This window comes from Spea bombifrons, chromosome 1 (assembly GCF_027358695.1).
Source record: "Spea bombifrons isolate aSpeBom1 chromosome 1, aSpeBom1.2.pri, whole genome shotgun sequence".
NCBI classification, from domain to species: Eukaryota; Metazoa; Chordata; class Amphibia; order Anura; family Pelobatidae; genus Spea; species Spea bombifrons.
The window spans coordinates 82,086,562-82,148,858 of record NC_071087.1 but is presented as its reverse complement, the minus strand read 5'-3'; the positions used below and the strand labels follow the sequence as shown (position 1 = coordinate 82,148,858).

General features: G+C 39.5%; 4 protein-coding genes across 5 annotated transcripts; 3 read left to right on the top strand and 1 right to left on the bottom strand.

The window, feature by feature from the left end:
* Positions 1–2,877: 2,877 nt before the first annotated feature.
* Positions 2,878–25,505, bottom strand: FKBP8 (FKBP prolyl isomerase 8). The gene is made up of 9 exons (XM_053465716.1): positions 25,425–25,505; positions 20,166–20,507; positions 15,180–15,349; positions 14,004–14,092; positions 10,400–10,617; positions 8,667–8,839; positions 7,964–8,041; positions 7,488–7,616; positions 2,878–3,391 (listed from the first exon to the last, which is right to left on the bottom strand). Exons 2-9 carry the CDS (start codon positions 20,473–20,475, stop codon positions 3,305–3,307), a joined length of 1,254 nt encoding a protein of 417 aa, XP_053321691.1. The 5' UTR covers positions 20,476–20,507; positions 25,425–25,505; the 3' UTR covers positions 2,878–3,304.
* Positions 25,506–33,059: 7,554 nt separating this feature from the next.
* On the top strand, positions 33,060–37,400 carry KXD1 (KxDL motif containing 1). The gene is made up of 5 exons (XM_053456162.1): positions 33,060–33,150; positions 34,537–34,646; positions 35,099–35,251; positions 35,497–35,543; positions 36,247–37,400. Exons 1-5 carry the CDS (start codon positions 33,112–33,114, stop codon positions 36,477–36,479), a joined length of 582 nt encoding a protein of 193 aa, XP_053312137.1. The 5' UTR covers positions 33,060–33,111; the 3' UTR covers positions 36,480–37,400.
* A 3,278-nt stretch (positions 37,401–40,678) lies between these two features.
* Positions 40,679–43,543, top strand: UBA52 (ubiquitin A-52 residue ribosomal protein fusion product 1). Of its 2 annotated transcripts, none has more exons than XM_053456151.1 (5): positions 40,679–40,750; positions 41,542–41,665; positions 42,439–42,525; positions 42,825–42,927; positions 43,300–43,543. In XM_053456151.1, the coding sequence occupies exons 2-5, from the start codon at positions 41,563–41,565 to the stop codon at positions 43,391–43,393; spliced, it is 387 nt and encodes a 128-aa protein (XP_053312126.1). In that variant the 5' UTR covers positions 40,679–40,750; positions 41,542–41,562; the 3' UTR covers positions 43,394–43,543. The 2 variants fall into 2 exon arrangements, with proteins under 2 accessions (XP_053312126.1, XP_053312119.1); XM_053456144.1 differs by having other exon boundaries at positions 40,692–40,754.
* Positions 43,544–45,926: 2,383 nt separating this feature from the next.
* Positions 45,927–56,635, top strand: REX1BD (required for excision 1-B domain containing). The gene is made up of 5 exons (XM_053465715.1): positions 45,927–46,018; positions 49,632–49,714; positions 51,886–52,090; positions 53,448–53,536; positions 56,441–56,635. Exons 1-5 carry the CDS (start codon positions 46,016–46,018, stop codon positions 56,511–56,513), a joined length of 453 nt encoding a protein of 150 aa, XP_053321690.1. The 5' UTR covers positions 45,927–46,015; the 3' UTR covers positions 56,514–56,635.
* Positions 56,636–62,297: the final 5,662 nt, after the last annotated feature.

Here is a 62,297-nt window from a genome sequence, read left to right as displayed (position 1 = left end):
CACTCCCTCCATTTTGGGCTGGTTGGAAGGAGACCGATGATCAGAAGGCGCTACGCAGACAACAAGTGGTGGCGTACACGTTGCCAACCCCTGTTTGGAATAGTCTGGTTTGGAGAAATTGGAGGCATTTGGAAACAAAACTCGGTTTGACAAAAAGTTTGATAACAATCCAAAGTGACGTATCCTAGCATGTATCACCATCTTCTTTCACTACGCATCTAGGAGCTCTTTCAATTTGTGAAGAATACAGACGAAAAATGGACATAGCCATATTTACCCAAGAGAATACAGAGTCTTTAGATGAATTTGATATTTTTATTGGACCAACATAGAAATAGGTGTGAAGGTACAGATGGAATATTGAAGTGACCTCTGAGGTCCCAATAGTTTGAAAGGGACAGTTTAATGTTTAAAGGTTTTAAGGAAAAATCCATATTCAGGTACTCTGAGAGTACATATCCTTCAAAAACAAAAAAAATAAAACCATAAATAAGTTAAAAGTAAAGAAATAATATAAATAAGTAGAACGCAGCGTTTGCTGAGCCAGCCCTGAAGTGACTGATCGTAAGTACATAACGTTCAAGGACATGTTTTCGGAAAATAGCTGGGATGGGGCAGGCAAAGGGGGGCAAACATGTAGAATCCCCCCCCAATAAATTTGCAAAAGGGTCACTATGTAACTAGTTTCAACACTAGCTGGTCTAGATTAGGTATATAAACGCATTATTTATAGGAATAAGGAACTTGTAGTGGTCAGGCACATTATATTAATGTAACCCTGAGGTCTTTGGAGGGACAATTACCAATGAGAAGATGTGAGCGCTGTTATGAATAGTCCTAAGGCACCTAGAAAAGGACATCGGGAGTTTGAGGACAGCGGGACTTGGACCCAAAAGACGGACTGTCCTTCCTCTAAGGATATCGAAGGACCTCTCTATTAGTCACTAAGGAGTTTCCAGGACTTACAAAGCCCTTCTATACATACAATATCAGTAATTAAGATCTTTACGGGTCCAATCAACACTATATTATACTCACAAGACACAATGCAAATCCCACCATCCATAAACACGATATTGTCAACAATAAAAATATACTCAACACACATAAATTAAACTATATTTATTATTCCGTACAATGAAACAATTTTAATTTTCATATATTTAAATAGTTATACCTAAAATTAGTATTGTGACTTAAATCAGAGGTTAGGCAGCTCCAGTGGTCAAAACACTATAAAGAAGATAATGTCAAATGGCAAACATATTTGTGAGTGACGGATCATCAACATTGTGCTCCACAAGGAATGTAGAAACTGAAAATGTGGAAAATTATTTATTCTAGGAGTTACTATCCAACTGGTCAAAGCTTTCTATGAAAAAAAAAAAAAAGAATTATATATATATAATAAATCCAAACATTTTAGGTTCAGTAAAGCTATTCTGTGGGGCATAGCTCCCCGCTAACCAGGGGCAAATACCCCCCCCCCCGATGGTTTCAATTGATTTGTGTTGATCATCTTTCCAGGAACTTAACACAAATAATAACATTTTTAGGATCTTGGTGAAAAGAAGCATAGTCCAGATTTTAGAAAACTTAAAAACAACATGGAATATTTTAGGCCCCAATCAGGGTGGCAGATTTAAGGTTAAGGGTTTGGCGTTATAACAAAGGAATAAAAAGGGAATGATATAGAAAACCTTAAAATGATTTCAGTTACACAGGGAAAACGGCATGACAAATGTTCTGTGAGCAACCTACAGAACCTGGTCATTAGCTATACTATGTGTGTCCTACGTTGCAATACCATATTCAGTAGGTTATGGTATCTTGTCCTAATACAAATGACAGGAAGAAATTGCACACATTGTATTTGGATAATGACCCCCCTTCCAAAAAAAATAAAAGTGTGTATATATATATATATATATTTATACACACACACACACACTACCGTTAAAAAGTTTGGGGTCACTGTCATGGAAAACAAGAACATTTCTAGCTGTCTTAACATAATTGCAAAAGGTATTTATAATGATTAATTAGCCTTTTAAACTTAAAACTTGAATTAGTGAACACAATGCGTCATTGGATCAAAGGAGTGATGGTTGCTGATAAAGGGTCTCTGTATGACTATGAAGATATTCCATTAAAAATGGAAACAGTCATTTATAATATTACCAATGTCTACACTGTATTTCTGTTCCATTTGATGCAATTTTAATAGGAAAAAGAAAACACTGCAATTTCTAAGTGACTTTTGAACGGTAGCGTGTGTATTATATATTATATAAACGTAGAAGAGACAGGCAATGGCCAGGGAAGGGCTTGAAATGGGACTAGGGGCAACTGCTCCCTGGGCTGCTATGAATTACATATCTAGGGCCACTGCCGGAGGGTTTGTTTCTCTTGCTTGCGTTCCCACACAAAGCCACAATGATGACTGGTCCATTCCCATTCCGTATATGTGAGATGAACAGCGGAAACTGATCTGTTTTCAACCACGAAGGCGTTAGTGGGCTTTTCACTGGACCCTAGGGTGAATGCTGTAAGCCGTCCTCTGCCTGACGCTAAATAGATGAACCACAGAGAATGATCTTGTGTGAAACAAATAGGAAAATGCACCAAGGTATAATATATTGTCAACCTGACATCACATTGAGGGTTTGGTTAAAAAGAAAAACAACAACAACAAAAAAAACGGTGTAAAATGTGATTCTGATTCTTATCACCATAGGAACCAATGGAATGTTCTCGCTGACGGGACCTTTCCCTTGAATGTTGTGATAATCCCACTTTTTAAACTTTGTATAGGAATCATGATATATATCGTCCTACAGAATCCACAGAAAAAACAGTTTTGCAGAATGTCGTCTGCATGCCTTAACATAGTTTCAGAATAGGGGGAAATGGGAAAAAATAGCAGTTTTCTGTAGTCTTTGGCCTCACATTTTGCTAAAATATACATGGATCGTTTGGTTTTTAGATCCAGATACCTAACTGAGAACAGAACACTCTGGCAGTTCTAAAATAACAATCAGACGTCAGTTCTTGCCTGACAAGCATTTTGAAAGGTCCTGTCCAATTTTAACATTGTGAATTCTCCCTTAAAACAAATTTTCACAGCTATTTATAGGAGGGGAAAACACAACAACATTTACATATACTTCTTTTCCTGGATTACACCTTTAACGTTTGTGTGTGTGTCTTGGAATAAAAGGTGAAGTATTTCAGATGTTGATGCTACTAGATCTTCTTCTCAGTGTAGGTCATGGCTTCTGTCCTCGTGGTCAAGTCATGCTGCTTAGTTGCGAGCAGCTATTATTACAGACAGAGCTACTCCTCCTATTGCTACAGCTGTCGCTCCAAAAAGCCACTTCCAAGGTATAGACTGCAAAGAAAAAAACAAAACAAACAAATAAAAATCCTAAACGAATATCATAAATACTGATACAGCTGCCCTATGAGTGGGAAAGGGGCTATGCCATAGTAAGTTCTACCACTGCTGGCTTCTCCTTTAGAAGGGGCAGATTAGAGGGGAACAGATGATCTAGGGGAAAGGGCATCGAGAACTTTGCTTCCCCTGGATCTACAACAGTCATCCCTTGGATAGTAATGCAAGAGGAAACAATGACCTAAAAAAGGTGCTAAAGTGGGGTTTTTGGATATTTTCACTGCTGGTGTAAGCAGCTTCAAATATTTCCTAGTACTAGGCTTGTGCAAGGAAATGATTTTTGCAAAAGAAAAGAAAGCTTTCCAATCAGTTATGCCATTCTACAGAGAGAGGGCATTATTTTTTTTTTTTTTTTTTTTTTTTAAAAAGGTACCAGGTCACCACATTTTGTAGGACTAGGTACGCTATTGATACCCATTGAGATGTGCAGAATGTATCAGGGAACTTTTCTTGATGCCCTTTACCAGACACCCTTGTTAGGCTTTCCCTAAAAGTAGCTGCAGTGTCAACATGGGGTGGCCCATCTAAAAACCAGTACTTAATCAAGATTTAATGGATAAATAAAGAAAAGTACAACAGTTAATTGGATTTTTAAGTTACATATATCTGGAAAAAAGAATTAAAAAAAACAGATTACCTTTACCGCACAGTTTAAACAGATGAGGTAGTTAACCGGCATTACATAAGTAATATACTCACTTGATAATAACGACATAGCAATGAGTCAGATCAGTTTGACTCTTTTCCTTTGGGATAACTACGTAATACATGAAGTCTGTACATAGTTACCTGGCTTGCTCATCTTCCTGCAGTGAACAATAGCTGCTGCTGAATGCTGCCACCTGCTGGGAGAAGCTTGTACTGCCCACACGATTCTCAAGGCGAGGCCAGACAGGTACAGTGAAGGAGAAAATTATTTAGCCCCCTGCTGATTTTGTACATTTGCCCACTGACAAAGACATGATCAGTCTATAATTTTTTTATTTGAGCAGCCAGAGACAGAACAACAACAAAACAATCCGGAATAACGCATCTCAAATATGTTATAAATTGATTTGCATTTTACTTAGTGAAATAAGTTGCAAAACATGACTTAGTACTTGGTGGCAAAACCCTTGTTGGCAATCACAGAGGTCAGATGTTATTGTAGTTAGCCACAAGGCTTGCACACATCTCAGGAGGGATTTGTCCCACTCCTCTTTGCAGATCATTAAGGTTTCGAGGCTGACTTTTGGCAACTCATTGAACCTTCATCTCCCTTCAAAGATTTTCTATGAGATTAAGGTCTCGAGACTAGCTAGGCCACTCCAGGACCTTAATGTGCTTCTTCTCGAGCCACTCCATTGTTGCCTTGGCTGTGTGTTTTGGGTCATTGTCACATGCTGGAATACCCATCCACGACCCATTTTCAATGCCCTGGCTAAGGGAAGGAGGTTCTCACCCAAGATATGATGGTACATGGCCCCATCCATCGTCCCTTTGCAGGGAGGTTGTCCTGTCCCCTTAGCAGAAAAACACCCACCAAAGCATGATGTTTCCACCTCCGTGTTTGACATGGGGATGGGTTTCATAGGCATCATTCCTCCTCCTCCAAACACAGTGAGTTGAGTTGATACCAAATAGCTCGATTTTGGTCTCATCTGACCACAACACCTTCACCCAGTTCTCCTCTGAATCATTCAGGTGTTCATTGGCAAACTTCAGACGGGCCTGTACATGTGCTTTCTTTAGCAGGGGGACCTTGTGGGCGCTGCAAGATTTCAGTCTTTTCAGTGTGTTACCAATTGTGTTCTTGGTTACCAAATGGTCCCAGATGCTTTGAGATCATTGACAAGATCCTCCTGTGTAGTTCTGGGCTGATTTCTCACCGTTCTCATGATAATTGAAACTCCACGAGGTGAGATCTTGCATGGAGCCCCAGACAGAGGGAGATTGGCAGTTATTTTGTGTTTCTTCCATTTGCAGATAATGGCACCAAGTGTGGTCACCTTCTCACCAAGTTGCTTGGCGATGGTTTTGTAGACCTTTCCAGCCTTGTGTAGGGCTACAATCGTGTCCCTGACATCCTTGGAATCTGATTGATTGATTGCTTCTGTGGACAGGTGTATTTTATACAGTTAACAAGCTGAGATTAGGAGCACTCCCTTTAAGAGAGTGCTCCTAATCTCAGTTTGCTACCTGTATAAAGAATACCTGGGAGCCAGACATCTTGCTGATTGATACGGGATCAAATACTTATTTCACCGAGTAAAATGCAAATCAATTTATAACTAATTTGAAATGTGTTATTCTGGATTTTTTGTTGTTGTTCTGTCTCTCACCGTTGAAATAACAAATATAAAATTATAGATTGATCATGTCTTTGTCAGTAGGCAAACGTACAAAATCAGCAGGGGATCAACCAATTTTTCCTTCACTGTAGGTAAATGGTTTATCAGTCTGTTTTCTGATACGAGTATGCATTATTTGAGACCTATATTGTGTATAGGGATCAGCCATCTCAAATTCCTTTTTCTTAGGACCTTGATGATTATTCTTCCCCATTACAATATATATATATACACACTATTCTTCCTATTGTTAAGTTTTTTTATTCATTGGTTCTAGTGGGGTGAGGAGAAAGCTGGAGTAGCCTTCTTGGGGAATATATGTCTGTTCATTCTGTTAAGTGAAGAACTGTGTAAGCGATTAAGGTTACTGTAGAAGCCCCTATGCAAGTGATATACAGCTTGCACACCAATTTTTGAGCCTGCTTCTACCATCCTGTCAGAACCTATTGTGTGATCCAAAAGTCTGATTGCATGAACTGTGATGCAAACGGCACGTCACCCCACACAGTCAAAGGGCCGGTTCTGGTGTACAGCTATTAACAAAGACCTTGTACTTTGCATGGTAGTCTGAGGTAGAAGTTGAGACAAAAAAAAAGTCTTGGCACCTATAACTCTCTCGTATAAAACCGGATCATATTTTGTACACATGCTTGCACAGCACAGTGTGTAAAAAAAAATGTCACATTAGATCTATTCTTACTGTTGTGTTATAGAATTCACTTTAAGAAAGAAAACATTATTACTAATAACATATACATATAATATACATTACATATACAATCACAAATTAACCATACCTCTTATCACTACTAAAAAAGGGTGTTTTACCGAAGTCAAATACCATATTTCCCCATGTAAAAGATACAGTGGTTGTAGATCCCCCCCCCCGCTTACCACTGTGTTGCTCAGCAGCGTCTCTTGTTCAATCGAGGAGACACAGGAACCCATTAGAGTCACGTGAATGTACATCACATGACTCCGCTCAGTTCCTGCTCCCCTGGGCAGGACAAGAGAAGTTCACTCAGAGTTTGTGCAACGCAGAGGGAAACAAAGTCTGCGAGTGGCACCGGAAGATCTGCAGTTCAGGTAAGGGTGGGGGAGGGTGTATGAGTCTGCGTTAATGGGGGAATGAATGAATATGTGTGTGTGATAGCATGGATGTGTAAGTAGGGGGGGGGGCAGGACACAGGGAGGCTGAAAGTGATGTGCATGTGTTGGCTGCTTGTGCATGATAGGAGTGTGATTGCTATATTAAATATACATGATTGCTAACAGCAATAACACTCCTATCATGCCCAGACATACCCAGATCCCAGCACAGCTAACATCACACTCATCCTGGTACCTGGGCATGATAGAAGTTTAATTTTCGGGCCCCAAAATTAAGGTGCGTCTTATACATGGGGAAATACGGTAGTACTTCAAATGTCATCAAATGTGTTTTACACACCCCATTCCATGGAATTCTATAGAATGGAGTGGAGACTCTAATGTAAATCATGGTATCCCCATGTCAACAATACAGAGGTCTCTTATCTGGTGTGACAATGTCTATTTTTCTGTTATGTATCATCCTTTGTAAAACTAGGTACGATTAGGAAGAAACAAATAAGATATATCATAAGCCTTGCATTGACCTAGCTATTTTTCTTATACGTTGACAAGGCAGTCAAATACAGGAGACACTCTATCTACTTTATTACCCAAGAAGTTTTTGGTGTGGCCTTGGTTGGAGAGCTCATGTTTCCCAGCATCTTCTTGTACATGGCCGTCTCCACGTTTCTCTGGTCTGTGTGCTTTTTAACTAGCTTCGAAAGCTCACCATGGATTGTCTGCAACCAAAATAAATACCTGTGTTAAAAAGTAATATTTATACAATGGGCCAGGCCCTAATTTATCACAAATGCCAGGATGACTCCTTGAAGTTTTGAGACAGGACAAGCGACTTCTCTGCTACGACCAGCAGTACTTGCTGGTTAATTTTTTTTTTTATTTCCAATGGGCTACAAATACTTAAGTACTTTCAGACTCTCCATCCAACTGAACGAGTTACCATGCTCTGCTGCAAGAGTGGATAACATTTTGGGCACTTCATCTGTGGAACTAAAGTCCACAAGAGCTTGAAACACTGCAATTATTTATTTACTTGCCTACAAGTCCAGCGTGGGTATTAAGTTACCTTGTTAGCAGGCTCCAACTTCAAGGCCTTCCTTAGGATTGCAATAGCCTCACTGTATTCCCCTTGGTGTGTCAGTACCTGCAGCCACAGAAATGTTAATAATGCACATCAAAATCATAAATGCAGAAGCAGGGGGTTATAAAGAGAGAAAGACTATAAGGTAACTGCATGACTACAGCTATTTTTTGGTTACTTGGGATGGGATGGGATAGATAATGTGGGAAGAGGGAGCACCATGGTTGAGATTGGTTTAACAGTATGGAGTGTTTATTGTTGGGGAGGGTGCAGGTGTAGTGCAAGGGCATTAAAATGTCAGGTCTAGTTGACAAAAAAAATAACGGGAAAGGTTCTACAGTACAACAGAGTAAGAGCATTGGACACTGTTGATTTCACAGTGAAAAGATTGAAATGCCTCAATATAGAAACTTGGAATTATGGGTGAATAAGGGTCGTGAGCATAACAGAGCTTAAAGGAATCAGGAATGAAAAAAAATAACTGGAAATAACTGGAAACAAAAAATGAACACAATGGTAAGTAATGTATTTTATAGTGACACAGGAGAGTGTAGACAACAGAAAGCAGCTTACTCGATGCAAGGAAATGTTGAAGGGCCTTATCACCTTTCAATTGGTTTTCAATTTCTTTCCCTACATCTATGTTAGATTTAGCATTGTAGACACAATCTTTTTCTAGATCACTCACTTTCCCCTTCCTGAACAAGGCCTTGATGTTCTCTGGCTGGTGTTCCAGGACCATATTGCATGACTTTAAGGCAGCTTCATAGTGGTCCAGCTTCAGCTGAGAAGCAGCCAGGTTGTTCAGACACTTTATCTTGACATCCAGTAACTCAGCCTCCTCCTCTGGGCTGAACTCAACTAGGGTATAGAGATATATAAACATCAACAGAATGGGAATATGAAATAGTTCTCTCTCTAGCGACATTCCCAAGCAAGTCTGGTAGCACACAGCAGTTTATTTATGCTCTCTCCACTAGCACCAAAACTGGTTAGGTGACAAGATCGCTTTGAATGTATCACTTGCATGCTGTTCTCCAAACACACTCCCATAGTACCGATCACCCTCACTTACAGAGAATCGACGAAAGCAGATTGAGGTAATGAAATAGGGTATAGCTGGGTTACAAGAGCTGCCAAATGTACAGCACAATAATAGCACATGTATGATTAGATACATTGCATTATCTGTAAATTATCCCTTGCAGCTGGGTTCAATATTGAGCCCTGAAGGGCCCTATATATCCACTTAACACAGAAACAGGCTAAGCCTCATATGTCAGCGACTGAGAGGAGCTTAGCCGACTATTATTAGCGATTCCTTTAATAACAGATCCGCAAGAGAAAGATCCGTCTCATGTTCTTACCAGTGATAGCATAACATTTACCAGTGTGCAACCAATCTTTTAGCCGACATACAGGTTATTTTTTTATGTTTACCAATACATCTTGTTTTAAAATTTACAAAGAAAATAGGAAGGAGGAGAGTGTGTATGTGTCTATAATACACAAACACACCCATATATATATATATATATATATATATATATATTATATATTATATATATATATATATATACACACACGCTATATGACCAAAAGTATGTGAACACTTGCTAGTTATTGAATTTAGATGTTTCAGCAATACTCATTGCTAGGTGGGGTATAAAATAAAAGCACATAGGAATGCCATATCCATAGACAAACAAAAATCGTATCACCACCGGACTCTGAAGCAGTTCAAAACGTGTTCTCTAGAGCGATATAACACGGTTCATCATCTGGAAGGCTGATGGATGAATTTGGTTTGGTGGATGCCAGGAGAACACTCCCTACCGGAGTGCATAGCACCTACTGCAAAGTTTGGTGAAGGAGGGATAATGGCCTGGGTATGTTTTCTGCATTTGGGCTAGGTCATTCATTCCATGTTAATGCTACAGCATACAAAGACATTTTAGATAAATGCATGCTTCCAACGTTGTGGCACCAGTTTTGGGGAGGCCCTTTCCCGTTTTGGGAGGACACAGGTCAATAAAGACACAGTTTGATGAGCTTCGTGTGGAGGAGCTTGTGTGACCTGCACAGAGCCCTGACCTCAACCCCATTGAACATCTTTGGATGAATTGAAATGTTGATTGGGAGCCAGGCTTTTTAGTCCAACATCAGTGCCTGACCTAACAAATGGTCTTTTGGTTTAATGGGCATAAACTCCCACAGAAACACTACAAAATCTTGTGGACCTTCCCGAAAGAGTGGAGGCTGTTATAGCCTCAAAAAGAGGGAGTGAGGGGACAACGCCATATTAATGCCCATGGTTTTGTAATCAGATGTCCATCAGGCTCATATTAGGTGTGAAGGTCAGGTGTCCAAATACATTTGGTCATATAGCGTATCTATATACAAACATCACAATGAACAAACCTTTGGAGCTGGAATTTACAATCTTCAGTGCTATGTCGTATGAATTTATAGCAAAGACGTAATCAGCTTTCTGATAATAAAAATTCCCACGCTCTCGTTTCCTGTTGGCCAATTCCAATTTTTCCTGTCCTGTGAGCAGTTCCAAGTCTGGCCCATCTTGGGCATTCAGGAGAGTTACTTCAAGAATCAAGTTGGAGTTCGGTGGGATGTCTGGACTCCTGGGTAATTATTCAAACAAACAATGAATGATAGTTCCTTAAAACAGATAATATTGCACACAGCCCTTGTACCTAATAATACATTTTATGCAACAATGTAAATTATAAAAAAGTAAACACAGAAACCCATCTTTCTCTTATTATATTATTTTTAGTTAATTTTCCATTTTGAAGTTAAATATATTTATAATTTAGGCTCCAATGCCATCACCAAAGAAGCAAATAATGCACAAAATTGCCCCAATTTCCCATGATCAATCAGAGAAGGTTGTATAGGAATCCGACTTTCAGCCCAAGCAGGGAGTTGTTTTAGAGGATCATGGGCATCCAGCGCTACAGGTGGTTTACGAAAAATATTTTAGGATAAGGAATCAATTTTAACTGTAATATATTAAGACTGCAGTGCCTACGTACAGTATAACACAGATAATCTGTTTAATAAACAGTTAGGGGCCAGGGCTATTTTACACTATGGGAAAACCATATTCTTATAGGCAATACATTTTTTTTTATATATATAAATATCATTTAAAAATGTGGGAAAAAATTATTAAGTTGTACAGGCAAATAAATTATACATAGTTCGTACTAGGGCTGCAACAACTAATCGATAAAATCGATAATAATCGATAATGAAATTCGTTGCCAACGAATTTCATTATCGATTAGTTGAATCGATTATTATCGATTATAAAATGAGGGTTTTTTCAGAGCAAACGCTCAGAAAATACCCCTCATTATATAATCAGTTTGAGTGACTCACAGCAGCAGCTCCTACTTACCAGTCCCTCCCTGTAATCACTGTGACAACTGGCCCCGCCCCCTTCCTTCTCCCAGAAGGCCAGAACCACATGGCTGTGACACTCCTCTAACTGTAAGTATAAAATTAATATTTGGGCTACTGAAAGTTAGGGGAGGTGGGGGTTAATTTAGGGGCAGTTATGGTTAATTTGGTGTTTAGGGTTAATTTAGGGGCAGTTATGGTTAATGGGGTGTTTAGGGTTAATTTAGGGGCAGCTACGGTTAATGGGGTGTTTAGGGTTAATTTAGGAGCAGCTGTGGTTAATGGGGTGTTTGGGGTTAATTTGAGGCAGTTGTGGTTAATGGGGTGTTTAGGGTTAATTTAGTGGCTGTTGTGGTTGACAGAGTCTTAAGGGTTAATTTAGGGGATGCTGTGGTTAATGGGGTGTTTAGGGTTAATTTAGGGGCAGTTATGGTTAATGGGGTGTTTAGGGTTAATTTAGAGTAGTTGTTTTGATGGGGTATTTAGAGTTAATTTAGGGGTAGTTATGGTTAGTGGGGTGTTTAGGGTTAATTTAATGATGAGGACTGAGGGTTAATTTAATAAAGTTAACTTAAGGTGCAGTTAGAGATAAAGGGGGGCAGACTAAAGGGAATCTAAATCCTGGGGGCAGTGAAGATTAACCCAGTACTTATTTATAAAAGTATGGCGTCAGTGTGCTGTGAACGGGTCTGTGACTCTATGAGGGGACTATGAGATATCTGGGGGGTATAAGGCATATCTGGGGAGGACGGAGTGACATATCTGGGGGTATAAGGCATATACATTATATAAGGCATATGTGGGGAGGGCAGTGTGGCATGTCTGGGGAGGATGGAGTGGTGTATCAGGGGGTATAAGGCATATCTGGGGCCACAGTGGCATATCTGGGGGTAGAGTGGAGTGGCAAATGTGGGGAGGGCCGCGTGGCATGTCTGGGAGGCAGCCTGGCATGTCTGGGGAGGATGGAGTGGTGTATCAGGGGGTATAAGGCGTATCAGGCACAGTGGCATATGTGGGGGTGGAGTGGTATATGTGGGAGGCAGCATGGAGTGGCATATGTGGGAGGCAGCGTGGAGTGGCATATGTGGGAGGCTGCGTGGCGTGGTATATGTGGGAGGCAGCGTGGAGTGGTATATGTGGGAGGCAGCGTGGAGTGGTATATGTGGGAGGCAGCGTGGAGTGGTATACGTGGGAGGCAGCGTGGAGTGGTATATGTGGGAGGCAGCGTGGAGTGGCATATGTGGGAGGCAGCGTGGAGTGGTATATGTGGAGTGGTATATGTGGGAGGCAGCGTGGAGTGGTATATGTGGGAGGCAGCGTGGAGTGGTATATGTGGGAGGCAGCGTGGAGTGGTATATGTGGGAGGCAGCGTGGAGTGGTATATGTGGGAGGCAGCGTGGAATGGTATATGTGGGAGGCAGCGTGGAATGGTATATGTGGAGTGGTATATGTGGGAGGCAGCGTAGAGTGGTATATGTGGGAGGCAGCCTGGAGTGGTATATGTGGGAGGCAGCGTGGAGTGGTATATGTGGGAGGCAGCGTGGAGTGGTATATGTGGGAGGCAGCGTGGAGTGGTATATGTGGGAGGCAGCGTGGAGTGGTATATGTGGGAGGCAGCGTGGAGTGGTATATGTGGGAGGCAGCGTGGAGTGGCATATGTGGGAGGCAGCGTGGAGTGGTATATGTGGGAGGCAGTGTGGAGTGGCATATGTGGGAGGCAGCGTGGAGTGGTATATGTGGGAGGCAGCGTGGAGTGGCATATGTGGGAGGCAGCGTGGAGTGGTATATGTGGGAGGCAGCGTGGAGTGGCATATGTGGGAGGCAGCGTGGAGTGGTATATGTGGGAGGCAGCGTGGAGTGGTATATGTGGGAGGCAGCGTGGAGTGGTATATGTGGGAGGCAGCGTGGAGTGGCATATGTGGGAGGCAGCGTGGAGTGGTATATGTGGGAGGCAGCGTGGAGTGGCATATGTGGGAGGCAGCGTGGAGTGGCATATGTGGGAGGCAGCGTGGAGTGGCATATGTGGGAGGCAGCGTGGCATGTCTGGGAGGTAGCGTGGAGTGGTATATGTGGGAGGCAGCGTGGCATGTCTGGGCTCAAATGTGCATAAATGGGGGGGCTGGTTGGGAAATAAAGACAATAAATGCATCAGTTTTTTTTTTTATTATGCTGTTTGTATTTAACATCATTTCTTTATTAAATTATTTTAAATAAATGAAAAATTTACATTCATTTTTTTTATCCGATTAATCGATTAATCGACAAAATAATCGGCCAACTAATCGATTATGAAAATAATCGTTAGTTGCAGCCCTAGTTCGTACAAATGGAAAAAAAACAAAAAAAAACAAATATATTCATAAATGATTTGGAAACCACCCTATATGTTTATATTATTTTGATTTATTTATTTATTATTATTATTAATAATGTTAATACACACTAACACCCCCCAGAGAAGCTGGTGCTTCAATTTACTATTACCAGGCTTATGTCAAAGAGCGAAAACATATACATTACAGTAACACTAAACACAGTTGGCTATTAGGGTCCATGAAAAAAATAGTTTGAGGATAAAGGATCCGCTAAGATCTCCACCAACCTGCCTTCCATCCCATAGCAGTATTTGGCATCTGATTCAACGAGAGCCGTTTCTCCTAACTCCATGAGCTGCACGCACAAATCCAGAGCCTGTGTACACGGACAGAGGTAAGATGGTGATATTTCATTTATCAATAACAGGAAAACACGTTGAGACATGAGACTAATAGCAAACAAATAACACATAATAAAGATTCTCTTGTGTAAGGACAGATAGGCTCGAATCAGACACTGCATTAAAAGAACCAACAGCTAGAAACGTGCCTGACATGGCAAGGTAATACAGCATAAAAAAAAATAGGATTTTACACGGGTGGCGTTTTTCTTTTATTCTAGTTTAATGCTAGTTTGTTAAGATTTGTTTATCTTTTTGTTATACTAGGAATTAACTTATCCATGTGTGCCACTTTATAAAGTCATTTGGGGTAACTTCACGTTAGTAGATTATTCAGCGGAGGGTCAATACTCCTATAACACCACTAGAGGGTGACAACACACTAGCAATAGTTTTGAAACATGCTCACTATAGGCCGTGGATGTGCCACTGTACATGCTGTACATTTATAAGAAAGACCACAGAATTTGCTGCGTTCAATTCATTCAGGGTCTCTGACTTTGAAGTATGTCAGCAAATTATATTTATATATATATATAAGCATTCATCTTTAAGCAATGATACAAGTATGCATGCTAATGTAAGATACAACAATCTAAGTCAGACTTTTGGACCACTCTGTAGTGTTTGATGCAGTCGACCAACCCCTCCTTCTACAAAATCTGTGACATAACGCTCTTGACTCAAATCCTACCTCTCCGGCCGTAGATTTGTGTTGGTGAGGGAGGTATCCTTAGCTGGAACTTGTTCCTCTCCCCTACTTTTAGTTGTTGGTTTCAGTCCTTGGCCCTCTACTCTCCTCCATCTACACCTCTTCCCTTGAGGAACTCATATCTTCCTTTGGCTTTCAATACCACCTACATACAGCTGACACACAATTCTACTTTCCTCTCCTGACCTTTCACCCTCTATTCTAACTCACCTTACCAACTGTCTTTCTGGAATTGCATCACGGATGGCGTCCCATTGCAAGAAGCCTAACATTTCCAAGACTGAGCTTATGGTTACCCCACCATCCAGCCTTACACCAATCCATCAAGTTTATTTATCAAGGATTCTCACCTGGATGACATCACCATCCCCAAGGGTAAAAGTTAGGGAATCTTGATCTTCCACAACATCACCACCTTGCAGAGTGGTCTTCAAATGTAAAATCACATCCTGCCCTTTCTGTGGTCTACTTCCAGGTCCATTTCCAGGAACCAAAACCTTCTTCTTCAGGAGTCCATTACCTGTAGACAACATTTCATGGAGTTCCATTAACAAATGCTTAAGTTGGAAAAGCAATCAACAGGTTCCAAAATGAAGACATACTAGATCGGTTTCATATTCAAAGGATGGTCTGCTACTGTGGGCAAAGAATGAGCTTTAGCCACAAGGTCAGAGCTTCTTTGTCAGCTATTCGGGCCCCAATGGTAAGTAAATGTTCAAACTGGCACCAACCAAAGAAGAGATATATTCACAAGTAGGACCCTTTGGCGTAAGAAAAATCAGGATGTCTACCCTGAGGTGACTGTGTGTAATATATGAATAGATATAAGAAACTTCCTTTGGTTATTTCTACTACAGATACAAAGAAACTTTACATATCATGGCTCACTCTCTGGAACACCACCAAGCAGTGCTTACAAGGAGAGCAATACAGACAGGAAATGTGTAAATAACTAACCATGACACACCAACATGTGTCTATATAAAAACAAACTTCTGGAAAAATGCTCTTCAATTTTTTTTGTAAATTCTCAACATTGGTCTCTTTCCCAATTTTTGATAAGCAATAATTTAGATAACTGCGAATGTCAGCCTCTTTTACAGAGAGCCTGAGAGACCAGGTACATGAAATGCTTCCTCGCTCGAGACCATGATTATCACATGCTGGAGAACCCACTGCTTTGAATGGTTTGACACTGCACACCTGTGTCGATATTATTCCCAAGATGGATACATATTACACAGTGGGAAGAAGGGCTGAAAAGAATGACAACTATTTAAACTAAAAAAAGATTGTGGACATATTAAAATATATAATATCACACATTAACCCATGAGAGTAGAACAGTAGAGCAAGTTTCTGAAATTAGAAAGTAAAGCAAGTTTCCAAAATTTCTGCCTTACCAAGATAAAAATTCACTCCCTTCTCTCATTAGCATGATATATATTACTTGCCAAAGTCATTATTTGCGTATCTGCTTAACTGTATTACTAATCACAAGGCAATATGTTACCTTTTGCACTGCATTATACAGTGGCAAAAAAAAGCAAGTGAGCCATTTGGAATTACCAGCAATTATGTATACATTTCTCTTAAAATACAATATCATCTTCTAAGCTACAACAATGAACAAACACTCTGTTAACTAATAACACACAAATTATTGTATTGTTCTTGTCCACATTGAATACATCATACAAACATTCATAGTTTGGGTTGGAAAAGGTATGTGAACCTCTAGGCTAATCACTTTAACAAAAGCTAATTGGAGTCAGGAGTAAGCAAACCTGGAGTCCAATCAATGAAGCAGGATTGGAAGTGTGTTTTAGAGCCAACACTCAAACACTTTGAGTTTGTTATTCAAAAGAAGCATTTGCTGCAGTGAATCATGTCTCATAAAAAAAGAAAATCTCAGAAAACATACAATCTATAATTGTTGATTTGCATAAAGCTACAAATGGTTACAGAATAATCTCAAAATAGTTTACATGCTCATCAGTCCACAGTTAAGACAATTTAGTACTGTTGCTACTCTCCTTAGAAGCAAGCGCCCAGCCTAGATGATTCCAAGAGCAGAATGGAGTAACAGCTAAAGCCTTGAAGGAATCATCAGGACCACACACACAAAACATTTAACTGACATGGAGTCCATGGCAGGACACTACAGAGGAAGCTGCTGCTCTCAACCAAAACCAAAACATTGCTGCACGCCTAAAGTTTGCCAAAGAGTACCTTGACACTTCACAAATGTTTTTTTAGACTGATGAAACGAAGGTTGAATTGTTTGGGAAGAACACACAGTACTATATATGGTGTAAAAAGGGCACTGTGTACCCACATGAAAGCATCATCTCAACAGTAAAGTATGGTGGAGGGGACCATCATAATTTGGGGCTACTTTGCTGCCTCGGGGCCTGGACCAGGCTTTCTAGTAACATGGCTGAGCTTAAGAAGTTCTGTAAGAAAGAAATGTGTACAGATCTGATCCACAGCTACTGGAAGCATTTTTTTGAGGATATTGCTGCCAAAGGAGGTTCAACCAGTTATTAAATCCAATGGTTCACTTACTTTTTCCACCAGCACTGTGAGTTTTCAATAAATTCATGAAAGATCATCATTGTCTGTGTGTTATTAGCTACAGCACATTGTGTTTGTCTATACTTGTATACTTGATGTAGATTGCATTTTATATACAATTAATGCAGTAAACAAGAAAATGAAGTGTGTTAAATGATTATAGAGCATCTCTGATTACAGATGAAATCAATTGCCATACCCTGGTTTATATACTTCTACAAAAAAACAAAAAAAAAGACACACAGAAGGTAGCCATTCACTTTGTTTTTCTATATAGAGACTGCAAAATTGTCAATTGGACTTGTCACATTTCCTGCATGATTTACAGTCTCTCTTGTAGTGAAGGAGTTAATGGACTGGAAATGACATATAAACAGCGCGGCTGCACATTTTCCAATCCGTTACATTTATATTATAAACTTTGGACGGAGCCCGGATGATAGATGTGCACACACACACACATATCGTAATGGGAATTTCCTCCCCACTGTTTAATGAATGAGGTTGTCGTTTGTGCTGGGCCTTTCAGCACTAGAAGTCTTTAATATCCACATTCAACGTCTCCTGGCACACAAAGGTAGAGCTGCTAATGAGGTCCCAGCTCAGGGATCCTCAAACTCCCTTCTTGTTATTCCACCTGCGCTTAATAAGGAGATTTAAAACCATCCGGGCAGCTCGTTCCACCTGTCCTTAAACATGCATCATTTCTCCATATCCTGCTGTCTTGCCAAGGCAAATGCCGTCTGTCCTCGCTGGCTCACTGGCCTAGCCTGACATCCCGTAACTCACCTCCTGTCACACTCACTGCCTGTAATGGCTTCCTCTGGGCCTCCTATATTTCACTTGGGTGACAGCTAATATATCCCCAGCGTTAGAGCCATGCAATGAAAGCCATGGCAGGCTGGCTATTAATGGATTTTTGAATGGAAATAATCATTGGCTCGCACTCCCCCCAGGCTCTCTGGCTCCCTTCACCTGCAGTCTAGGGCAAGCTCAATCTCTCGCTTGCATATTGCTTACCTGCATTAATTATGGAAAATTTTGGAGTTGAGTGAAGTGAGGACGATTATGCAGGGGGGGGGAATACAATACAAATAATCAAAAACAGTGGTTCGTGCGCTCAGTGAATTCCCCAAAATAGGAAAAATTACAAATATATGCTGAAGTAATGTGTTGTATATATTTACCCCAACATAATGCTCAGACTCCAATAATGTGAATAACAAGGAAAAATATAACAAATACATGGTGCAAAAATGTACGGTTGTATCAGAAATGGGTGCCTTTTATATGATGCCCATAGGATAATCTCCCCCAATTATGGTTCTCAAGCAGATGTGAAAGGTAACAATAATGGTATAAGTAAACATAAATGTAGCACATTTATTACACCCATGTAGTAGAATCCAAACAATGAATCCATATAATCAAATAAACAGCTTATTAAATGCCCACAACGCATTTCACCCTATCATGGCTTCCTCCTGTCAGGAAAAGGAAAACATAAGGTTTGTTTTGGGCAAAAAAGGTAAACTTTTCTAGACAGTTATTTAAAATAAAGATCTGTGTAAGAGATGTGGATCTACGAGGACTCTGTACCCCCTACATCTCTAGGTGGATGGGTGGTGTAAAGAAGAAAGGCCTTTGGGAGTCCATAGAGTTGGGAGTACCAACTCTAACTATATTAGAACCAAGTGAATACAGTCTTGCATGACATACCATGTCAAAAGGAGGGACCGCTTATTAGAGATCACAAGGGGTGATCTAGGTTTTCTGCCTCTAGCGATCACACTCCCCTTCGGTTGAGCCTTCAGGTATAGTGACTGGAAGGACTTTTCTGCAGTGAACATGCTAGATGTAAACTCAACTCAAAGTCAATAGACAGGCTAAAGGTCTGGTGCAGGCTGCAAATATGTTGTGTTTGGTCAGGGGAAGACTAGAGTGTCAGTACACAAAAAAGGACCAACTAGTGGCTTAACCCTTTTGCCACCATCTTATAGGGGGAGGTGTACTGAAAAATACATATGTTTAAGGGTTATCTAGGCATCTTGCCTACATAAGAGGAAATATGACTTGTTCTTAGTCCACATTCTGCAATCAGTGTTATTTGGTGACATGAATACAAAATTACATGTCAGCTATCACATGCATAACAGTGCATATGATGGCTGCTATGTCCCGTTAAAGGTGCTGTTCTACCTAGACATCTTTCCCAATTTTCCTAAATACGTAAGTTATTTTGTACTTCTATCATATACTCATTAAACACATTCTTTTGAAATAATGCACCAATTTTTTGTTGTTTCTGTGTTCATGAAATATCAAATAGCATACGTTCGAACTGAAATACTACCTAGAAACGTCAGAGACAAGCTGCTAACTTTAGGCTGTTAGCCATTCTTTCTGATTTTTTGGTAATGAATCTCTGTTCACTATGTAACAGTTAGTACTTTACCTGTCAAAAAAGGATCATAGGATGGATATTTAAAGTTATATTATTTAATATAGCTTATTTTCTCCTTACTATAAGTCAAATTATAATGATCTAGAACATGCTGTAGACGCTTCTACAGAAACATCAATGACAATATTTTTTTCCAAAATCATGTTTCGACTCGATGTTTACATAAAAACAGACCTTCATACTGAAGGACATCAACATCACAACACATTACTCAAATGCTGATTGTAATTGATATATAACAGGATCATTTACTTCAGCGTTCCGGATTCCCAAAAGCTGTGTTACAGCTACTTACCTAGAACATCAAGCCACTCCTCTGAGTTTTTATCCAATGTAGTCTTTTGATCTTCATTGGAGACTTTCTCTGTAGAGCTGGCCATCTTCTTCTCTACATCCTCCAAAAGGGGAAGGTCACTTAAATCGTCATCTTCCTCCACAGCACTGTCTATGATCTCAAAGTCTTCAGTGCTGTCAAGAAGAGATAAATTGCTCTTTGCTTTGGCTTCATCTTCTTCAGACACAGGCTGGTCCTGAAGAACATCAGATCCATCCTGAGACTCAGGTGTTTCGTCTACATTTGAGATCGATCCATCTGAAGTGGCCATCCTCACGTTGAAGAGGTGAAAAGGGAAATGAACTGTAAAAGAGAGAATACCGGTAAACAGATAAGTATTGACTACACAAATACTCCATCTTACCTTCTTACAACATAAATTTTGGTTAATAAAATATAAAGGTCTCCAGTTATTTTGTATGGCCTAAATATGGCATATTTTTCGTTCCACAAGGCCCTTAGCACAAAATGTATATGCCATATCACAGGAGCAGGGACAGGTGTTGAGAGGCTACAACAGAGATTGAATGATTAGAAAAGGAAGAAATATGTTGAAGCAGGAAGAGATATTAAGGAGACAGGATGCAAAAGGAAATCTGGGAAATGTGGCCACAAAAACAACGGCTTTCAAACACAAAAGGGACTATTACAACCCCAGATTAAGAGATGACAAACATACCAGTGAGCTAGAACCTACCAAACATCTTATTTTAAAGAAGACACGACATCTGCAAGACAATGCCTTGTTAATTGCGGTACTAGGAAAATATCTTGTTGGAACAACCATCCATTCAATGTATCTGTCAGGATTGCGCATACCAACAATGGTTTTATAATATGTACGAGTACATTTTTGAACATTGATGTCCTGATGCTTATTTAATATCAGTCCGTTTTTGCTAATGCATCTACACTCTTTTCTTTTTATGGGTCAGAGGGTATGATAAGAGAGTTACAATAGTCGAGACAGGTGATAATGAGGGCATGAACAAAAGCCTTGGCTGGATCTTGTGTTAGGAATGGGCGAACATGAGCAATATTCTTAAGATAGAGACAGCAGTTTGTTTTTTTTTAACAGGCTGGATGTGAGGGGCGATTGAAAGGTCGGAGTAAAGAGGCGTCACCAAGGCAGTGTTCCTGTGGGGATGGGGTGATGGGGTGATGGTTGACATTGAAGGAAACAGTTGAAGGTATGTTAGGACAGGAGGAAGGATATGAAGTTTGGTTTAGTGAGACTGAGTTTTAGGAATCATGGAGACATCCAGTTAGCAACAGAGGCGATTCAGATTCAGAGGATAGGTGAATCTAAGTGTCATCGGGATATATGTGAAACTGAAAGCAAAAGGTTGAAATTAGTTGGCCAATTTAGGTAGTGTCAAGTGAGAACACAAGAGGTCCTAGAACTGAACCTCTGAGAGGGGAAGGGGAGAGGACATGTTACTGGAAAGGGAGAATCTTAAGGCGCGATCAGAAAGGTAGGATGCAAACCAGACGAGAGCAGTGTCACAGAGACCAAGATTGTGAAGAGTTTGAAGAAGAAAATGGTAGTCCACAGAGTCAAAAGCAGCAGAAACATCTAGTGAGGTTAGTAAACAGTGTATTGGGCCTTGGATCTAGCTATGGGTAAATCATTAACTTTAGTAAGGGTCAGGTAAAGAGTTGGAATCGAGAAACTTAGTTGGTTGTATACAAGTCATTCAAGAAGCTTGGAGATAAGAGGAAGCAGAGAGATGGGACGGTAGTTGAACAGATTGTTGGGGACCAGGGAGAGTTTTGGTAGCATGCTTAAATAGGACAGAATCCAGTAGAGAGGGAGAGATTGAAGATGTGAGTTACTGTAGGGACAAAAGTGGATGACAGAGACTAGAGGAAAGAAGAACACAAATCTTATTTTCAGTGACAAGAGAACTGGTATAATGTAGAAGAGGAAGCAGAGTGTGTATGGGGGAGAGCAGAGCCAGGAGCTTAGGGCAGGAGGGGGATTGTGCAGATATTTCACATCTGATTGTTTCAATTTTATCATTACCACTTTTCATCTAAGTGCCAATTTTCTTATTACTATCTCAAGCGATGACTAGAATATTAGATTATTGCCATTTCTTGTTAAGTATTTTCTAATTTGTTGTTGACAATAGATTTCTGCCCTTTTCTTATTAACTAGAATGATTAGCTGAAGACCAACTAGCCCAAAGGGGCATAAGGTAGCTTTGGGCACCCTCCTTTCTTACACAGATCTTGTGACACCATGTTATACTTCTTGTCTGGAGCATCATCTGCTGGAAAAGCAGCCTTTGGGCAATATTGACCATGGCGACAGATATAAAAGCTATCACCGGCTCTTCATTAAGACATTTTTGGTTTTGTTAAGTGTCCCATTAAAGGGTTAATACGCCTTTTCTTCTAGCCACTTGGGCTTGGTGGGGTATACTAAGCCTGTTTAGTGCAGTATGTGGTGGGGAGTGGGATCTGGGGAAAAGCAAGCGCAACTCTGGGAATATACAACTAGCACTAATAAGGATTCATTTCTGGTTTAAATCCATTCACATATTCTCATGGATATTGGGTTACAATTGCTGAGCTGGAGATTTAGAGCATTGTGTGGGTAGAACGGGGACATTTTTATTTAATTAAGGAACCCTGCCATATTATTTTTCTTTTTAGAAAGAGAATTTTAATAAATAGTAACAACTTAATAAGTTACAATTACCAGGATTTAATGTTGGTTTCGTATGTGTTGTACACATACATAACGCCTCATCTATTTTATTTTTTTTACGTGCATTGTTCCAGATTACCCTTTGTCCCATGTGTTGAAACTATTGAAAAAAATCTTTACATTTATTAAATATGCCCTAAGCTCAGCAATGGATTTAAACTGTCTGGAAAAAAATATAAAATACGTTAAATAACTTAATTTAGTAAGGAGTGATTAACCACTTCACCACCATGGCTATGTTGTACTGCAAAGACCAGTGTCTTACTATGTATTTGTTCAACCATAACTTACTGTACCCACCCATAACATATATATATTTAGGACACGTAGAGCTATAATTTTCCTACTATATGTAATCTATAATTTATTCTTAAGCAATTATATATATATATATATAAAACCCATAATGCATACTAAATAATACACACAAAAAATACAAAAGAAATCTGAAAGAACAAAAAAGCACAACTCACATTTTCGCACATAATATATTTCAATAAAAAAGCAGCTTAGAAATTTTCTGGAATGTGACCACAGAACAAAAGATTGTTGAATAAAACGGTGCTGTCAATGCATGAAGAGTGGTGTATTTCAAGTCTAAATAATAGTTGTATTTTTCCAACAAAAGAACATGACAAAATTCACCATCAGATTCCAAGTCACGATCCTGCGCAAAAGTTTAGTTTTGTTAAACTGTTTTTTTGCTTCTTAACAATTATATAATCACACAGCATAAACAACAAACATGTCTACAAAAGGTTTGCATTTCCAAGTAACTGATTATTCATATATTTACACACACTGAAAGTCTTAAAAGTCAACAGCATTATTCTTTCATACATTTCATTGCACATAACACACCAAATCTTTAATTTATACAAATAGACAACACATCAAAAAAGGTGGTGGAATTATCTGTGAACTGAGAATAACCTAGAATACACTAATAAGCACTGGGTTATAGCCCGGGCAAGGTGGTTCCTATAACGGGGTAAAAAGTCCCTAAAACCAAATACAGTTTGCGCCTGCTTTCTTAGTGTATTAAGCAAGCAATTCTAAATATGAAGTAGGCACCAATAGCAACCAACAGAATGTTCTCGTGATTGCTCAACTTTCATCATTTTGTACCAAAGTCCCTAATATTTGGCATAATATATTTTAGATGAATTTCATCCTCCTCATCCCTGTAGAGCCATTGCTTGCTATTTGACTGATATTGGTCTAAAACCGTGACAATCTAGCAATTATGCCTTCAGGGCCACAGAATGTAGCCGAGCACCTATGCGCTCCACGGCCAACTGTATTTACAGGTAGGGGCATCAGTTTGTAGAGTGCTCTGCAGTCTCTGATCCCTCCAGATAAAAAGAACCCCGCGCTGCGTATGCGCTTAACCCTTTGTGCAATAAGGAATGTGCAACATATTGCTTTGGCACCAAGATAACAACAGTCCAACATTTTAGTTAAATGTCAGAGTGCTCTGGTAGAAAAACTTCTAGAATAATTATACAATTTGTTTTGTAAATGAGGAGGAGAAGAAACCTTCAGTGTTATTTGGCGCTGCAAAACACACAAGGGGATCTTTGCATTATACGCGTCCGTTAGGCAGGAACAGTCGCCTTCTTAAGTTTTAGGTGTACTATTTTTTAGATTGTGCATCTATTTTGCGCACAACGAGCTTCACATGCTTATGAAATTGATCAAGTGAACGTTTTGCCAGCAGAAATGTATCATCCGGGTAAACAGGATAACAACGTGGGACTGGACAGAACAAACATCCAGGGGCCACATTTATTTTGTCCTGAAATCAGGACTTAGCTGCCATGATGCCAGACAATTAGAGCGTACAGAATAACAAAGTATTGCACTCAACAAACTGAACGGTTGGTTCAGGTAAACAGGGTGGATGACAGGATCTGTTTCAGGGAAATTCTGGATTTACGCATATTTTCTATCAAATGCATACACTGACAGCTTTGTTGTAAAAAGATAACCCACGCCAGGAGTTCCATCTTTCTCTGCTCTGTCGCCAAATTAAATATTAACCTCAAGACTCATCAAAAAGCAAACAGGTAGGTGGCCTCAGGCTCTGTTACAGGTCGAAACCCAGGTAGATGCCAGTTTCCAACTGTTTACTAAGACATCTAGATCTAGATTCAGCTAATTCCATTAAAGTGATAAAGAGCAATTTACAGATCCCAAACTGCTTGGGAGAAAAACACATATATACACATACAACAAAACATCACACACACACACACACACACTCTGCAGTCCATGTATGACTATACATACAGGGAAGAGGCAGGACATTATTGTAACAGCCCTCAAAGTGCAGATCTGTCAATCATACACATTTCGATACACTGAGGTATAAATGTCCTTCATGTTATGTAATTCCCAGTGATCGCTTATCACTTCCCTGCAAACGGTGGAGCTATTGATGCTTCCTTAAAACCCCCTTTCCTGGGGCATCACGCATCCTCACTTGCCCCCTGTTAGATTACCTGTGAGGCTCTTTGATCCCCCAGACCAGGCTCCCCAGTCACCTGCTACCCACAGCAGCTCCCACCTGGGCTGTGCACCACTTCCGGGAACACAATGAAACCTGCTTTCTGATTGGTGGCTTAACCCCGCCTTCTAATTGGTCCACCCTGCCACAAGCCTGTCTCTCCATAATGCGCAGTAAACAGGCTAACGCTACAGTAATTATTAACAGAGGAAAGGCACGTACATAGCACAGTGATCAGTTACAATACCAACTGTACTTAATGCAAGGAAACAATGAAAATAACCTTTCCTTATTATACACTATAGCTCCTTAATGTATGCTATTCATAGATACCTGAACTGAGATGACATTACAGGTTTCATCAGTCTGGGGTTTTATAGTTACCCCCAATACAATCTGCTAAAGAATTCTATATATTTTAAGTTTAAACTCCCTCACTGTATTAACCGCTACCACTTCTGATGGGTGACTGTTCCATTTATCTACCACTCTCTTGTTACTTATAACAACCATTTGGTTGCCTCTGTTAGCGTGACACTACAATAACAGTAGTAGAATTTGTGTGGTGGATCATTAACCCTGTAAGTGCTGGGGGGGTCAGGACACATTTGCCCTGTCGGAGGATTTGCAAATTTCCATAGTTTTTCTGTAGCTTTAGGCAGATGACCACCTTATAATCAGGTTACATTTTAACCCAAGGAGTGCTATATGTTTTTTCCTATATGTTATATTTCAGGACTTGTTACTCTCACCTAATAGCAAAAGTAAAATAAACTGAATTAGCACCCCCCTTAGCGAGTTTATCCAATAGACGAAATCAAAAATACCAACACCTTCTGGGACTCGTAGCAAAACACTGGTTTTCATTTAAATAATAAAAAAAACACATTTATTAATATAATTGTGTCTGCCTATGCTTTGTTGTTTTTTTGAGGGGGGGCGTCTTTGATGTCACAGTTAGTAGAGATCAGACTTCCAGCTGATCTCACAAAAGATTATCTGGCGGCATTCCGGAAAGTCTCCATTTTTAGTGTACCTTGTGTTGTCATGGTAGCAAGCGACCACGAGCTCCATTCTGTTACCCTGTTTGACAAAAAAAATCTGTTGACGATGGCTGCAAAAGTGCCAGTTTGCAATACTGTTTCTGCATGTGATAATATGTCATAAGGGAACGTTAGCGACCGCTGTATGGACCCTTCTGAATCCCACTATAGATTTGTCATACATAGTTATTATTACTATTTATTGTTTTATATAGCGCCATCAAATTCCGTAGCGCCAATTATGTACAATGTACATAGTGGCACTCCACATATTAAAGGGTTAAAATGTGAAGATCCACAGGGTCTGCTAATTTAGACATTTCCGTGGTATGCTAGCCGTTTGAAACGTTTATACTAAACTGTGACCTCCACCAGCATGTACTCGCTTGCTAACACAGGGCTGGATCTGTATGCATTTAATGTATTTAATCCAACTCATAAAACAGACATATCTTATTGCCTAGGTAATGTTTATGGAAGGAATTATAACATAGAAAAGACGTCTGATCATTTGAACTCTAATATCTGCTGAAAATATATTCCATTTGTCGTTCATGTTTGAGGACAAACCTACTTAATGTACATGCCTATCTTTCATCTCACCTCCATTATGCCAGATATATGTCTGGCAAGTTACAATGTTTTAGCTTTAATCGCTGTTTATTTTAGAAATGTATATACTTATGTCATGTTCTAACTATTTCTCAATGTAGTGCTATAAACACCTGAGTAACACCCATCATTGATGGCCGTGGTTTAGTTCGTACTTTTCCAGCCCTGTTGTTTTTTGCAGGTAATTCCCTGAACTACCTCTCCAGATGATTTTAATAAAGAGCTTTGCTGTTGATGACACGGGTCCAAGCTCTGGCCTAAAGGGGATTTGTTAATAGAAGTATAGAGGAGCCTAATAAGGAATGATATACTCAAACCCATCAAACACAGAGACATTTACTATGACAAACATCATACTTCATTGAAACATCTTCAATACAATATGCACTTTATTTTGTATTGTTGCTGCTGGTTCTCTCTGGAGTAATCTGGGGAGCTTGGATTCTTTGTGAAATTCTCCAAACACACATTTAGTGGCAACCTAGTCTCTATCATGCAGCCAATGCAGTAAAGATTTAGATATAAGCTTTGCTAAGGTAATGGATTTGTGGGAATTACTCCCCATGAGCACTCCCCACTAGAAAGGGGCAACATTCCTGCCAATATTTCAGGTGCCCAAATGTGTGACACCTTTGTTGTGGCAGGGCCATGGTTGGAAGTTGGCAAGTTGTGGTGAGAGGTGAATGGGAGGGTGGAAACTGGCATCTACCTGGGTTTCGACCTGTAACAGTGCTGGACCATTCACCTTCCTTATCACTCTGTGACACGCTAAGGCAAAATACCAGGATATTAAGCCATATCCTGGTGTACCGTTTCAGTGTGTCTCACAGAGGCTATATGGAAGCTATCACTGAGATCTGACACTGGTTATGACAACATTTCTCAGCCCTGACTACCATACAGTGAAGTAAAGACATGAGGAGAAGCAGACGAAGAAAGAAGACCAAGAACAAGAGGCAAGAGAAGAACTGAAGCTGCAGGAAAGGAGACAGGGACATGCAAGCAGTTGATTGAGAAAGTAGGAAGGCATTGAGAGAGAGAGAGAGAGAGCGTGAGTTAGAATGTGAGAGAGTTAGAGTAGGAGAGACCATAAGTAAGAGAGTGAATCAGAGTGTGGGCATTTTTACATTTTAAAGTGTAGGGGGCAGGGGGTGCCAAATATAGGATCTACCCCAGGTGCCAAAAATTTTAGGTATGCCCCTGGGTTTGCCCCACTATTATTAACTCTTTAACATACATAGCTAAATTAATTAGTATTATTATGGATCATGCCACCAATTTAACTATGCAGTAAAGAGAGGCAACTCAACCTTTCTCCCAGAAGAAGCTCTCTAGTGCAGGCCTTTCATAACCATAGACAGCGCAGTCACTTGCAGTGTCAGTTGCCTCTCAGCTACCCTGTGTAAATGATCTTTGAAATGTAACTGTTTACTTCACAATTAAGACATGTCTGATGTATTTCTGATTGCATGAACCAGGCCCAGGCTTGCCATCTGGCACACTGGGCAACTACCCGGATGCATGCTACACAAGCAGGAATAAGCGTTAAGTCAGGCAGGTGTCCGCACAGCTATTCTATACACAAACCTGTTAAAGTTGGACCTATGCAGGATGGGGTGTAAAATAAGGCCTGGCACTTTAAGGTCAATGACCAGCAGATCAAAGACATGCAAGCCACCTGCTGAATAAATGCCTACATATAGAAATGTAGTATGCAGCTGTGCATGTAACCACGTTCTGTATTATCAGATCAGCCACCTGACTGGCCTTCATAGCGGGTAAGAGGCTAGGTCATTGGGCACCAGTCTGCTAAGCATTTGCCATATGGCCAGTGTGGGCCTGGGTGTATATAGGTATTTATTGTAATATGCTTCAAAAGGGAACAGTCCAGGTAGACAAGCAGTTCACAGTTTGGTCCCTTTGTTCCCTAGTAATTCGTAAATCTTTAATAAATGAACCCTTCAAGCTGCAGGCTTTAATGTTTAATCCAACAGCATGTCTCTGGGTAAAATTTAGACTTTTGGCTGTGCCAAACCGTTTTATTCTGCACGAAATATTTCTTCCATTATGTAATGCCTCCAGAGGACCCTTATCCTGAATCCAGAGAGAAGGTTCATTTTAAAGAGGGAGCCTGGATTTTACTGATTTAACACAGTGCTCTTTTTTAAAGGATTATGTTTTAGCATTCTTTACCCTTTCACAGTATTTCCAAACATTTAACTGCTGTCATTTTCAGCTGTATTATACTTAAATGTACTACAGGGGACATTTTTACCTGTACTCCATGTCTATATTAAAAGCTAACATATAAACACCTCCACTTAATATTTCTGGCCCCTATATTAACTTATTGAAGCCATCCTTTGCCCTTAGAAATGAGCTGGATAAGTAGATGTCCACAGAAAATTCAAGATATTGTCCAGGTACCCCAGGCCACACATGTTGGATACAGAGCCATAACTAGGGCTGTTGGTGACTGGGGCACCTGGAGCCAGGGATGTGCAAAAAGGGTACTGCTTGGGGCAAAGGTGGCGGTCACAAGGTGTTTAGGGCAACTGTGGCACATGTTGCTTGGTGAAGCTGGAGGGCCCCAGGGCAATATTTGCACCAGGGCCCTGTGGTTTCTAGTTATACCCCAGAAGACTATGTGTGCATGGTGTTAGAGTGTGTGGGTGTTTGCATGTTTGTTTTGGCTACAGGGGGCGCTGAATAAATACTGCATCCAAGATGCCACTAGCCCCTGGCTCACCTCAACCTGGAACAAAAATGTATGTTACACCATTTATACAGTTTATAAAGTATGGCTTTCTCCATATAATATTTGAAAAGGCTAAAGTTAGAAAACCCTTATTTTGTGCTTGTGTTAATAAAAGGGGTGGCTGTGGATATAGTAATGTTACTATTGGCCATGCCGTTCTGTTTTCCACAATTGTGGACAACATATTGTTTGGGACAATCAACTGACATTGCACTTTAATATTGTTTCTCTCTGTAGCAAAAACTCACTGTATGCACATTTTGGGTCACAGATAGATTTTCTTACACAAGAGATATTGCAGGTTGTGCCCCTGTAATAAAACTGGTGTCCATAGTGAGTAAAAAGGAAACATTTTGTGACATATACAAGTTTATTCACTTAAATGGGGTATGTTGTTCACATTTACAAACTTCACGATGCATTTTGAGCAGCCAGGGCCGGCCCTAACATTTTCATCTTTTTTCTAATGCACTACGAGAGCCATGTTTCTGGCACTCTTCCTTCCTATGTATAGAACCTAACAGTAGCACCTCTAACCAACTCAACACCCTAGAGAGACGCCAAGTTTGTGTGAGCCGTAAACTGCAACAAGAGTTGAACTGTATAATTCACTGTTAAAATGTGACATTTCTCCTACATTTCCATCTCAGTTTGATTATGTATTAATAAGCGCTAACACAACTCTTATTGGAGTTGAGAAGCTGAAACAGTAACTTCCTTGCTGTAGGGAATAAAAACTATTTTTCGGATAAGAATTATGTCGCAGGCTATACACCGATGAGCCAAAACATTATGACCGCCTGCCTAATATTGTGAACGTCCAAACTTTGCTGCTAAAACAGTCCTGACCCATCGAGGCATGGACTCTGCTAGACCTCTGTAATTGTGCTATGGTATCTGGCACCAAGGTGTTAGCAGCAGATCCTTTAAGTCCTGTAAGTTGCAAGTTGGGGTAGTAGTAGTTTGTCAAGCACATCCCACAGATGCCATCAGGGATGCCATCAGGGAATATAAAAGGGTGTACATGCTCTGCAACAATGCTTAAGTAGGTGGCACTTGTCAAAGTAACATCCACATGAACGGCAGGACCCAAGGTTTCCCAGCAGAACATTAGCCAAAGCATCACACTATCTTTGCTGGCTTGCCTTCTTCCCATAGTGCATTCTGGTGCCATCTGGCCATCAACTAGATGTAAAAGAAAATGTGATTCATCAGACCAGGTCACCTTCTTCAATGGTCCGTGGTCCAATTCTGTGATATATCCAGTAAATACAGAGTGCACTTACACAACCGTTGAGTGTGTCCATCTGTGTGCAATCAGTCTTTTTTCCTTTTTTCACTTAGATCACTATGAATTGAGATAAGCTTGAAAATCACAGAAACACTGTATTGAAACACTGTATTTCACTATTGATGTGAAAATACATCACTGTCGTGTTTATTGCTGCACTATTATTTTTGTTTATTTCCCCCTTGCTTCTGTAATTATTGTAGACGAGCACCCCTGAACTTTTTCAGCAATTTGAACTACAGTAGCTCATCTGTTGGATTTGACCACACGGCCAGCCTTCACCCCCCACGTGCATCAATGAATCTTGGCCGCTCATGACCCTGTCGGGGGTTCACTGCTTTTCCTTCCTTGGAACACTTTTGGATAGGTACTGACCACTGCAGACCGGGAACAACACACATGAGCTGCAGTTTTGTAGCTGCTCTGACCCAGTCATCTAGCCATCGCAATTTGGTCCTTGTCAAAGTCGCATTTTTCAGGTGCCATGATAACAAGATTATTAGTGTTATTCACTTCACCTGTTAGTGGTCACAAAGTCTACCTTTGCTCTTAATTCTACTGTACACAGAAGCTGCCACATTATTAGAATTAATTTGTGTTTTTATGCATCAAACATGGATTATACAATTGTACACATACTATGAAAGAGCAGATAAAGTAAAGCAAATTAAGTAAGGTGATAGTTATTAACACAGTTCCATCATTATTGGTCTCCATTACATTTAGGCAGTGTTTCCTGGTTCTATTGGTACTGAGGTGAAATGTATTGCTCATTAACAGTCTAAACAAAACAAAGGTTGTTTTTGTTGCGTAGTCACCCAATTGCAACTATAATGATATTTTGGGAGCCCTCCAGGTTTGGTTAAGAGGAACGTCTGTACTTACAGTGTGTTAGGGAGTATGAGTAAACGTGTGTAATTTGTGTGTGTTTACATATGTGTGTCAGAGTGTATGTTGGAAGGGAGCAAGGGGCAAAAGAAGCACAGACAAGTTGTTTGAGGGCAATGATAGCACATACAAGCTGTTTGAGGGCAATGATGACACAGATAAGATGTTTGTGGGGCACTGACAAACTGGGGGCACAGATGGCACAGGGGGTTAGGATAGCACTAATAAGCTTCTTTCCCTGCAACTTCTTGTAATCATATAAATAAAAAATAAATATTCCTCCAGATGTCCTTTGAAAAATCTGGTTACCTGGTCTGGACAATTGACGTGGCAGGCACTTTACGTAAAAGCATGCAGTTAACGACAACTGACTTATCTGGCAACGATCACGCTTTCGCTCAGCCGGTGCTGCTGAAATGTCTTAAAATTTCAGCAACACCAAACATAAAAACCAGCTCGCCGTGCGATCACCCTCCAGAACGATCACCAAGGGCCATACCGGAAGGCAGAAGGTGTTGTGACCATTAATGCAGGGTAATGGAGAAAAAAATATTAAAAATGTAAAAATAGTTAAAAAAAGAAATGAACATGCAAAGACATTTTTTTAAAAAGACTTCAGTAACGTCCTCATGACATCATACAAAATGTAAAAAATAATACAAATTTAAGAAAATGTAAAAATAGGTGACCAAACTCCTTGTGCCCCTCCCGCAAAGTACAAAAATAAGAAAAAAATGTGTAGAATGTAATGCGGTATTTTACACCCCATTTATATAAATATATAAAGCTGCTTTGTTGTAGTTATACACTTTTTATACAACACTTTATATAAACATAATGCACACGTGTTCACATAGACTTAAAAAGCCTCGCGCATCATGTAGCTGCACGTTACCACCGTGCAAGCCACTCCAGGAATTATGGGTGCCGGGGCTGAACGCCTCTAGTACAAGACGGACAGGTCGGGGGCGGGCATAATAAACATCCTATCAGAAAGCAGGGCGTGCCGTCCAATCAGACGCCGGATTACATGGCCAACCAGGAAGTGACTAGGTATTGCCGGTGGCTGAGTGTCGCGAAAGAGAGTTTGATGAAGATGAGCAAGGATTTGTGTCACCAGCCTGGCACGGTAACCGGATGTTGCATGACCCGGGTGGGGAGCTCTTGAAGCCTCCCGTTCTGTAGATCGTTTTTTTGTTTGTTATCCAGAAGCAGAAAGAACATAAAGTTCTTGTTTTGAGTGTGGTGGTGTTTATTTACGAACAGCTTTGTGAACGAGTTTCGTTTGGTACCTGGCAAATAAAGGGTTAAACCAATTTCATCAACTTGTTGCCATGGCTATTCACCTTATCTCTATTTTACTTAAAACCGACCACCGAATTTTTCCTTAATGTAATATATGTTCCAAAATATTGCAAGTGTCCCAAGACGCATGCAGGAAAGGGGTGTGTGTATGTGTAATTCCTGGGCCTGTGTGACACTGCTACAATCATGCAAAAGCTCTACCACCTTTATGGTGCTTGATAGTTATGTCTTCAGTAAAGACTGGCATTCTTTTCCTCTATGACTTGCCACTCCTTTTTGGACACATGTAGTTCCTCATGCGCAGCAATGCCAGAAATGAGGAAGTTTCTTCCTTGATTCTTGTCTAGATTATTATTATTTATTTGTTTTATATAGCGCCATCAAATACTGTAGCGCTGTACAATGGGTGGACAGGACACAACAAGTAGTATGTAATGTAACAATTTGACTTACAGAGACAACAGGTGAGGAGGACCCTGCTCAACGAGCTTACAACGTAGAGAGCTTTTGGTTATTAGTAATTGGGTATTCGCTTTAGTGCCCAAAACTGTTTTCATATCGCATCGACTCTGATGCACCTTAGTTTGCAAATCGAGCCGAGCTTTCTTTAGTTGCCGGAGTAGGAAAATGAGGCTTCTGTCTCACAACTCCCTACTTGGTTGACTCTACTGAAACCGGAAACATTAGTGAATGCACATACCTTCTAGCACTTCCATTGAAACAGCAGCCAATCAGATGAATGCTAGCAAAGCATTGGCGTTCAGTAGCATACGTACGATTGGCTGCTACTACCGCCTTTTGATTGTAAAGGGAGCTCAGCTACCTTGGAGGTAGCTGGGGAAGAAGGTTAGCGAGACAGAAGAAGAAACAACTTCCGTTAAAAAAAAACACCATGTGAAGTGGACTTTAATATGTATTTCAGTGAATGCTACTTTGTTCCAATGGGCTTGTATGATGGTTACGGGATGGTTATGTTTTATACTGACCCATGGTTTGTCTAATGATAAGTCTCCAGAGTTACGGGACTTCTTGTTTGAAACGTTTGATTGGGTAGCGCCAAGGAATTCCTCTAAAAATACAGAGCCCAGGTATATGTCACAGTCGCTTCGTATAGAAAATGAACGCATAGTGTCGTTGAAGGCTATTCAGCCATTGTTCAGGGTTTGATGCTCGTCGCGCAATTTGTAATTGTTTTGTGGTTTTCTTATAGGGAGCTGAACCAGTGATGGAACCTACAGCGTCAGGTGTTTTTTGTAGCAGAATTCGAAATATGGTGAACGCTGAAGACGTAAATGCCATTATTCTGGCTCAGAGGCACATGTGAGTATGTGTGGGCTAGTATGTTATACATCAATAGATCAATATGTTGCTGTTGCCTGGTATGGCTGGTAACTCTCTTACCTGGTGTCTCTAACGTTTTCTTAAGACACTGTATGAAGTTCAGTTTGGTAATAAAGAAATCGGTTAAATTAATATTATATGAAGTATTGACCTGGGCCTCATCCATGCTAGTGTAGATGAGAAATGACTATTCCACTGGGGCTTTTTTGCATTGACTATATGATCAGTTTTGCTGAACCGAACACATCTCCTGCATGGAAAAGAGCTGGGGGGCCAGGGGAAGAGGCAAATGCTTATGGGGGCATTACATTGCATATGCATCCCTTTAACTTAATAGACTAGTTTTTACGTAAAGCTGTAGCATAACATTCTAGGTAGTTTTACTAAATAAATAACCTGATGCTGAACGTATTTGTGCTTCTTTGCTGCAGGCTTGATCGGTTTGAAAAAACCAATGAAATGCTACTCAATTTCAACAGCTTGTCCAGCACAAGACTGCAGCAGATGTCTGATCGATTTGTACATCACACCAGAACATTAGTGGAGATGAAAAAGGACTTGGACATCATCTTCCGGAGAATCAGGTAACCTGACGTACTACCAAGCTAGTTGAACTCACAGGTTGAATTGCAGACGGCAATATCGTCATGAAAATAAAATCAACCCTGGTATCCTGTCGGGTTGCATCCATAACATAGTGTGCATAACATAGTAAAATGCTGTAACTGGTGTGAAGGACACGCCGAGCGATGGTGTTATGTGATGTTTCATGAATGTCTATGAAAAAAGTGAGTTAATATTATATTTCCTTGTTTATTTGACCCTACAGGATGTTAAAAGGCAAACTGGCAAAACAATATCCAGAGTCTTTCAGCTGTAAGTTTTTATCATTTTTCATCCAAGGTTAAAACAAACACATACGTTCACACTGGCTGTTGTTTGCATTGCCAGTTTTACAGGATGCGAGCATGTACCACAGTGTTCTTTTGCCCCATGAAATCAGTATACACAGACTTGGAGCTATACAACATTGAGTCTGAAATGTGTGCCCCCACTAAAGTGACTATTACATATCACAAAGATTTGATGCAAGCAATGTTAAGTTATGAGGCATGGTTACCAGGCTCCTGAGATTTGTGCAGAGCACGTTATGTACAATGATATAAAGCAGATTTCTCTTCCTGAGACATGTCCTATAGAGTTTACAGAAACGCCTCAAATCAATTAAAAATTACACTTAAACAAGACTATCGTCTTGTCCCCTGCCTCTACTGAGAGCTGAAAGCATCTTAAAGTATGTATACTGAACCGATTGTCACCGGTGCCCATGCAAACTTGACTCCAAAATGCATTAACAAATATGTTTTGGGGACCAGACAGTTTATTCAATGACAAACTGCAAGTAGTTTTCAGGTTTTATATTCTGAACAGAAATCTATAAACTTGGCTTTCATTATTGTATGTAAGGGCATTTCGGATTGTTTTGTATTTTCCTTCATCTGCTGAAAAATAAAAGATTGGTGAGTTTAATAATTACTGCCTATTCCATGTTTGATAAGTGTTTTTCCTTCGATATCAGGTGTTCATGAATCGCCCATCTCAGAAGATGATGAAGATTTTGACCCAACTCCCAAAAGTGGAGCAACCACCATTGCCACATCAGAACAGAGCACCGAGTCCTGTGACACCAGCCCTTCTATTATTTCTCCAACCATGAGCCAAGACTTCGAGGACTTGTCACAGGCCCCTTCTGACACTCCATCCGCTAACGGTCAGCTCCTCACAGATGATGAAGTGGTCCATGACGACTAATGGTCTGAAGTGGGAAAGGAAGTTGAGGGACACAGTTGGGGTTGGAGGCGTTTCTTAACCCCCAGTACAATTAAGTAGCCCACTATTTGACAATGGGTTTGATTTCGGACGAGATGGACATGCTGTGCTCTGAAGTAATGCAGAGATATACATGGTTCATTATGAAGGCACAAGGTGGAGAGATGCCCTGTCTAAAGCTGAGCACACTTTATCCTGTGCCCTCAGCTGGTGTGGTTTGCATGAAATGTCCTGTGCTTACTAACCATTTTCCAGTGGTCTGTTTACATATGTTTTAAATTATAAATACCTCCCCTCGCTTTTTACTATTTTATTTACACTTTTCTTCTTATGTATCCCTTCAGTTTTGTCTTTTTTTTTACCATCTAAATCTTTGCTGAATTGCAATGTCCTCGTTCCTTGTATTTATTGAACTTCCTTGAGGGTCATAGCACCTTAAGGTTTTCAGGATAGCACTTACAATATAGCTCACTTATCCACAACCTTCATAGTTACTATTCTTGCTAAGAGAGACACCGTAAAACTTGGTACCCATAACTCTTCATCTATAGAAAACCAGATCATGTGTTTGTCATGTAGCATTTGGGCCACATTTGGCAACCACTGAGTGTATTTATGTAACACCGTTATATTCTAAAGAAGGAAATTCTACTTATTTATTTGACAGAAACATACAAGGTTTTGTTAAAAGAAATGAAATGTGACCTTTTAAGTAAAAAAAAAAATGTAGGAAAACTATTTTTTTGTTTGCAATGTGTATGCTACAGAAAACCCAAGCACATTTGTAAGTTGTGAAGGAAAATATGTTTTCTCTTTTACAAGCAGCAATTCCTTAAATCCAAATACTGTAATTATGCCATGGAAAGAAAAATAACCATTTCTAATAAAATAACGTGCAGACTGTTTGGTGCATTGTTTGGTGTATTGTTTTAAATTTTGTAGATAGGACACGTCATAAACATTCTGTGGAAAAAAAAACACTTTCCATCACCAAGAGCACTGGCCTTATACACCGGGATTTATTCACTAAAGGGGGAGTTGGATGAAGAGTTGTGGTTTTAAATCTCACTCCAATATTCTTTATGAAAGGCCAGCACTAGCAAGTTTCTTCAGAAAGAACCACTAAGCTGACCCTTTACAATGCAGAATTCAATGATTGAAGAGACTTTGAAGAAATGTCCCTGATTTAACTATACATTATACAGGGCCAGCCTAGCTTTTCCTGCAGCAACTCTCCCTTTAGAGAACAGAGACAGTTTTTGTGTTATGCACGGTTCAATTGAAGACCCTCAACTTATCTGTAACAATGTTAAGGCTAAGGCTTATTGACTAAACTGTGAATTTGTAGGTGAGTGAAGATGAGGTGAAACGTGATTTTCCAACTTAGTATGCATTATGAAGCACAAAACCATTCAATAAGAGCCAGGTTGGCCATGTATAACGGATGGCAAGATAGATCAACAAGCAAAAAACAGTTAAGCAAGGTAGTAGTACAGCTAAGCATACCTCAAAAAGAGTAAAAACATCTATGTAAATATACACAAACAGCGACCCAAGCACCATACGCGTGCACATAGATACACACACACAACCACTTCAGCATCATACACTAAGTTACATACATACACCCTCTACATACGCACTATACACTTACATATACCATTGGCAGATCCAGGGGGTACAATAGCGCAATTGCCCCCCTCCCGAAGATAGACGGAAACATGCTGTGGAAGTTGGGATAAAGAGGTAAATCCAGATGTAATCTCTCTGGTATTTTAATGTCTGCCTGGGTATGTATGTTAGTGTTTTCCTGTCTGGGTATGTACATACCAGGGAACTTCTTCACTCCATTTACCCAGGTCCTTCCCTTGCGGGGCGTGGCAAGGACTGGCCACTGCATCAGCAGAGCGGTCCCGCTGATGTCAGCGGGAAATACCCCCATTTAAAGGGGAAAATGGGTGGGGAACACGGCATGTCAAGACCCCGCTCCCGCGACCCCGAGGATTCGGCTCTCCGGCAAAGAGATTAGCAGAGTGTCAGGATCCTGGCAGAGATCCGAAGATTGTAACCCGCAGATCGACATTTGTGATAATTTATTTACATTTAATTTTGCCCCATCCACAAGATAGAATTAACCTCTTAATGCCCAGAGGGAAGGGCAATTCTTCCAGCCATGGCCCCTCAAAAGGTTTCCTCCAAAGATGGGGTTTTTCCTTTCCTGCGAGAATGACTCTTTGCAAGTCCAGAGGTAACTCCCTCCTCGACCTGCTTTATGGTCGATTAAATAGAAAAAATGATTATGTAATAAAATAAATTATTCTCATAATCGTCTGTGAATTTTTCTTCCAAATAGTAAAACTTTTTTATGCTTTCTACTGTCATTCTCCAACTAACAGAAACAAATTAATTTAACATTTGAAGGGTCTTCTGTAAGCAGCATTTTGCGGGGATCACATTATTCACACAATACCATCTGCACATGGCGGAGTTACTTCAGTTATTAAAGAAGAAGATACATTTTACATCCCATGCATGTTTAAATACCCTCACTGTATAAGCCTCTACCACCCCTGCTCGGAGACAGTTCCATTTATCTACAACTCTCAGTGAAGTAAAATTTCATTATGTTACACATGGTCAAAATAAAGGGTTGCAAGGGAAGCACCTGAACCCCAGAATAAACTGCAACATTCAGTAATATAACTGCACACAAATGATATAGATTTCACAAAAGCAATGCCATGTTCCAAAAAGTAGCTGTTCCAAAATGATACATGCACTGGACCCCTCTACACAGCTTGCCAGGGGGCTTGTCATCGTGTGTAATGCCACTGTCTCCAGCTCTGCATGTGAAGAGGGGGTAGCTACAAAAGGAGTCCAAAAAAAGAAGGCTTCAGGCAACTTTTATAATAATAGAAATTCATGTAAACGTTTAATTGCTCAACAACACGCTTTTTATCTTGAAAATGAATATTGCATGTGATTATTTAAGATCATAGGGAATGTGAAAAAGCAGGATTTTAACAAAACACATATTTGCAAACGAAAATTTATGAACCCTTTCACAAGGAGCACAGATTTAAAAACACATTGACGCTGAGATTAACTTTAACAAAACAAATGGATTTCCAGTAGTTACATGATAACCAACAATACTTCATTAGACACAAACATTATAATCTTCACATTGGGGTCTATTTGGTAAGGAGAAGAGCGGAGTATTTCAGCTTCCTTTTATATCACTATACATAAAATGGGCTTTTCCATACAGAAACATACCTCCCAACATTTCAAATGGCCAAAGATGCTTTGACCCATTTTGCTTTATGGGTATGGGTGGAGAAATGGCTACGAGGAGTGCATTATCAAGATGTTGTGACCATGCGATAGTTTAACCAAGTAGGACACTGACATGAAGAAGATTCACGTATTTTAATCAAACAATTTCATTTACAAATACGGTATTTCTCCTTTCTGCTCGCTGAGGTTTGCTTGGGGATAATGTATCGATGTATTCTTGCCTAGGCAGATTAGGGATTATTATCAGAATTACTGTTTCCCAAGCATGCCATTTGCACTATGAAGGACTGAGCCGAGTAAAACAGTATGCGCCTTCCTGACACGGACTGCGTGTTATGTCCTGGCACTCCACAGTGAGCGCGGTGTCTGTGCGCACTGCCCCGTTCTCAGAACCTTAAAATGTACAACAATCCTCTTTAGTGAATAGACCCCATGGAGGTCTATCTATTCACTTAAGGGAGAATTTGCAGAGAGCTGTGGTTTCAACATATTGACTTCACTATACACTATAAAGGTACAACAGGCTGGCCCTGTATAATGTATAGTTAAATTAAATTTCTTCTCACTGATTGAATTATTTATCATACTGGGCCAACTCAGCCCTTCTAATTGGAGGAACCTGCCAGTGTTGGTAATGAGTAGCAAAGAGGGGGAGTAGACACTATAAGTGTCCCCAAAGATTTTATACTGCTTGTGTGAATTGTTTAATAAACAACGCTATCAGCATTTATATATACTTATTAAACTAAGCAATATTTTTAAAACTATTAAGTAACAGCTCTCTGAGCATACTAACCCCGGTAGCAACTAATATTGTTTTACTAAGAGGCGCCCTTAACAAACATGGCGAACCCGGGAATACTTCGTTCCCTATCTCCGCCCAAGATTCTCAAGTGAAGACGTAATTTCCGCTTCCGCTTTGTCCTTTTCTACTCTGTTGGGCCGCCGTGCGGGTGGGTATGTGACATGTCCGCTGCTTGTCTGCTTTAATCCTGTAGTTATCATCGCCGGCTTGTTCCCAGACCTGCCTGTGATGGTACAAGGTAGCGAGGAAGCGATACGGACCCTACCGGGTGCGCCTGTACCTCGGCTGGCCGACTAATTACCGTATACCCCTCCCATGGAGCATGAGGAGAGCGCCGGCCATGATAGAGGCCGCCTCATGGCGCTCCGCTAGCGGTTTACATGTATTGCGTCCCGTGTTACTTGTGTTCCAAGTCGTATTAAATAGCGTTGTTATAATCGGGAACTAGCTTTCCAGTGCGGAGGATAGTTATTAGAAACAAGCCGTATGTATGAATCTGCCAGCTGCGGCCGTGTCTAAATATATAACGCACTTACCTCCGGCGAAGGGGTACAAGGCCAATACTTAAAACTTTGACGTCATGCAAGGGAATTACACTCTTTTTGGTGACATTTGTAATCTATTTCATTGGGATTCTCCCAATGTGTGTTGTGATATATTTTGCCTCGTATAATAGCTTTATTTTTTTGCAAACGCCATGTTTAAGTTATAAAAATTTCTCATTATTTTAAATTGAATGCTTTGGTATTCCAATCCTCCCTGTTTCAACATTTGAGATGCTGTAATAGTCCTGTGATACTGTAAACCTTTGTAGCTTATCATGGGAAGAAATATTTTGATTGTATATGACATTTATATATTTGACATTTATTGCTTAGCTAGGCTTTCTGTTCAGTGGCTTGTAAGGTGATGTACTAATATATTTATTCTCTCGCAAAGTGAACCAAGGAAGGCGTCAAGATGCAGATCTTTGTGAAAACCCTTACTGGGAAAACCATCACCCTTGAGGTTGAGCCCAGTGACACTATCGAAAATGTCAAGGCTAAAATTCAGGATAAGGAAGGTAAGGCAAAAGTGTGTAGATATATAGTGATATATGTAGTTTTTTGATGTCATTACAATACTTAAAGGTGCAGAACTACATAAGAGAAAGCATTGGGTTATCTGGCATGTTGAGCAAACAAAATGCTAGCAGATATGTCAATTTATTTTTCATAAGCTTACAATGTTTTGTTTTCATGCTTTGGAAAAGCGGTAACAGCGGTTTAAACATTAACTGTTAGTTTCCGTTGCTGCATTTAGTTCTAAGTGCTAAATTAAAATAAGTTGATATTGACAAGCACTTTCAAGCTGACATAGCTGAGTTTAGAATGCTACATAATGCAGCTAGCATTATCCAAGTGGTTTCAGGCAGTAATACAAATTATCTGTATACCATGTCAATTACATTACATTTATTTATAAAGTGCCGGCAGATTCTGCAGCGCTGTTACAGTTGGCTCGTAACCTGTCATATTTTAATACTTCATTTAAAGCTATGGCAAAACCCTAGTTTGGTACATAGACTTTGTTCAATAATGGGTTGTGTGAATTGAGTTTAAATTTGGATATTTGATAGCGCTTTGTCATTAATAAGGAGATAAATATATATTTTTTGTTTGCCTTCTATATGTCTTAACTGAAATGTAACACATTTTAATCACTCCATTTACTTACAATTTAACAAAACATAAGTTAAATTATGTACCTTGAAGGTGATAGGCACACTAAGTGGCGTTATGTTCTACGGTTATTGCTATGTATTCAAACCTCCCACAACTTTTGATATTTTCCTAGGCATTCCCCCTGATCAGCAGCGTCTAATTTTCGCTGGAAAACAGCTAGAGGATGGGCGTACTCTGTCTGACTACAACATTCAGAAAGGTATGACGTTAGCAGCTTTGCTGGGATTAGCACCAGGTGATGTCCTGCTAGAGACCTTGGGGTGGAGTAGTCATTTTAATATTTCACTCTGTAAAATTTGAAATGCCTTCTGAATGGACTCCTGTGACATATATACCAATATGGCAAATACGGCTGAACTGGTGTTAAACCCTCAAATTGCAGCTGGTAATGCCATTGTACAGAATGGTTTTCTTTTACTATAGTCTTGAAACACTACCCACATGGTGCTTTTATAAGTGTTTTTATAATCATCTTGACGTTTCTTCAAATGTTTTCAGAGTCAACCTTGCATTTGGTTTTGCGTCTGCGTGGTGGCATTATTGAGCCTTCCCTTCGTCAGCTTGCCCAGAAATACAACTGTGACAAGATGATCTGCCGCAAGTAAGTGTCTTCACAATGTACATAGCGTTAATGCTTGCTTCCAAATCAGTACCTTCTAAATGTTCTTTTTGGTTACTGTCTGGTTTAGCCTGGTCACTGCCATAAGCCTTTTGATTTGGTGTAGTGATAACTAAACTAAAGCTGGTTTCCCATTGGATGGGTCATTGGCCAAGCCCGTTTCTAATAGACAGGAAGCAGTGTGCATGAACTTCCTATGTAAATAGGTGGAGGATGTTTTCTGATTCTATTTTCCTCTATTGTAACTGTAACCTTTTTTTTAATGCTGCCTCAGCATTTCTGGTGCCATCTAGAAATGTATCATTGCCAGAGGACTGCTTTTACAATGCCAGTCTGACATTCTCGTTCTTTCAGATGCTATGCCCGTCTTCACCCTCGTGCTGTAAACTGCCGCAAGAAGAAGTGTGGACACACAAACAACCTGCGTCCCAAGAAGAAGGTCAAATAAACGTTGCCGCCTCTTGCTTGTTTTTTTGACTCCTGTTGGACAATAAAAAATGCCAAAAAACTTTCTCGCTTCCAATTATCTCTATAATTTTCTTAATGTGAACACAATGTTCTCAATACAACATGCAATAAAATAGAGGTATAATTATAACAGTTCAAGTTGTGCTCTTTATAGGACCTACTGCATCAAATGTAAATAGCTTTAGAGGAATTTTAGTTGTTACAATGGAGGTGTGATACAGGCAGTGCTAAATCCTAAACTGGCTCTTGAGCAATCCTGGAAACGTGCATATACTGTTTATCCATATCCTAACTTAAAAATGAAACCTTAAATACAAATTAAACAAGCAATGTAGCACTTAGATGTTCCTCTTTTTAACAGTTTCCAAGTAAGATCTGGATTATAGAAATCACAGTGAAAAGCTGAGTGGCGGAACTGGTTTTTGTTTTCACTCAAGGAGGTTAATATTTAGCTTCTAACAAGGATTACAGGTCAGAGTTAATGCTGGGTTTTGGACCCCCATAGAGGTTAGATGATTTATAATCTCCAAACAAAAGTATGTTTATTTGGAAGTTGACAACTCAGGACATTTTTACACTTTTTTTTTTTCCTTTTTCATTCAAACATTTCAGTGGTAAACACTGCAGTAAAATTGATACTGTCAGTTTGCTGTACCCATGTTTCAGAGGCACAGTAGAGGTCGCTTATTTAAATTTAACCCCGTAGAACTATATATTTTCAAAAACTAGATAGCACATGGAGCCTGATTAGGGGCGTATTAGAAAAAAAATTGTCAAATCTATTTTGCAGTTTATTCATGTTTTTTCTAAGATATGTGAAAGAACAAAGATAGTTGCCATATTGGCCCGAATATAGGCCACACTCCCCCCCCCCACTTTAAGTCTTTAAAGTGGAAGTGCGGCCTATAATCCAGGTTTAGTGCAGGGATGCGCAGTTCATATTGCCCAGCACCCTGGGACATGCGGTTCCGGGCAGGTGTTTATTTTTCTTTATCATTTATCCCTGCTGTGGGCAAGCAGCAGGGTTAGGATCCCGATCCCCCGCAGTGCTGCAGACCTGGATCCTCATCTCTGGCAGCCAGTGGGCATCTGCACGATGCTGATAACCCCTGCTGCTGGCACTTTCACCGGGGCTTATATGACCGAGCGCGCCGGCGTGACATGACCAGCCAGCAGCAGTGGAGGTTGTTTGAGCACATAGCGCAGATAACTTCCGCTGCTGCCGGGGCTTCTTTGACTGAGCGTCGGCATAGAAGCCCCGGCAGAAGTGGCGAGACAAGCAGAGGTTGTCTATGTGCATCTCGCAGACGTACAACGGCTGCCCCCGCTAGACACAATAAAGTCTCACCAGGAAGTCTGGGGATGCATTGGTTAGTCTGGGGGGGAGGTGTGCTGAGCGGCATATCAGGGTGGCATATGGGGTTATAAAGCATAGAAGGGGCAGAGTGGCATATCAAGGGTTATAAAACATATCTCTGGGCAGAGTGGCAAATCAGGGGTTATAAAGCATATCTGGGGGGCAGAGGGGCACATCTATAAGTAAGGCGCATTCTGAATTAAGGGGGGTCCTTAAAATGGCTATTGGTTTTCTGCTTATATATAACATGCTGACTAACTGCATAATAGATACAAAAAATGTTACAATACATGTATTCCTGTTCATTAGGTAAAATACCGTTTTACCATTCCACTCGTGTATTTTTTTTCTTTAAAATAGCACCAAACTTGAAGGGTCTGGCCTATAATCGAGCCAATACAGTACTTTTATTCAGCAACACCTCTTGCGTACGGCGCATGCATGGGGGAATCATGTTTCAAGCTGTTGCCGGGTCAAAATTGGAACATGCACCTTTCACAACAAGTCATGAGAGTGCAAAATGGTTTCACATTTTTAACATAACTTCCAAATGTCCCTCTTTAAGGGAGGATAGTATGTCTTTTGATAGGGAAACGGTGGAAAACACATTTATAAATGGGATATATAAATAAAATACATTATTCCTATTCATAATACCTGTCCTTCATTAGCCATTTGGAACATTGGACGATATGCAATAAAGTTCCTTTATCTGTGGTCAAGGAGGCTGTCATGGTATTGTGGATGACGCTCCCTACTCTGATTCCTTATGTCAATGCTAATGAAGTCTGTTCCTCCGCAGACTTTCATTAGTCCGAGTGTTCTGTTGGGTTATTAAAACGGAGCCGTTCTATTGTTTACCACTAGAAGCGTGATAAGGAGTCAGGATGTTTGTTTACTAGAAGTAGAATACTAGAATGCATACACGTGGCTAGTATATCCGTGCTAGTCAGAGACATGTAAAATGTATTATTTGGCCAATAAGGAACGCCTGTGACTTGTATGATCCATGGCGAGCACTCATTTTGACCCACAATAACTGTGCATTAACACGGCCCTGTGTGATCGAAGCTGTCATGAGTCTTCCTGTACTTTGAGAGGAGCTGCTGAGAATAAGCCCAGCTGGGCAGAGCGGTTCCTCTTTGTGATAAGGGAGGCGACTGATCTTTGGTGTTGCACACAGCAGGTTTCAGGAAGCTGTGCAGAAATTTGCTGGTCAGAGTCCGGCGTGATCATAACTATAGAATGGTGAGTAGTGAATAGTGAATGGTGAGTGGTGCTCTAACCAGTAGTGCCGTGCATCAGCATTAGCTTCCCCAGTCACCTAAACACACACAGCTCCTGCCAGGCAATAATGCACATTGTTACACTTATTAAAACATTGAACTATTTCTTCCTAACGCTATTACAAATTTACACTTTATATTTCGGCAACATGAATGAGCTTTCTGGTTTCAGTAGAATGTTTTATATTACAGGAAGAAAGTAGATTAGTTAAGAGAGTTACTCTTACTGTATTATATATATATATATATATATATATATATATATATTTTTTTTTTTTAAATAATTTTAAAAGCAATTTAAGTCTGCCTAGCTTACCGGTGTCTGTAGGGGACATGCTATGCGTGGATCTGTTAATTAAATGGTTAATAAAAAAAAATGCTTACCATTTACCGTAAGCACATTGGCGTCATGAGAAAAAACTTGATGGTGCAGGAAAAAAAAAGTATATGCCCAAACCAGCCAAATCGTTAGCAAATTTATGGAATTTTATATTAGGACAAAGTTTCCACTGTATGTATATCTGTATGTACTAGTTTTAAAATAAATTTGGCTCAGACCTTGTGTCATGTAAAGGACCCCCAATGTATAGAAAATGGTATCAATATGACTCACCCAAGACGATTATAATAAAAAATATATATATTGGGTTAGGCATTACTTTTTTTGACAGAATAAGGCTAGGTTTCCACTTGGGTTTTTGTCCGGCGTTTTTTTCTTGATGAAAAACGCCAGGAAAACTGCCAAGAAAACTGCCACTGCATTTACCTGCGTTTTGGCGTTTTTTCTGCAGTTTTTTCTGGCGTTTTAGCCTTTCTGTGGAAATTGCTTTTTTTGACCTTAGGCAGTTTTTCCAACCTTTACAAGTTAGAAGTTTCACCCAGCTAAAAGGGATTAGGATAAATGGCAAGTATCTGCCCTCTCCTGATGTCATTTACTTGGTAGACCCTTTTGTCTCTTTTCTGTGGTTTGTAAGGCATGCTTTATTTCGAATGTCTGCTCCTCTGGGAAGATTGGCCCCAAATGATGGTGCAAATTGTTTGCTGTTGCTTTTGGCACGCAGGATCCGGTCGCGTATGTTTGTTTGTAATGGCATGTTTGTTCCAAATGGTGTAAAATTCAATATGAACCAGTCCAGGACTTTGTTTTGTGTGAAACTGTTTGTTTTCAGCCTATTTCTCGTAGGACACACAGATACTGGGTCCATCCTCTGCATTGTAACTGTGGAAAAAACGCCATAAAAAACGCCAAGGCAATAAACCCACATGGCTTTTTCATGGCGTTTTTTCTCTCCCATAGACTTCTATTGGAGGAAAAAAGCCAAGATTTCTTGCAAAAAACGCCAGAGTGTCAACATGCTGCAGTTTTGAAAAACTGCCACAGAGCCCAAAAAAGCAGAAAAACGCCAAAGAGAACTGAAAAAACGCCAAACAGAAAAACGCCAAGTGGAAATGGCATTTTGCGATTTCCTATTGAATTACAGCTAACATCTGGCTGCATGCGTTTTTCACAAAAAAACGCCAGGTGGCGCTAATGGCGTTTTTATAGGCGTTTTTAGCTAAAAAAACCCAAGTGGAAACCTAGCCTTAGCCTGATTTGGCATCAGACAGCCCTTGCCCTGCTATCCCACGTAGCATTGGTGCTTGCTCTTTTGTAACCCATGACGTACCAGGAACATCACTGGTCCTATAGCGTTTTGTAATGTACCTGGTACCTTACTGTTTGCAAGAAGGTTAATACCTAAAGGTTGGTAGGCAGTGAAGAGGTATTTTTTATTTCTTTATTTTTACTAGCAGGGATACAAGGTGTTTAGTTGTTTCTATGGAAGCACCAGAAGTCTTATTGGTGATTACAGACACATTGTATGCCGATCATCTATCCCACTAAAGATCTATGCATATTTACTTGGTTCTTGTACTTTAAGGTGCTGTTCCATTTATTTAAAACATTATTTGCACTATAGTATTTTATAGAAAAATCAGGCTTTTTTTTCCCAAAGCCTTAATCCCATAAAACAACACACAAACTGTCAAATATAAACTCGCCTTTTGAGTTGCTCTGGGCCTTTATGGCCTCCAGTGCCACCTTTTGTGTTTCTGTCAAAAGTTATGAATGGCATAAAAGTATTAAGAAGGGTTGGAATTCTCCAGTACTAGTGGTAGGTGGCACAAACAGCACCCAACAATCACAATTTCCAGACACTGTCCTTGGTAGCTGCCCAACTCTCCTGTATCTGTAGACAGTGAGGATCATGCGCCAGTTGACCTTCCTTGACCGGCCCAGGAAGGTGTAAAATAAACTGATGTCTATTCTGTTGTGGCACACACGTCCGCTACGGCTCCCATGTGGCCACCTTGCTCTGAACCTACACACCATAGGCAGGGTGTTCAGGTAAGGTGGCCGCTGCATTTATTTTATTGGATGCCCAAAAAGCGGTACCTTTCAAAAAGAGGGAGTGTCAGCTTTTTTTTTTTTAAACAACAAAACTTTACAATTGTATCTCTTTTAACAAATAATATTGTTTCAAGACTATCCTTTTTTACATAATATTTGATAAAGGGTTTCAAAATCATTGGTCTATGCTGCATTTTGCATGCAGTATCCTTACTGCACCAGCAGGTGGCGATGTATTGCAACTTTCTAAGAAAACTCTTGGGCCAGACCCCAACTCCTCATTAATGACTCACCCTCTCCAGACAATGCGGTCACTGGTAACTAATAATGTGCCTGTAGGTCTCACCATACTTTCCACCAGTGAAAGTTATCATACTGCTCCCAGTACAACAACACATGCGATTAATTACCGAATGCAGGCCTTCACATTGCATTGGAAATTATTCAAAACAACTTACGCCTTGACTTTGTTAGTAGTTGCTAATGCTGAAACTAGTAGACCCGTGTGCAAGCAAACAAGGTCAAGTCTTTAGATAGAATGTGTTAAACTTGGTAGTGGCTGACAACTATTGCATACCCCTCAAATGTACTTATTTTCGCAGGGCACTGCCCCACCATAGGCCAGTTTGGGAGATCATTTGATCTCCCCATATCAGCCCAGTGAGGTATAAAACCAATGAAGGTATGTGTTGTTGATGCTCACCTTGCTGGAGGTGGTTCTTCAGGTAAGATGGACAGTTGGCCATGCCTCTGGTACCACTCACTCCAGTCTAGCACCCCTTCCTCCTCGCTTTTAGCCAACCCCCCAACACAGCTGACACAACTTGGAAATCTAAAATGTTGGCAAGTATGCTATTGCTTTTTTTTTAATAATTTTCCCTAAAAACTAGACTTGGTTCTCTGGTGAGTAAAATAATGCACCTCCGTTTTTATTTTCTTTATATTTTTACGTTTTAAAATAAACAAAATTATAGTTTGTAAATAAAGTAAACATAAAAGAAATAAAATGAAGAGACAAAATGTCCGATCATGTTTAATGATTGTGGGTTATGATGTACCATGCACATAAGCTTGTCCATCAAATATATATATTGTGAATTATTAATGTATAATGTGACGTGTAAGGTTGCTAACCAACTTAAAATATAACTATTTCTTCTTGCTGTTTCTGTTTTACTTTCAGGTGGATAACGACTTCCGACACCTCATACAGAGGTTTTATGAGTTGCAAGCTGAGCGTGTGGAGGCCTACAAGCTATTTGAAGAGTAAGCAGAGAAAAATATGAACTCCTTTGTCTCCATGGTTTCCATGGGGATCTAAATATTTGTTTTGAAGATAATCAAGTTTGTATTTTGTTAATTTTCACAAACCTTGAGAGACATCAAGTACTGTTGAATGGCCAAACCTTTCCCGGAAACAATTCTTTAATCAAGTAAAATGTTACCAGGAACACTTAATTGTCGTGTGACACAAAAACGGTACTCATGGCTTGTTGCCATAGAAACCTTATTAAACATTTCTGTGGTGCTTTCATGTCTTCTAATCTTTAGAGGAAATAAGGAAGTGAATATTTTCAGATCAATTTGTTAACATACCAGAATGCAATTAATGTTGTGTCTAAGGGAACAACACCATTTGCCCAGTCTTCATAGTGTAACTGACTATAAATAACGGCAATCAGTTTGGGTGTCAATCGTGTGCAGTTATGGACATCGCTGGACTGGGGGTAACAAGGCTGCTCTGGCACTTTCAGGCCAATGGCTGCCTTTTGACGTGTGGCCGACGGCTGGACATGACAGGCCATTGTTATGCTCATGGACCATGTGGTCGGGTTGGAGCCGCAGATCGCGTGAGTGCGGGGTGCTGTGAGCCTGATGTTGGAACACATGAAAAAATGTCCCTAGATTTAATTTTACAAAAATCTTCAGCTTTAAAGCAGGAAAGGGCCTCATAAATCCAGCCAGCACGATGAGCTCTTAACACGAGACCACAGTTACCTGGACTTTCTGGGTCTTAGAGACAAAGTCAAATTGTAGTTAGATTACGTTGGGTCTGCAAAATCTCTTAGGGCTAGTGTAGCCCTTATGTGTATATAGAATATTCCTGGACATGCACACATTTTTTAAAGTTGTGTATACAGTCTAAGAGGAACTTGGATTGATTTAGCCCTGGCCCTCTTTGAAATAAAATACAAGTTATTTCATTGTTCCGTATTTATTCAACTCATCTGGACTTCATCAGGAATCCAAAGTAATGTTTTACTTCTTGTTACGCCTATTTAAACAGCTTTTTTTTGTTTCTAAAGAATAACAATGTGAAGAGCTTTCTGATTTTAATTTTTGCTTACTGCTGACTGGTCCCCTTCAAGTGTATTTGTAATACGTTAGATAATATTGTCTGTTGGAAACTGCTTAAAAATAATTCTAGCAGGGTAGAATAGCAATACATCTATTACATATTGATACATATATCAAAAACGTGAACTATACCCGCGCATCTAATATATACCATCAGCACGAATATCTATGTGCTTCCCTTAACCCCTTCAAATTGGATCTAAGTGTTTTGCACTCCAACTTAAATGTGAGTGCATTGGACTGTTCTACTTAAAAAGCCATATCCACAAAGTGCTCTACCAGCCAGATCTGGTGAATACACTTTTAACACATCCTTTCAAAAATACATCTGCTGTTTTCTTATGTTTTATGTAAAGTCCCCTTCATGAACATAGTTAAGGTTTTGCAAATTAAGTTCCCAGGGTCAATCTACAACTTTTTTTTTTAGCACCCACGTCCAAAAAATGTTTTGAATACATTGTTTGTTCTCCATATCTCTGTTTTTTTAAAAAAATATATGTACATATTATTTATATAAATAATACAAGAGTTAAACATTACCATATGACAGGATATTGGAGAAAGTTTGATTGAAGGACATCTGTTGGATTGGTGTCCCCCTTAAGCTTTATAGACAGAGAAATGTACCACTTTCTGTATCGCTTTCCCCAATGTGTTAATCGTATTTATGTTATAGAGGATTAAAATCTCCAATGTTTTCCAGATGTGAATTTAAAGGGAAGCTGCAACTGTTTGTAATAATATTTAAATTTAATGCTTAATAATCAAATTTATGATTCGTACAGGTGACAGATTCTCTAATGTCTGATAGAATTTAACATTTTGTTTCTTCCCATCCTTACTGAACACAGCTTGGATGTAGTTTCGTATTATAACGGAGTACATATTCGTAATTTAAGAGTTTTAACACATGGAAGCTAATATTATGTGTGTACAACAATATTGAATACATTAAAAAAAATATCAAAACACATAACCTCCTCATTTTAGTTTTCACCCTTGCAATTCCATAGGAGCCAGCGTTGCTATAAATGGCATGCTTGACTGATGTTGCAAGAGTTAACATGTCTTCCTTTCAGGGGTCACCAGGCCTATTTGAAGTCTGGCCCGCACTATGATTTCATCCGGTACCGGCAGCTGGTTCACGAAATCACCAAGGCCTTCAATGGCATCAATAAAGAACTAATCCAGATGAAAGATCGATTCCGGGAGGTGCACGATAGACCTGACCTGTCTGAACACTTGGAGAAACTCCAAGAAATGGAAAAAGAGAAGTTAGAACTGGTATTGTGCTGATTTTTCTAATATAACATTTCCTCTTGCTTTCTAGTATGTATTGGCTTTCTCTTTTTTTTCTTGCACTTGTTATGGTTTTCCTGTGATTTTAGCTCTTTTCTGGTCTTGAGCTCTTGGTATTGTTTCCTTTCCTTCATGTCATCACTTAATAGTTTATTGGAGTCTCATTTCAGTTGGTACAACCAAAGTAACACAAAACACAGGTACAGCAAGCTAGGGAAACGTTCCGATTAACTGAGAAGCTAAGAAATATTAAGTTATGTTGCCAGCTGACCAACATTTCAAGTCCTAACTTAAACAGAAGTGAGTTATGGCCACTGCTCATGCGCAACAGCTGCTTTGGCTTGAAACAGGTTTGCAAAGTGTGCAGAATTTTGGTGTTACATGGGTGGAACATGACTTCTACATGTCTGGAAATACTGATTCTTGACACTGATGTAAAAAAACCCCCAAACACTCTCAGGAAGCAGGACTGAAGGCAAAAACTAGGAATGGATTTACCACAAACAAAACAGAGGTACTGTGGAAGACAGACTAGCACCCACGCTTCTCCATATAGTCATTTATTATGTGCCCCAACCCCACATATTCTCCACTTACAACAGGTTCTCAGGACATCTTCAAACTCAATAACTGTCATTATGAGACATTTTAATGTCACTCATTTACTTAGATTATGTGCACCTCAAGCCTCACCAAAGCAGACATTAACCCCTTAAGGACAATGGGCGGTCCCTAAACACATTGAATGTATTTTGAGCCCGTACATGGACAGGCTTTGTCATTAAGGGGTTAATAGTGACACAAATTAAGTCAAATCACAGAAGCTAGGAGATGCTTGTTGGAGATGCTTGCTCACTGAGCAGTGCAGTGTAGCGAGTGTCCGGCAATCTAAGATTTGTGAATAGACCAAATTTTGTTTAAAATGTACATTGTTTGTTCCTGAGATGGTGGAAAACACTTATTTTGCTATCTTGAATGCAACCATTGGAACCGAAGAAACCTTGCAAGGCCATTGCAATGTTGTAAAGTCACACCAAATCATTGTGTGGTCTCAATTTTTTTGTTGTTGTACACCATACTATTTTTTTTAAATCAATATTTCCACATATAAGAATATAAATTAGAAAGAACCGAGGGTGCCATGACGAAAGACCACATTTAGGCAGCTAAGGCCTACATAACAAGGGAACTGCAGCCATTGTGGTAACCATCACAAGACAAACAAAAAAGGTAAGAGAGGTTCTAGGGCTTTGTGGTGCATTTGTTTAACTTCCCCTCAGGTTTTGTTGTAAAATAGGTGTATGATGAACTAATTACTGTACTGATTTGTGTCCTCTTTCAGACGGCAAGACTACAGTTAGCCAAACAAAATTCCCAGGACCACCCCAGTCAGGAAGACTACCAAGAAGAGGCGCAAACACTAAAACAAAAGTAAGAATGCAGTCTCCCATGTTTTCTCCTATACCAGTACGCTTTGGTGTTTACTCACTATAGGGAGAGTTTTGGTTTCAAAAGCTTGACTTCACTATAGATTGTAAAGGTATAGCCCAGGTGAGGGTCAGTGAAATTTCTTCATTCTCCTAACCAATTGAATTATACATATACAGGGCCAGCTCAGACCTACTGTAGTTGGAGGAACCGGCTGCTAGCGGTGGCCCTTCCTAATAAAAAGTAAAGTGAGGGAATTGAATTAACAACCCTCCTTCTGGGAATTTATTACATTAGAAAATTAGCAAAATTAACTTGCACAAATACACAGAAACACATTTTGTAAGTAATTTATTTAATCATTTCATTACAACAATGATATATAAGGTCAAGGATAAAAAATAATAAAATATTATTTTGATAATTTACAAATAATTTACAATTGTTATTGAAAAAAATTGATATTTAAAAAAGTAAATATAATTGATGCAGCTCAGCAGTTTTTTTATTTTATTCTTCCCCCCACTAAAACCACGTTTGTGCTCACTTTTTGTCATTTACTATATTTATTTCTTTACCGATTAAAATTATTTAGAAAAATGTTTAGTCTTTATTTTATTCCCCTTTTCACAGATACATAATATTGTTTTAGTAATTTCAAGCAAAATGATGAGTATTGTCACATTTTAGTTTAAGAAAATAAATGCATTCTATAAAATTCACAAAAATACTTTTTCAGGTTTTCATTACATTAGGGAGTGAAAATGAGCAGCTGAACTTATTTCCAGATTATCCATTGATGTCATAATAACCGTCAGGAGTTTTAATTCTGTGTTTTAATACCCTGGAAAAATATTTCTGGTGTCATGGTTTCTGCTGGTTCCTGCTTTTTTTGGAATAACTTCAAATTCGCACAGATCTGACAGTTAAACAAATCTTAATTGCCTAACAAAACTTAGTTGATTTTAAAACTCTGCAATTGTGCTCATATTCCACAATTTAGTGAAATGTCCATAAACAGCAAGATTGTCAGATGACTACTGCAATTGAGTTGTTTAAAAGCAATCAAACGTTCTTAGTATTTTGCAAAAAAATATGCCAAGAATTTGAAATACATATTTTTTTTAAATGAAGTTGGGCAACACTACTAGAAATATGATAGGATATATTGTTAATATACAGATTTTTGTTAGGAGCCACTCAAGGTTTTGTATACTTGGAAAAATGGATGTTATTAGGAAAAAAATATATATAATGCAATCTTGGGAATATACTGTACCTAGAAAAGCTATGCAGCTTTTTAACTCCTTAACTAGACGTAAGTCTTCATAAACCAGACTAAAACACATCAGTGCAGCTTCACAAATAACTCGCTTGAACCAAGGGTGGATATATAAAAAGACAACAATGGCTACTTTTTTGGAGATGTATGCTCTCAGCCTTCTGATTGCTGGACACATCTGTCTGTTTGGGGTACAGTCCGTACCCCCTTGGCCTGAAGAACACATAGAAGATCATATTCTCACCCCAAACTGTAATTAGATATGATTAAAAGTTGTTTGGTTTTTTTTTTAGGAAAACAAAACGTAGGTGTAACAAAAAAAAAATAAATAATAAAAAAAATAGTGCAACTGAGGAAAGTATGGCCGGAATTTAAATTTGCAGGATCGGACATAGTAAAAAATTATTGAGATGGACCTTCTTTTCTGCAAACCCTGAAAAAAAAAAAAAAAAAACCTTTTAAAAAGGAATATTTTTATTTTTATATATGACTGTACCTTTCGACTAAAAGCCATAGATCCCGCACCCTCCCATTACCCGATAGGGTTTAGTGAAAACAATATACACACAGTTTTGTTGCTAATTCCTTAATAATGATGGCCTCTATTAAGATGTAGTCTCTAAACTGTCCACCCTCGGGTGCTTGATATGTTTTAATTGTACGTAGATCTGTGTGTAATAATCTGTGATCTCAGGCAATCCTATAACCCTGCAGGCCCGTCGCATATCTGCATTTTCCTTTATTTAGCCTTGGCCTCTTATTCGCATATGTTTTATATAATGTGGAATTTATTGTTGATCATTCAGAAGTGAGAGTGATGGAAGTAAATTTGAAAACCTATTAAATGTACTTTTGATATGTATCTAATTCCGGAGTGATTTGGATGTATTTCAAATAAGATATATATTTACATGCAATATGGCCTGAGAGTCGAACACATCAAACAAAGAGCCAACTGCGTTTTGATGATGCCTTTAAACAAACCTAGAACGTTCGAAGCGATCTTTAATGACTCAATTAAGGTAATAGATTTAGATTTGAATTACTCATAATTCTAAACAGTTTATCGTAAACCTGACGCACACATTTCTACCAGAATGTGAAAGACTCGATTCACACTGTGTTCATTATACAGTATATACACACTGTATATAGTGTGTGATATATAATATCATATGAAACATGTGCACAAAAGTTATGGTTTTTTTGTTTTTTTTTTCTTCGCTCCTGCATTATATATGCAATCAATGAAAAATCATTTCCAGGAATCGTCATTTTAAAATAGGTTTGCTTACGCAAAAATATTTTCATCAGGGCCACCATCGTTAATTTGCACTAAATCTATTTTGGAAAATTATGCAAGCTCTTGAAATGCTTGGAAAAAAAAAAAAAGTTTTATGGTAGGACGGCCGACTTGTTAATAATAATCCATAAAAGTGGAAAGTGTGTTCATTTTACTATTGTGACTGATGTATGTACCGACAGCAGCACCTTGCAAGTACCCCACTTCTAAACAAGCGGTGTAGCCTTCTGCTGGGTGTTTCATAAACACCACCTAAACTTCTATATTGTGAATAATGCAAGCCAGATGTCCGTTTATTTATAGTTTCCATCCGTTCTTTTAGGATAATTAAAACCGTGGAAGCAATCAGTGAAGTACTACAGGATTTCAAGTATGACTGTGAAGAAATACAATGAAGTTTCACTCTTTGGGAACTGCTGGATGGAAAGTGAGGCGCAGAGTGGAAATATTTATTTGTAACTTCACCAGAACTCAGCTATCGTTTTTTTTTTTTGTTTTTTTTTTTACATCTTTCGTGAGCTGTTAATTAACTGAAACTTTAATTGCAGAAAATTATGAGTAATTTGTAACTCATCTAAAGCGTCTAGAGCCCCTTCATCAGGGAGCAGCTGTGAAACATACTTTGTTATATACTATTATACCTATATACTATTGTGCATTAAAATGTATTTTCTTTGGTAGCTGTGTCTGCTTTAACTTGGTACACATAATTGCTGTATCATCTACTTCATGTGATTCTCTACTGTCAAACACATCTTCTTTAAGGCAAATGTGATGGGGACATGGAATCATCCAAAATGTATAGAGAAAATTTATTTGGGTGAAACTGAAAACATGTTAATTATGAGGGCTGGAGTATAGTGTTCACCAAAGCCGATTTTTTAAGCATGCTTCATGAAACTAAAATATATCATCTACCGTATGTATGGTTTCCATAAATACTATATAATGTTTTAGTTTAAATATAAAAGGAATGCTCTATCAAAAATGAAATCATTGCATTTTTGTGCCCATGAAGGACACCACAAGGGCTCCATAATTATAGCTATTATGTACTGTTTTACTACTTTGCAGTTTGTGAAATTGTACAGAATTTTTTTCCTGTTTAATAAAAGATCTTTAAAAGGGGAGCCATCACTTAATACAGCAAAATAAAAAAGGAGGGAAGCATACCCTAAAATGACCAATATGTACATATCGCAAAGCATAGAATTACCACACACCCAGTAAATATTATTTAAAAACACCTGTCTGACGTATAAATATTGGGGAATCCATCACACTATATGCCCACCCCAATGCCAAAGTACCCCAAGTTTGGTGAGCTGAATCAGCAGGCCCTCTCTGGATACTATTAATGAATCATCAGTGTGGTAGGCTGGGTGCGTAACACTAAGGTTTAGTCAGAACCTGCAAATATACACAAAAAATACAAGGAAGGAAGCAACCCTGAAAGCAGATTTTTGAGGCGCAGCTTAAAATATTCACATACGGTGTATATATATATATGCACATACAACAAAGCAAGGAATCGGCACACACCCAACAAATCAAACAAATCTGAAGCATGCATTTTTTTACGCTATATGGCTTTCACAGTGTTAAACTGTATTTATTAAAACTACCTATAGCTTGCACCTCAGTCTATTTGGTGATATTTGATTTGAACCGCAGGCAAACATATCTATGGCTAAAGGTGGCAAGACTAACAACCTAATTAAATTCCTGCTTTGAAATGCTTTCATTTCTTCTCTTCTCCATTCTTAAAAAAATTGATTCAACCCACCTCCATCAAAACTGTCAATCCTGAGAACAAGACAATAAAATGGCTGCTTCTATGGTAAATACATAAGGTGGGTTTCTAATACGTACATATTCAGAGCTGGGAACTTAAAATCTATGGGTAAAGCACTTCTTCTTTGGAGCTCCAGGCTAGCGCATTCAATGTCTGGTGGAGAGGGTGGTCTTTGGTCACGTCCACTCCATGCAGAGGTTGCACCAATTCCTTCCTATTTCCTGTCCACTTCCCACACCTTTGTAGTCTAGCTGGGGCTATCACCATACAGGTATCATCATACCTTCATGGCCAGGGAAGATCCCATGTATTTAAATATTTACTAATTTAACCTATAAACACCATGACATAAGTTCTTACAGTGTAACAAAGTATAAATTGTAGGATTTTTGCGATGGTTGATTTAGATAACCACATACAACTGTATTAAATGCATGAAATGTGTTGAATCATTGATGTAGTGAATTCCATATCTTTATTGTTGTAAAGAACCTTTTTTGCTACTTCATGCCCAGTGGCTCTAGGACCAATTTATAGGGGAGGGGCACATAAGATTCCACAGTCGAAACAGGGGGGGGGACACACAAATAAGTTCCACCATTAAATCATGCCACTGAAAAAAAGAATATTTAAATAAGATGCCAAAAATTAACATACTACTTGAAAGACAAGCTTTCAAAAGTTTTCCTCAGGTATTGCTTCAGATACCTCCTGAGAAAGCTCAAAAGCTCCTTTTGCCCCAAGGCAAAGGAATATTGTGCCCCCTCAGCTATTTTTTACAGAGGTTATTTTATTGACACTGCCCTTACACATACCTGCCAATAAACACACATATACACATACACCGTCCTTACACGTGACTGCCCTTACACGCTGCCTTTACAAATACCTGCCCAAAAGCACACATATACACTGCCCTTACACACGACTGCCCATACACACACACATATACACATACACTGCCCTTACACACCTGTCCATATACACACATGTACAGATGCACTGCCCTTACACATACCTGTCCATATACACACATGTACAGATGCACTGCCCTTACACATACCTGTCCATATACACACATATACACATAAACTGCCCTTATACACCCTTACCTTTACACACACATATACACATTCACTGCCCTTACAAACCTCTGCCTTAACACACACACATTCACACACCAGCTTACAAACACACCTGTCCATACACACACACACACACATATATATACATATATCCAGGTGGATTCAACTCCAGGTAGCCTTCACATAAATGCTTATATTGATAAAATACAATAATAATTTGGAGACTGCCCTGGTATTGATTTTTATTTTTCTATTTTGTTTAATGATTAACTTTCTGATTGTTCTATACCATTCTTTTTAATATTGCTATACATTTTTGGACTGCATTCCTCTTTTTTTGACTGTCGTCTTGGATTTAATCCAAATATCATTACAACCAGAAACATCAGTACTGAAATGAATGGGTTAATAGAGGAGATGACTAGATTAATCCACTGCACGTCATACAGAATTGCAAAATAATCTGAACGCTTAGATACATGTAAATATATCTTTGTTGTTTTTTTGTGCAGGAGCGAAATGCTGGCCAAGTAAGAAATTACTCTTTCTCTTCCGCCCTCTGTGGCAGCACACGCTATTTCTTGCATTGTGTGTCTCTGTTTACTTGCACTATTATTTCCCTACAAATCACAATTCAGAGCCAGCTCTGGAAATCCATGTCTGGAAATTCTGATCATTTGCAATTACTCAAGTGGAAAGAGCAGGCCACAAATGTCTGTGGTGCGTGCAGTTATTTATAACATTTGGTATTGGGGAAAACGATCAACTCCTTTAAAAAAAAATTAAATTAAAAAATATAATTAAAATGTCAGAATCTGATGTAAGTGAAAACACAAATAATAAAACTACAGAGTGTTGACCTGTTACATTCTCAGAAGCTGTGTAATGTTTTTTGATAGAATGTAAGAAAATGGCAACACATTTTTTGGATTAATGGAAAAGGTAAGCGCAGTTATTAGACTGTAAAACACTAACTATGAGTGGGTGGTATAGCAATTATTTTTTAGCCATTTTTAAATCAGGGGCAGACTGAGACCATCCAGGTACCTGGACTGCCCACCACTTCCGCCAGGGCTTCCATGATGGAGCGCCGGCATGACATGACCTTCCGTTACTCAGTCATAGAAGCCCCGATGGGAGTGCTGGGTAGCAGCAGAGGTTGTCTACGCACATCGCTCAGATGTTCCCCGGCTGCCCCCACTAAACACCAGGGAGTCTGAAGCACGAAGCACAAGTCTGGGAAATGCTTTGGTAAGTCTGTGGGGCAGAGTGGCATATCAGGGGGTATAAGGTATATCAGGCAGGTAGAGTGGCATATAGGGGGTATAAGGCATATCAGGGAGGTAGGATGGTATATTGGGGGCCAGAGTGGCAAGCCGGGCCAGATGTGCATAACTGGGGGCAGATTTTCATAACTGGGGGGCAGGTTATCAAATAAAAGGAAATAAAAACAAGAAATGCATTTTTCTCAATCATAGTTTTTATTACATATGAAAAAAATAGTTTACATATGAATTAATATTTACTAGTAAAACTTTTTTCCTATATGGTAATCATATATTCACACTATTTATTTTTTTCTTAAATTAATATTTAAATTTGGGGGGGTCATCTTATAATGAGGGTCATCTTATAATCGAGCAAATACAGTACGTTTCTGCCTGGGGATTATCTAGATAAGTACAGTAAAGTATTGCCACATCCTGACATTCTGGTTAACGCTTCATCTCAATTGACAACTTGAATTTTAATGAACTGAAAGATCTGATTCTTTTCCATTTACTTCTCCTACTTAACAAGTTTTATTCCCTTAATTTTATCCTCATTCATCTATTCTCTCAATTCAGTCCAAATAAAGTCTTAAATTACATCAGACATCTTCAAATTGCCCCAAGTTTATTGACAAAATGTTACAGTTTGGCCAGTGCTCCCCTGTGGCCTTCCAAGGATTTTAAACTTCTTGACAGCTGTACTATTCAAGGTCTTTTCTTCCCTCTAACTTTCCAAGTTTCTTTTCAGTTTAAATGTTTTTCCTTTAATTTTTCTTATCATCTACTGACTTTAGAGGGAAAACTGACACCAGAAAGCTTGGAGAGCAGCCCCAACCTTTTGACCTTATAACTGGAAAGCCCCAGACATGTTTGCCAGATAACAGTATCAATGTGGAGAAACTAGTCCTGTCCAATACACATTTACCAAAAGGGCTTATAGTCCCAAATTGTCTAGACATCCTAGTAGCTATATGTGCAAAGACAACGAGGCAAGCAGTTCTCCTAATATCTATAAATTAGAGCTGATCAGAAAGCAATTGGACCTACATCCCCTGCTTTTATTATATTATATTTTCTTCAATTTATTGACATGTTTATGTAACCTTCTGTGTATTTCATCAATCTATTTTTAATGCCTATATTTGCCTTCCAATGTATATACCTAATGTATCCTATAAAGCAGTGGTTCTCAACTCATGGGTCGTGAGCCAAAAGTGGGGAGCGACCCTGTCTTCAGTGGGTCGCGGAGGGTCAGGGCCAGACTGGAGGCATACTGGGAAAATTTCACTTTCCTGGGGCTGCCTCACACATTCTAGCGGCAATCCGCGAGCAGCAGGCTGTCAGGACCGCGGCCGCAGCAGTCAGGGCCATCAGACAGCCTCTGGTCCGGCATGTTCTTTAGTATTACTCCCCGGCCACAAAGCAAGTTGCTTGATTGATTTGCAGTCGCTGTCTGCTCCTAGTGGGAGGTGAATAAAGTTTTTCTCTGATTGCTCCTCCCCTCTTCCTGCTGCAGCCCGTGGACAGCCTTTCCACTCCCTCATCTTTTCTGAGGTTATTTTTGGGTCGCGACTTAATGACCAAAGACAAATGTGGGTCCTGAGGATACACGGGTTGAGAAGCACTGCTATAAAGTGATTCATACATAAAAGGTGTCATCATGTTGCACCCAACTTTGCTGCCTTTTCACAAAAATCTTCCATTAGACACAGTAGAAGACTGTCTGTATCATTAGTCATTTTGGGGCTACCTGGTATGTAGATCTGGCTATAAGGAGAATACAAACTGCTTAATATACAACTCGGTAAATGTAAATAATTAACCTGACACTCAAATGTGCTTTACACACTCATGTTTTGGAACAAGAATATTATGATGCTGTAGTCCTTTTAGAAGTTCCCCATTAGGTACACATACCGCAGGTTGACATTGCTAGATCCACAGAGACAAACTGTGAGATGTACCCAGAAATCTCTTTTTTGTTGTGATGTACGACTCAAATTAATTGCATAATATATTTCAACATAC

Excerpts from the sequence above, each read along its gene's own strand:
- FKBP8 (XM_053465716.1), bottom strand. The coding sequence starts at position 20,475 with ATGGCCACTTCAGATGGATCGATCTCAAATGTAGACGAAACACCTGAG. Across the intron at positions 10,618-14,003 it reads TGCTATGGGATGGAAGGCAG|GAGTCCAGACATCCCACCGA; the intron begins GTTGGTGGAGAT and ends ATAATTACCCAG. Across the intron at positions 8,840-10,399 it reads TGTAAATTCCAGCTCCAAAG|TTGAGTTCAGCCCAGAGGAG; the intron begins GTTTGTTCATTG and ends TCTATACCCTAG.
- KXD1 (XM_053456162.1), top strand. The coding sequence starts at position 33,112 with ATGAAGATGAGCAAGGATTTGTGTCACCAGCCTGGCACG. Across the intron at positions 35,252-35,496 it reads ATCATCTTCCGGAGAATCAG|GATGTTAAAAGGCAAACTGG; the intron begins GTAACCTGACGT and ends TTGACCCTACAG. Across the intron at positions 35,544-36,246 it reads ATATCCAGAGTCTTTCAGCT|GTGTTCATGAATCGCCCATC; the intron begins GTAAGTTTTTAT and ends CTTCGATATCAG.
- UBA52 (XM_053456151.1), top strand. The coding sequence starts at position 41,563 with ATGCAGATCTTTGTGAAAACCCTTACTGGGAAAACCATCACCCTTGAG. Across the intron at positions 41,666-42,438 it reads TAAAATTCAGGATAAGGAAG|GCATTCCCCCTGATCAGCAG; the intron begins GTAAGGCAAAAG and ends ATATTTTCCTAG. Across the intron at positions 42,526-42,824 it reads TGACTACAACATTCAGAAAG|AGTCAACCTTGCATTTGGTT; the intron begins GTATGACGTTAG and ends AAATGTTTTCAG.
- REX1BD (XM_053465715.1), top strand. Across the intron at positions 52,091-53,447 it reads AAAAAGAGAAGTTAGAACTG|ACGGCAAGACTACAGTTAGC; the intron begins GTATTGTGCTGA and ends GTCCTCTTTCAG. Across the intron at positions 53,537-56,440 it reads GCGCAAACACTAAAACAAAA|GATAATTAAAACCGTGGAAG; the intron begins GTAAGAATGCAG and ends CCGTTCTTTTAG.